Source organism: Quercus lobata, chromosome 5 (assembly GCF_001633185.2).
Source record: "Quercus lobata isolate SW786 chromosome 5, ValleyOak3.0 Primary Assembly, whole genome shotgun sequence".
NCBI classification, from domain to species: Eukaryota; Viridiplantae; Streptophyta; class Magnoliopsida; order Fagales; family Fagaceae; genus Quercus; species Quercus lobata.
The window spans coordinates 65,665,508-65,737,596 of record NC_044908.1 but is presented as its reverse complement, the minus strand read 5'-3'; the positions used below and the strand labels follow the sequence as shown (position 1 = coordinate 65,737,596).

At 36.1% G+C, this 72,089-nt stretch overlaps 3 protein-coding genes, 1 long non-coding RNA gene and 3 pseudogenes across 6 annotated transcripts; 5 read left to right on the top strand and 2 right to left on the bottom strand.

Moving 5' to 3' along the window:
• Window positions 1-5,926: 5,926 nt before the first annotated feature.
• On the bottom strand, window positions 5,927-10,759 carry LOC115988721 (vacuolar protein sorting-associated protein 2 homolog 2). Its single transcript, XM_031112334.1, has 11 exons — window positions 10,598-10,759; window positions 10,308-10,352; window positions 9,612-9,646; window positions 9,471-9,521; window positions 8,226-8,330; window positions 8,060-8,131; window positions 7,601-7,672; window positions 7,111-7,191; window positions 6,982-7,017; window positions 6,823-6,881; window positions 5,927-6,264 (listed from the first exon to the last, which is right to left on the bottom strand). The coding sequence occupies exons 1-11, from the start codon at window positions 10,629-10,631 to the stop codon at window positions 6,201-6,203; spliced, it is 654 nt and encodes a 217-aa protein (XP_030968194.1). The 5' UTR covers window positions 10,632-10,759; the 3' UTR covers window positions 5,927-6,200.
• Window positions 10,760-11,589: 830 nt separating this feature from the next.
• LOC115991898 lies at window positions 11,590-24,263 on the top strand (annotated as a pseudogene).
• Window positions 24,264-24,402: 139 nt separating this feature from the next.
• On the top strand, window positions 24,403-28,319 carry LOC115990966 (annotated as a pseudogene). The gene is made up of 7 exons (XR_004092164.1): window positions 24,403-26,511; window positions 26,686-26,765; window positions 26,872-26,950; window positions 27,067-27,372; window positions 27,546-27,609; window positions 27,693-27,932; window positions 28,047-28,319. The product of XR_004092164.1 is annotated as an ABC transporter C family member 3-like (transcript).
• Window positions 28,320-39,335: 11,016 nt separating this feature from the next.
• On the top strand, window positions 39,336-40,123 carry LOC115993146. The gene is made up of 3 exons (XR_004092786.1): window positions 39,336-39,656; window positions 39,747-39,852; window positions 39,939-40,123. It is a non-coding gene; the product is annotated as an uncharacterized LOC115993146 (long non-coding RNA).
• A 4,933-nt stretch (window positions 40,124-45,056) lies between these two features.
• On the top strand, window positions 45,057-55,393 carry LOC115988582 (11-beta-hydroxysteroid dehydrogenase-like 4A). Of its 2 annotated transcripts, XM_031112146.1 has the most exons (6): window positions 45,058-45,319; window positions 46,571-46,763; window positions 47,000-47,085; window positions 53,878-54,009; window positions 54,087-54,251; window positions 55,011-55,393. In XM_031112146.1, exons 1-6 carry the CDS (start codon window positions 45,137-45,139, stop codon window positions 55,212-55,214), a joined length of 963 nt encoding a protein of 320 aa, XP_030968006.1. In that variant the 5' UTR covers window positions 45,058-45,136; the 3' UTR covers window positions 55,215-55,393. The 2 variants fall into 2 exon arrangements, with proteins under 2 accessions (XP_030968007.1, XP_030968006.1); XM_031112147.1 differs by lacking the exon at window positions 53,878-54,009 and having other exon boundaries at window positions 45,057-45,319.
• A 2,357-nt stretch (window positions 55,394-57,750) lies between these two features.
• Window positions 57,751-61,788, top strand: LOC115988587 (annotated as a pseudogene).
• Window positions 61,789-64,202: 2,414 nt separating this feature from the next.
• On the bottom strand, window positions 64,203-64,541 carry LOC115988584 (30S ribosomal protein S10, chloroplastic). Its single transcript, XM_031112149.1, has one exon. It carries the CDS (start codon window positions 64,539-64,541, stop codon window positions 64,233-64,235), a length of 309 nt encoding a protein of 102 aa, XP_030968009.1. The 3' UTR covers window positions 64,203-64,232.
• Between the last annotated feature and the right edge of the window lie 7,548 nt (window positions 64,542-72,089).

Here is a 72,089-nt window from a genome sequence, read left to right as displayed (position 1 = left end):
TCTTCTGGCTTCAGGTTCAGCCCCTTGTATAGATCAGGGTACATTATCTCTACTGCACTTCCCGAATCCACCAACACCCTTTTCACTTCAAAACCCCCAATCCTCAGAGTGACCACCAAGGCATCATCGTGAGGTTGAATAGTTCCTCTCTTATCCTCATCCGAGAACCCCAGTATCAAAGAGCTTCCCTTTTTTGACCTTTTGTGTTCCCTTTGCCTGCTCCCGGAGGGGAGCCGATCAACAGCTAACACCCTGGGGATGGGTGGTCCCGTTCTTCCTGGTGCGGCGAGGATGACATGTATCGTCCCGGTGGGTGGTCTTAAGGTCACGTCCTTTCGAGGCTCTTGTGTTGCTTGGCTGGTGTGGCCACTCGACGGGTGCAGCAGGTGACGTAACTTTCCTTCTCGGACCAACTGATCCAGATGATTCCACAGATTCCTACAGTCCTCAGTAGTGTGCCCATGGTCTTGATGATAGTGGCAGTACAGGTTCTGGTTACGTTTGGAAGGTTCTCCAGCCATCTTTCCCGGCCACCTGAAATAGGGCTCATCTCTTACTTTCTCCAGTACCTGTTGTACGGGCTCTCTGAATACGGCATTCACTGTTTGCGGGTTACTCTGCCCAGCCTGTTGCGAAAAATCTCTCCTCGGCTGACCATGGTTGTGCCGTTCCGACCTGAAATCATTTGCTTTGGGGTGGATAACCTTCTCCTTCCCCCTCCCTTGCAGCTGATCTTCCTCCACTCTTTTGTACTTGTCTATTCTATCCCTCAACTGATCAACGTTGGCAACCGGTTTACCAGTGAGGGATTTCCTTAAGCCATGGTCGGTGGGGAGACCGCTTTTGAATGTGCTGATAGCGACAGCGTCGTGGTTATCATCCAGATCATTATATACTTCCCAGTATCTATTGGAGTATGCTTTCAGAGTCTCTCCCTCGTGCATGGACAAGGACAATAGCGAACCGAGGGGCCTGGGGACTCTAGTGTTAGTGATAAAGCGAGAGCAGAAATCCCGAGTGCGCTGCTTGTAAGAGCTTATGGAATTTGTCTTCAAGCCGTTGAACCACCTCATCGCCATTAATCCCAAGCTGGACGGGAAGATTTTACACATAAGGGCCTCATTTTGCGAGTATATCGCCATCTTTTGGTTAAATTGACTCACATGCTCTACCGGGTCTGATCGACCGCTATAGATGGTGAATGCTGGTTGGTTGAACCGTCGAGGCAGCTCAGCCCCTTCAATTCTATACGTGAAGGGGGACCTTGAAACCTGATCCAACGCCTTCTTCATGGCGTCGTTTCCCGAACCCTTACTAGATGTGCTCTCATACTTCCGCACAGGGCGTGGTTCCTTTTCGTAGGTAAATGTTTCGCTTGGGGGGGTCCTTGACCTCCGTCGGTAACTCACATCCTCCGCATTAGAAGACTTGTCTGAGTCTGAAGGAGATCGCCTTCGCTGTGCTCGTCGTAGCTTCCTCTTCAGATCATCTATCTCTCGCTGCATGGCCTGGTGACTATTTCGCTTCTGGGACACGTGACTACCTATCTGAGTGTGACTCTGGCTTGTCCGGATAGTATGCACACTTCCCTCACGATTTCCCCTGTGGCCTGGGTTGACGGGGTTATTTTGCCTCTAGGACTCGGCGGGTTGTGTCTGTTGGGAGTCAGCCTGGTGAGGATTCTCCTGGTGCGGACCTAGTTCTGCCATGCTTGACCGTTGTGCTAGCTGATGCTCTAGTTCTTCCCACAGACGGCGCCAATTGTGGTTGCACGATTTTCCCGGCCCAAATTCGATTGATCAGGCCCTGGCCCAAAGCGCAACCCACAATAAATATTCGTAGAGGATGGGTCAAAGAACTTGGTCTCAGTGAGTCTATTCGGTCTGATATATAGATAGCATTGTTGCAGAAAATGAAAACACCAGGATGGATCTCTCACGTATAAGTTTATTTCTTCAGTTCCTCATACAGAATTTTTCGTCCCCTTCTTTGAGGGACTCCACTACATTATATAGTTCCCTTCCTCTCATCTCAACCTTACACCTGTTGATCATCTAAGCATCTACTTAAGTGCCTGTCCCATCAGACGCCCTCATCTCTTCCCATGTGAGTTGCAGAGGCCAAGGCGGTATTGTTCAGGGGTCATTTCCTCATTAATGCGGCCAAGAGGGTGGTTGGGGCGCAATTAATGTGGTGGTAGCTCTCCCTGGGATATTTTGGATTTTATTCATTTTATATGTTGAGAGGGTGAACTGAGTTGGCTGAGGAGAGTTCCCCGTCTGAACTTCGTGACGTCCGAGGAGGAGTTGCTCCTCGGAAAGGTTGCCTCCTCGTTATTGGGATTGAATAGTGCTTCATGTGTGGTTTCTCTTCGGGCAGGACGCTCCTCGGACGGGCCTGATTTTGGAGTAGCCCATTATTTCTGGGCCGGGCCCCACAATTATATTTAATACCACTATATAAAACTCTAGACCTTATTAATAAATTATATCACAAGACTTTATTGTACATGCAATCCCTTTATAAAATATTCGTAGTAATACAAAACCATGAATGTAGACTGCCACTTTGAAAATTACTACACCTTAATCCTTGAGTACCCAATTTAATCTTTTAAGTTATTTATTATATATTTATAAAATCCAATTTCATAAATATATACTTTAGTAACTCCTTACTAAAGTGGTTATTCCTAACACTCTGAATAACCAAACCTATTAAACTTATCTTAAAGGAAATATTTTATATCTCCATTAAGAGATTATGAATTTCATCTTGAGAATATATGTTCTATCAATACTAAATGTGGCTGTCCAACATACTGAGATTTTGATCGTGGCTTTAGATCTCACTCTTGATATATCAAAGCAACCTACACTTCATGATCAGGTCCATTATTCTCTCAAGATTAAGAGTTCATGTAAATAGAGGTCGTGAGATTTATTATTCATTTGACAGTTGTTATGAGAATAATAAATCTCATAGCGGTCCAATTCAATATGTTTTAACTCTTAAAATATATCAATATACCAACTAAAAGTCTCTACTTTCATGATCAAAACAAATCATCTTAGTTGATATGTTATAGTTTTCGCAGATGAAATATCCAATTTCGTCACCAACTACGAATTAAAATTCTAAGTTTACAAAGAACTTGTGATTTATATCTTTTGTGACTAAATCACATACTATGCATCTTATGGACTATATGATAATGTCCAAATATTCATATTACCATTATTTTGGATAATAATAAAAACAACTTTATTAATTACAACATTAAGTCATACATAATATAATATATAGCATCATACAATAGGATTTAAGGGCACTAATCCTGACAGTTTCGGCATGGTTCTCCTTTCCTATATATTTACCTATTCTTTTTTTATAAAAACAAAAACACAAAATTTATGGTTCTCGTGCTAATGGGGTGTTGATATTGTAGGGATGGTCATTTGGGATACAACTGCTTGGAAGTTTGACAACATGGTGGTATGTTTGTTTTTCTTTTGCTTCTTCCACTTTTGATTACAAGATACTAGTGATGTAATCCCTTTAGAATATAGTTGCAATGTAGTAGTTTATATTTACACACCATTGAGGGCTAATCAAACATTTATCACATTCAACTGTTACATCATATGCACCCTCTAAGATTTTACCTTCTTGCGGAATCTTGTGTTCATCAAGTATAGTGAAGACTTGTTAAGGCTCTAAAGTATATTTTTCTTGTTGCATACATATTGACTTGTACTTCTTTGTCAGCATCAGGTTTTGGTGTTACTTAATGTTCCCCAACGACCAAAATCTCATTACCAATATTGTCATCTATGTGGGAAGTAGGAATCTTATTGTGAAATGAGGCCTTCAATGTATTAAGGTAGGTATATGGATCTAATCAAGCTCTTCTTCGGAACCTGACAGAATGGTCTTGAGTCGCCTTCATTAGTTCAGGAGTGAGTTAAGGAAAAGAAATTGTACAAGCATTCATCCTATTTTCTTCAAGTGTGCAATTGGCTGTCTACTTCATTGCCTCATACTATTCTTTTTGATCTTGCAATTGACCATACTGAGATTGGGATGGTTAACTCTGTTGAAAACATTGTCATACATTTGTGTGTATATATATATATATATATATATTCCTAAGGTTGGCTTTCATTATCTTCCCATGTATAATTGCAAGAAGTGAAAGTCCCAATAATCATTCCAGAACCCCAAAACTTTCTCAGCAATTCGCATTCTAGCACTAGTCAATGGGTTTGGCTCTTAGAACCGTAAAAATAGGTGGCCCCCAAATAGTACGTTGATTTTCTAAATTAATAAACCATAATAGAAAATTGTGTTGAGAATCTAGATTGTTGATTAGGTTGACTGACTGATTGAGCATGGGTCTGAACAACTTGGGCTAGAGCTTGCTGTTCATGAGGTCACGTCACTAAAGAGACAATTAGGCCCCAAGTTTACTCTGGCCTTGCTATTTTAGGAGAAGTCTATTGAAGTATTGTTTCATGAGTTTTGTGCATGGTTCGAGGTTTGATTAAGCTGTCAGTACGAGGCATCATGCGTGTGCACTCACACACATCCAAGTTAAAGGTATTGAGTGCATACAGGTGAGAGACTGAACCCTGACTGAGTAGAAGAGGGACACTGGCTTCAGGAAGATAATAGAATTTGTGACAACGTAGGAGATGGCCGAGCACGAAAGAGAGAACCAACATCATGACCGTGGAAGTATGTCCGACTCTTGTAAACTCCCTTTCCCTCCTCCCTTTCCTCTTTATTCAAAACCTAAATAGCGTACATGATGGATGACGAGGGGGCAAAGTGAGGGTGAAGTTAGAAGATTGTTTCATCACATTAGTATAGATTTTCCTCTTTTGATTCCCGTTCAAAGAAGCAAGAATACCCAAAACTCAAATGTCTATATTTGATTTCCCAATTGCATCCCTTAAGCTAAAAGCTCGGCTGATCCATAATAGCCCATCTTTTTAAGAGCTCAACTAGACAGTTGGAGGAAAGAGAGGGGTCTTCGGCTATGCCAAACCTCTTCCATTGCCATTGGAGTCTAATATTAGTTGGGAACTTGGGAGAAAGCGTGAACTTAAGTTTGATATCAGTAAGTGTTTGGTCATTTGATTAGCTTATTCTTGGATAATATGAAGAATGCTTACTTGGAATTATGATAGTTGACTGTATCATATTTTATCATTCTATTTAGCCGTGTGGCATTTCTGCATACAGGTGTGTATTTCGGTGTGTGAAAGAGACACCACCCTTTAATTTTAATGTCTCAGCTTCTTTATCATGCCTTTTCAATGTTCATTATGACAGGATGGTGTCTATTTCACATATTCCTCTACTCAAAAAGTTTTGGCTCCAAACATGTCTTGCTCCATCCATGATATAGCAATTAGGAAGACCATCTATGTGTAGTTTTATTCACATGGCTTTTCTAGTGAGTTATGACTTATAACTTGTTTAAATAATACGCATAAATAGTTTTATAAATTGCTATGCGATGAGTTGGAAAAACTTTGATTTTCCTCTTAATTCAACCTGATTTCCACTAGAATTTTACGGAAGTTGTTTTTTTGGATAAGGTGGTACAAGAAACAATAGTACTCACTGTTTTTTTTGCTAAATGAAAATGGGGTCTTTGATGTGAACTTATGGACTCCATGCCACGTGACAGTACTCGTTGTTGCTTCATCTTCACTTGCACAAATCTGGTCTTTGTCACTTCCAGCCTTGACTCACCTAAGTAGAATTTTCACAAGGCTCACTTGTTATCTCTCTACATCCTCAAGCCCAAATTTGTTCGTCTGGTTTATTTCCAAGAACTGAAGTCCTCACCCCCTCGTCCTCCTCAAGTCCCCCTCCTCTTCTTACTAAATCTCTTTCAAGCAAGGACAGATGGCTGTTCTTAAGAATCATTTCTCAAACTACAATTTGATGGAGAGGTGAAGAGGTCTCTTATAATTATCATTATACATTGAAAATTTAGCGTGAAGGAGAAGAGGTACGTCTTATAATTGTCTAATAATAATTTTACATTGAAAAGTGATTGATCAGTTCTCTAAGATCCCAACCAAAAAAAAAAAAAAAAAAAAGAGGCTAAAATACATATATATGAATCCTTTGGCATGTTTTTATTTACTCTAATGTCACCATGAATATCAAAGCGCTTTCCAAGATCAGATGCGTCGAAGAGAGGCTAACCTCTTCTCAAGATTCTCAACATCAAGAGATTCGGGGGGGCTGCATATAGAAGACATAGACGATAGTTAGGATCAAAGGATGAATTTTAATCCTAAATACATTGTCAACAACAAAAAAATTGGACTAATATAAGAGACAAACCAACTTCCACCAACCCATATGGACTTGATTATTCCATCTACGTTGATGGATCTAAGTTTCTTTTGGTAAAAAACAAAGTTGCAATTTTCACAACTATTTGTCAAAGTACCATACTTCACAAACTATTCAGGAAAAGCTGTATAGGGTTCAACTTTATTGAACCCTATACAAAACCATCACTCAATTGCCATAACTTGTAAATCATATCCTCCAACCACCACCCAACCAGTGTCTCACCCCCAAAATCAAATGATTGAAGTCCTCAAAAACAGTCTTGATTCTTCAAGCCACTTGAGCCACTCAACCAGTCCATCTAAGATATCCTCATAACAGTATTTTAAACTCAAAATTTTGTCATTCAAACACTGAAATTTGATGATATAAGCAATCACAGTAACATATCTTTGGCAGTGAATCAACGTTCAAACTTTTATTTATTTATTCACACATGCATACCTAGTAGCAACATTTTGAACATTTCTTGATGCAATCCGGCCTTTTGGAGCTGAAGATAACTGTTAATTCATACCAGAACCAAACAGTTGTTAAGATTACATTGATCAGAACAAAGAAAAAAGAACATGCAAGGTAATTCAAGATCTCAAAGCAACTAACCTGGGATGCAATATCCACACCAATCTCATCAAGCACCTGCAGGAAAAAACCATAAAATTAGATACACAAGGGGGAAGGGAATGCAATGGCCCCAATAAGAAGAAAAAAAATTCAGGCTGTCAATTGCACCTGGTTAGTCAGCTCCTCTGTTTCCTCCTCAGCCTCATCTTTATCTAAAGTTTCATCAATAGACTCTGACATCATCTCTATCTGGAAAATGGACAATAGAACATGAAGAACATATATTATAACCACCTGCATTATAGAATGAAAGCATAATACCAACTAGGGAAGAAAAGATGCTCTCCAATGACGTTCTCAAAACTCAATTCAATGACCATATGTAAAGCTTTTTTTGCAGAGAAAATGGGTAGAGGAATCTCTTGCGCAGTATGAACTGGGTCAAAAATTCAACCAACCCACAATTTAAGCTGCAGCACATAATGCTTTCCCTTGTCTGGGGACACTAATTGATGGCTTAAGAAAAGAATTGTGCAAGAAGTAAAATGGTGAAAATATAAAGAATCTTCTGAAGAAGCTGAAAGTATCACTACCATCCTTCGTTATTTATACAAAGGAAAGTGGGGAAAAAAGAAAGAAAGAAAGAAATGAGTGTTACCGTCATGTCCATTTGTGCTGACTGCATCTGAAAGTCTTTAATCACCTTAGCTTGTTTTGCTGGTGCCATTTGCTGAAAAAGAGAAGCAGAAAGGGATTATATTACTCCCAAAATATAAACAAAGGATACCTCAGGTTGGCCTTTCAACATTAACACTAGATGCTAGACAAAGCAACCTCCTTATGGCAAACATATTCAGGTGTTGAGTACTACACTGGGTTTCAGTTTATAAGTGTCTATGCCAAAGAAGTATACTGAACAAATAATTCAGACTGATTAAGAAAAAATCTCTTCTGTGGATCATTTCTTATACTACTTGTCTATCCATAATAGAAGCTTGACTGGACAGTGGACAGCAAACCATGGAAATATCAATTTTGATGAATAATATATCTCCTATGTATGATTAGGATTTTTTAGGGTTGTTGATAATAACAAATGGTGACCTTTGACCCATACCTTGTTCATTGCCACCATTGCTTTAGTTGCACCCTTCATTCCAGTAGAAATTGAAGTGCTGGCATACAGTGCCTGCAGAAACAGAGATCAATGTTTAGCAAAATGAAAGAAAGTGTACAAATTCCTATCATTTTAAACACAAGGTTTTTCCAGGAAAAATGGTGACCTGTGTATGAGTTGCAACACCTCTGATTTGGGCACGACTCCCTTGCAAATTAGTTATCTGTTGACGTAGCCGAACGAGTTGACGAGCTAAGATTCTGGTGGCAGCCTGGATGGTTGAAGTAAAACACGTGTTGAGGATATATATATATTTATAACAGGTAAAATGAAAACCATAAATCCATAACATAAAATTACGTGTTGAGAAATGGAAAAATTAGTTGAATGAAAATTGTAGTGGAAGTGTCATAAAGACTGGAGTGAATTGCGTAACCTGATTAAGGTCAAAACTGTATGTTTGTTGAAAGAATTAGGATGATTGAGGTAAAATATGTGCTGACAATGAAAAAGGAAAAAATGTGGGGACTTAATGAAATTCTCAATATGTATAACAAATTTGTAACTATTATGGGAACTAGTGGAGGAGGCATCACAAGTAAGCTTCCTATCATAGGTTTGCATCAGGAATCAGCACAAAATCCATATCTCTTTACACTAATGGATGAGATCACTAGATCAATTCAAGATAAAGTACCCTTGGTATACACTTTTTCCATATGATACATATTTAGTAGATGAAACTAGATATGGAACTAATGTCAAGTTAGGGAATTTTATGTCTTTAGAACCTAAAAGCTTTCAGCTAGGTAGGACTAAAATAGAGTACATGAAATGTAAGTAAAAGATACAGTAAAAATGAAGGGGTTGTAAGACTCAGTGATGATCAAGATAGAGTAAATGGAATGTAAGTAAATGTAGCAATATAGATGAAGTTATAGGACTCAATCATTAAGAGATACCAAAGAGTGACAATTTTAGATATGTTGGATCTACTGGAGGGGTTGTAACATTTTAAAACCTAATGTACATGAGATTGACCTACAATGAACCGCTTGGGAATCAGTCATAATATAGGAATTCCTTAGAGTTCTGTTCTATAGCTATGTCATTTTTCTTCAGGTTCTCTCCTATAGAGCATGCAATTTTTTCATGTCTTAAAACCAAAACAAAAAAGCTCATCTAATGCATGCACCCTTGTCTTTATGATGCTTTACTTCAACATAAAGCGATTATCAGGGATACATTTTCATTAAGAGGTATCATATTGATACAAGCTTCAATTCACTAACAGTCACATTTAGATTGACAAATCCTAGCTGTTTCAGCCGTCAATTTACCATAAGGTAACAGCTTACATTCTATGGTATATGAAGTGTGAAAATTATTAAAGCAGGAACAAAAAACTTGCCTCATTTCCAGTTTTAGCTGTTTTCTTGATTTCTGCCACCAATTTCTTCTCCTGAAATTGCATTCCACAGAACAAAAATTGAGAAAGAAATATAAGTGAAGATTTTTTAAAAGGAAAAAGTACCCATGAAAAATTCCATACCTCCATCTGAAGAGACGAAATCTCCCGTTCAATACCTACACAAAAGAATGGTGCAGCATCAAGTAATAGTTGCAGTAAGATAGAACTTTAAATTTTACAGTTTTCCTTAGTTATATGGAAGCTGTTCTATTTAAGACTTAACTATTGCTTTTACAAATTGGCATAACTATGGGCATGGATCTCTTACTCAACTAAACCTTAATCTGAATTAAATTGGGGTTGGCTCTATGTATCCCCTTAAACTAATCAGACTCAACTAGCTACTCCATTCTAACCCTATCAAAAATCATACTTTCTCTCACCTCTGTAGCCCATTATAGATACAAAAAATGAGAGATACAGCTCATTCATAGGTAATAGTAGATGCCAATTGAGCCCCCCTAACTAACTAAATGTCTGTTTGGAAACAGCTTTTCTTTTGGCTTTTTAGCATATTTGCTTATGTTAAATCTGGATCTTTTTTTCCTGGGTACGACTAGACTTTAACAAAATTTGAGCAAATCAACAAATAAAATTTCTGCAAAAGCTAAATTTAAATGCACTATCATTGCCAAAATCAGCATAATAATAAATATAGATACAAAGAATGGACTTTATGGATTCTGTGCATTGAATAGAAAAAAAAAAAAAAGACTTCATTTTCATCAGTAAAATTAGTAAAGGGGAAAGAAAAACGTTCATTGCATACATACATACCTCTTGTGGCAACAGCCATTTCTCTCTTGCTCGATCGCAGAGCATCTGTCAGAAACAGAACACAAACCCACTTTTTAAAAAACGTTATACAAGAAAATTTAGCAACAATTTATCCATATCTTGCCTTGAAAGCTTAGAAATTTCCTGTCCTAAAAAACACAAATTTCGATTTTTTTTTTTTTAACTTCGTTTCTTTTTGCAACAATTTCTTGGGAACCAAACACACCCAAAAAAAAAAAAAAAGGAAAAAAGATTGAAACTAAAATAGTTAGATAGAGAAAAAATTGGACCTTTAGGCGAGGTTTTCTTCTTGAAGATGTTCATAGTCTCTACTCTTCAGTCTTCAGTGAGAGAGAGAGTGGAAAGCAAGAGGAAAAGCAAAAAAATGATTCGTATGCTGTAGGTGATGCCACTGTGGGAAGACTTTTCTCAGGGGAAGGGAGCGTGCCGTTTTTCTCCACGTGTACCATCCAACGGTAATCTACCAAGTAGCCGTTACAATTGCTCTTTTACTAAAATGTCCCTACTATTTTTTTATTCACAATCTCTCTTATCCCCACTTTTGACTGTCCATTTTTTGCCTGTAGTTGATCATACTTTAGTTGAAACGTAAGCTTTTATAACTTCACTCAATATTTTTTTTTTTTTATTAGATATAAATTTCGATAAATTTATAATTAGATTATATTTTTTTATATTTTATATACTTGTAAAATTTTCAATAAATCGAAGATCAATGGCTATATCACAAGGGAGTCAATACTGTACTGGAGACTGTTTTGATTTGGTCAAGAAAATAAAATATTTTGATATCAATTAATACCGGTATACCATTTTAAGATTAGGACTAATATATATCTTTATTATTGAAAATCTATATAATTTGTTACAAATATTTAAAATGATAATTTACATGTGTGCTTTATTATGTGAACCTTCTAATTGGAGTGTCAGCTCATTAATAATAAATAAAAGAAAATACTTAGATAATACTTAATAGGTTACATGGTGATAATTATATTAAAAATAAGTAATAATACAAATTTGTAATTGTAAATGGCATATCACTTGCATCCTCGAGTCCTCGACAAAAGTAATACGAGTTTGAATAATCAAATGCCTTTGAAACATCTGTCCTTTTAATATTAAAAAAATATAAAAATCCATTTGAAATTTAAATTGTCCAAGTTCACGTGGGAGTGACAGGGCACACTTCCACACTTAACAAAAGGTAAAAACAAAAAGCAAAAGCAAAGAAAGTTAAAAAAACATCAGTCAGTAAAAGAAGAAAAACAGAAGTGGAGCAAGTTTGGACGAAAGATGAAGAAGAAGAAAAAGCAAAGAGTCAAAGACAAAGAGGAGGTGGAGAATTATCGGCGAGGTGGCGTCGCTGCTAGAAAAGTGGAAGCGGCCGCAAGGTCTGGGTATCTTTTTTTTTTTTCGTTGGTTTGCACTTTACCGGTCGATTTTCATTTTCCGGCCGATATCCGGTATTTTTCCCGAAACGACCGGTACGTCCCGGTATGACCCGGTATTTGGAGCGGAACGAAACAGCCATGGTTCTGTTCCGGCCTAAGTACTGGTACGGCAAATTCCGACCTACTGGCCGAAACAGTACGGGAATTAACTTCTTATAGGCCATCAATCAATTATTTAAATTGTAATTATATCTTAAAAAAAATAAGGTTATGGATCATATGTAGACTTAATTCGACCAAATAAAAATTGTTTAATTTGAAGGGAAAACAAATTATCTTCAAACAATTTTAAAGAATTAAATTATATATTATATTAAAATACAAAATAATTTATTTATTTCCGTGCATGGCGTATGGCATAGTTCTGTGACTAGTCGATCATAATTGTGGAATGAAGAAACAGGGGGGTGTTTTTGAAAATAATTTTGCGAGTTAAACTGAAATGGTGTTTTAAAAAACACGATTTCGACCGAACCGTATGTGTAACTATCAATGTTATGTTATTTAACCAATTTTAGAGTTGGCCAAAGAAAAAGTCAAGTGGGGGTCCAAATGTCCAATCGTCTATAGTCTCCAGTTATGTCCAGCACAGCGATACAAATGAAAAGGTTTGAGTCTTTTCCGGGATTCCAGGTCGATTTTTCTATCTTTTTGAGTGTTATTCTCTTTCTTTCTATATCAATAAAAAATGTTCCTTTCGAAAGAAAAAAAAAGTTATTTTTGTCCTCATTTTTGCCATTTCCTAAGCTTCTTTATCAAGCACACTCACACGCATTTTAAGTCACTCTGCAACAACGTAGGAGTCTTAGTCACCACTTCTTACGATGAAAGCCGGCTTTATTTTATCTTTTATTGGGATAGAAATGGTTGGTCTGATGAAGGGCTAGTGACCCTTTTGGATTTAGCGCTTAGAACACTTGCTTGGGGTGCACTTTGTGTTTATTTGCGTACCCAATTGTTTAATTCAGGTGAATCAAAGTACCCTTTTTTATTGAAAGTTTGGTGGGGTTTCTTCCTCAGCTTTTCTTGTTATTGTCTTGTTTGTTCTTTATAGAGAACATGTTAGTTTACCAGTTCAAAATTTAGTTTCCAATGTTGTGTCTGTCATTTTGGGTTTGTTTTTCTGTTATGTGGGTTTTGTGAGAAGAAGGAGGGTGAAGACACCCTTCTTGAAGAACCTCTTTTAAATGGGGATTCTAATACCACTAATGAAGCTGAGTCAAATAAGTCAAAGGGGAGTGAAAATGTAACCCCTTATTTGAATGCTGGATTTTTTCAGCATTCTTACTTTTTCTTGGATGGGTCCTTTAATTGCAATTGGCAATAAGAAAACATTAGACCTTGAGGATGTCCCTCAACTTGGTCCTAGTGATAGTGTATTTGGGGCCTTTCGAACTTTTAAAAATAAGCTTGAGGCAGAGTGTGGGACAAGTAATGGAGTGACGACACTGAAGCTGGCAAAGTCATTAATCTACTCGGCATGGAAAGAGATTCTTTTAGTAGCCCTATACGTGCTGATATTCTCACTGGCTTCCTATGTTGGACCGTATCTTATTGAAACTTTTGTTCAATACCTCAATGGGCGGAGACAGTACAAGAATGAGGGATATGTTCTGGTTTCAGTGTTTTTTGCTGCAAAACTTGTGGAATGCATCTCACAGAGGCACTGGTTCTTTAGGGTGGCACAGGTTGGAATTAGGGTCCAATCAGTATTGATTGCATTGATTTATAATAAAGGTCTGACCCTTTCACGCCAGTCGAAGCAGGGCCACAGTAGTGGTGAGATCATCAATTTCATGACTGTTGATGCTAACAGAATTGGTGATTTCAGTGGGTATATACATAAAACATGGATAATTCTTGTTCAAGTTGTTATTGCGTTGTTACTTTTGTATAAAAATCTTGGGCTAGCTTCAATTGCGGCTTTGGTTGCAACCATACTTGTTATGTTGGCTAATGTTCCTTTGGGAAGATTACAAGAAAAGTTTCAGGACAAGTTAATGGAATCAAAAGACAGAAGGATGAAGGTAACGTCTGAGATTTTAAGGAACATGAGGATTCTCAAGCTTCAAGGATGGGAAATGAAGTTTCTATCAAAAATCATGGAGCTCAGGGGAACAGAGGCAGGGTGGTTGAAGAAGTTTCTTTACACTTCGACATTTACCACTTTTATCTTCTGGGGTGCTCCCACATTTGTGTCTGTGGTCACTTTTGGTTCTTGTGTGTTGATGGGGATTCCACTTGAGTCGGGGAAGGTCTTATCTGCACTTGCAACATTTAGGATTCTTCAGGAGCCCATCTATAGTCTTCCTGATACTCAATGATAGCTCAAACTAAAGTGTCCCTTGACCGAATTGTGTCCTTCCTGCGTCTTGATGACTTGCAGTCTAGTGTGATAGAGAGGCTTCCAAGAGGTAGTTCCAATACAGCAATAGAGATTATTGATGGGAATTTTTGTTGGGATTTATCTTCGTCAAGTGCAACATTAAAAGATATAAATTTGAAAGTGCAACAAGGCATGAGGGTTGCTGTTTGTGGGACTGTTGGCTCAGGCAAGTCAAGTTTGCTTTCCTGTATCCTGGGAGAAGTACCTAAGATATCTGGGACTGTTAAGTTATGTGGGACAAAGGCATATTTTGCTCAGTCACCTTGGATACAAAGTGGCAAGATTGAAGAGAACATATTGTTTGGTATGGAGATGGAAAGAGAAAAGTATGAGAAGCTCCTTGAAGTGTGTTACTTGAAGAAGGGCTTAGAAATTCTTCCATTTGGTGATCAAATAGTCATCGGTGAGAGAGGAATCAATTTGAATGGTGGGCAGAAGCAAAGGATCCAAATTGCACGTGCTTTGTACAGAGATGTTGATATATATTTGTTTGATGATCCTTTTAGTACAGTGGATGCTCATACAGGATCCCACCCGTTTAAGGTAATTTATTTTTCCTAATCTAATGCTATTATATTCAGTGTTAAATGATTTTATATTTTATTATGTATATAAGGTTGTCTTTTAAATTTTTTTTTTTTTTTTTCATTTATATGTTACACAAGAACCTAGTGGATTTTGAACCAACGACCTTACCCTCTTGCTGTTTTAATGTTTGAAAGAATTGCCATTTGAGCAGGACCTCAGTGACTGTTTTGTACATTAATTTATTGATTTACACACTTCAAGATGGGTTCTTGTGTGTGAGTTTAGGTACTTGAAAATCTATGCAATAGCATTTCCCTATGTTTGTTTTGTATTCTGTGGTGGTTGCCTAACTTCTTTTGAATTATATGCACTTCTATATGCCAGGAATGTTTGCTGGGACTTTTGGATTCAAAAACAGTTGTTTACGTTACTCATCAAGTGGAGTTCTTACCTGCCGCTGATCTTATCTTGGTGAGCTATTCAAATTTAGTTTCCTTCCAGCGTTTAATTTATGAACTTAACTTGGATGGAATGTTCCCCTCTTTTCTTTCTGGGAGTTTAACTTATAAGTTGTTGTTAGGTGATGAAAGATGGTACGATTACTCAATATGGAGAGTATAATGATATTCTCAATTCAGGAACTGATTTTATGGAACTCATGGGAGCGCATAAGGAAGCTTTTTCAGGACTTGATTTCACCATGGCTGGGTCAGTTTCTGGAAGTATGAGCTAGTAAGCTGGAAATCTGGATAGTACTAATTGGGTTGTGGAAAAACAAGAAGATAAAGATGTTCAAAATTGTAAAGAAGATGATGTATTCAGTTCAAAAGGACAGATTATCCAAGAAGAAGAGAGGGAGAAAGGTGGAGTGGGGTTTTCAGTCTATTGGAAATTTATTACTATGGCATATGGAGGAACTCTTGTGCCAATTATATTGCTGGCACAAGTTCTCTTTCCGACCCTTCAAATTGGAAGCAATTATTGGATGGCTTGGGCAACTCCTGTCTAAGAGGATGTGAAACCTGCAGTTGATAGCTCTACCCTAATGATTGTTTATGTTGCTTTGGCCATTGGAAGTTCTTTTTGTGTCCTTGTGAGATCCACACTTCTTAGAACAGCTGGATTCAATACTGCCAATCAACTCTTCAGCAAGATGCACTTCTGCATTTTCCGTGCCCCCATGTCATTTTTTGATGCCACTCCAAGTGGACGAATCCTAAGCAGAGTAAGTGGAAAAATGCTTGTGATTCTTCTTTGTTGGGTTCTTCATGCTTAGTTTCCAATATTTTATATATCTTTGTTCTTGAGTTTATGTAATGCTGCCGCTGCTTCTTATCCTTTCTCTCTCTCTCTCACTCTCTCTCTCTCTCTCTCCATGACACACACACACATTTACACATGGAGACATAAACATTCTTTCAGATAAATATTATTGCTTTTAATATTTTGACTAAATTAACAGTATGTTTCCTTGTAGGCTTCTACTAACCAAAGTGCAGTGGATTTGACTATTCTAAATCAAGTGGGGGCAGTTGCCTTCTCGTTGGTCCAGCTTCTTGGAATTATTGCTGTAATGTCTCAGGTTGCATGGCAGGTTTTCATCATTTTTATCCCAATGATTGCAACCTGTATCTGGTATCAGGTATACCTTTCTCAAATTATTGTCTTATGGAATTCTGCTGAAAAATGGCCTACTCACATATCTCAGATGACGTAAATGACATTACATGTGATATCATGCTACAATATTTAAAAAAAAAAAATTCTTCACTTTTTTGCTTTGTATATGATATAAGCTTTCGTAGATTAAATTTAATAACTGTATGCAGACACTTGCTATCATTTTGAAATAAAATTTCACCAAGTTGCTAGGTAAATAATTACTTGTTGAACAATGTGTTTTATTAAAATAGATGTTGCCAAGTTGCTAGATTGTAGTTTATTTTGCTGTGCCTTTTCACACTTTAATTTTCAGAATTTTCTTTGTTGCTATGGAAAATCTACTAATCATAAGCATCCATCAAACCCAACTCCCGTTGTAATATTTTTGTGCTTTCTTCTTGTGGAGAGATTTGTTCACACAAACTTGTAATCATGCAGCAATATTACATACCTTCTGCACGAGAACTATCAAGATTAGTTGGAGTGTGCAAAGCTCCAGTGATACAAGATTTTATTGAAACAATTTCAGGAGCAACAGCCATCAGGAGCTTTGATGAAGAATCAAGATTTAGGGACACAAATATGGAACTGGCAGATGCAAATTCTCGGCCAAGATTCAATATTTCTGGTGCAATGGAGTGGCTGTGCTTCTGCTTGGATATGTTATCTTCTATTACATTTGCATTCTTCTTGGTTTTCTTGATCTCCATTCCAGAGGGAGTCATTGATCCAGGTTGGTAATTCCCTTCTAGTGTCTTACTAACAGTCTGTTTGTAACTTTTTTTAAGGTAATGATGTGATCGTGGGAGTGTGATGACCTTTCACAGGCATCGATGGTCTTTCTTAAGACCTTTTTCTTGTGATTTGACTTCATGTTCAAAAGGATGTGGTTCATTATTGCCTCAATAGAATGAAATGGAATAGAATAGAATACATTTAGGAAAACGGAAAAGAAAGTAAAGAAATGAAATTAAGTAACTTTGTTTGGAAATTTTAAAATAAAGGAATGGAAGGTAAGTAACTTTGTTTGGAAGTAATATAGAGGAAAAAAAATGGAATCATTTAATCACAGTATTACTATTAGACCCTTGTTTCAAAATAAGGGTTGAATATATAAGGGTATTTTGAGAGTTTTAGTGAAAATTTCATTAAACCCCATTTTTTTCCCTCCTTCCAAACAAATTATAAGACTAATGAATTAGACTGCATCAATTCTCGAAAAAGATGTAAAGTAACAAGTAAATTGATGGAAAGCAGCAAGTTGCAATTGAACTAAGGATTCGAGAAATCTACCAAATAGCAAGTTTTCTGGAGGGCTAAGGGATTCGAAAATCTACCAGGCTACGAAGCTACCAATCTTCCACTAGAACTATGAGAACAGTAAACTACTGTTACACAAACGATTTAAAGGATTCTATTAAACTATGAACTACAAATTTGCCATGAGTCTAACAATGCTTCATAAATGGTAGAGTAGTGATTGCAAGCCGACTACTTACTTGTGTTAACGCCATACACTGAATTCTAAACTAGAAATACAGGAAATAAGATAACAAGTGAGACACATCTTCAATGAATGAGTTGTGCCCTTTCTTCATGAGAATCCTTCCTTTTATAGAGAAAAAGTGGTAGTTATTTCCAGCCAATAACTACCCAACAAGGCAAGGGAGTAGTTTATTCACTTCTTAGTGACTACCTTTCTTTTTCTCAATGTCTTCTACTTGAGTGACAAGTGGCTTCAAGTCTTCTATGTAATTGAAAAGTCGCATTTATTTCAACATGTAACAAAAATAGGGAGGCATTTTTTTTTCCTACCAATTAATCACTGCTCAAGATAACAAGTAACTAGTCACCACATAGCGTAATTGTCAATCACATATGGCGTAAGTAAAAAACTTACACATGGCATAGTTGCAAACTTACATGTTTATCATTTCTAAGATTACAAGTGGCTTTATGCCAACTTGATATTATTTTTATGGTATGAACAGAGTCCTTCCTATTGATTTAAAAAATTGGTAAAGGAACTCAAACAATAATTTCCCAATTGTTTTTTTTTTCTTTGTTTGCCTTTTCCTTGAAGGCATCGCAGGCTTATCTGTGACATATGGATTTAATCTAAACATGCTGCAAATGTGGGTAATATGGAATCTTTGTGAGTTGGAGAACAAAATTATATTGGTAGAAAGAATGTTTTAATACACTTGTATCACAAGCGAGCCAACTCTTGTGATAGAAGAAAGTCAGCCAGATCATTCTTGGCCATCACATGGAGAAGTTGATTTTCATGGTCTCCAAGTCAGTTCTTAGTTATTTATCACCAAATAAAATCATATTATGTATAGGTTCATTCATGACCGTGTTTTTTTGAGATGTATATCAACTAATGCTAATCATGCAATGTAGGTATGGTATGCCCCACACTTGCCTCTTGTATTACGTGGCCTCACATGTACTTTCATTGGAGAAATGAAAACTGGCATTGTAGGGAGAACAGGTAGTGGTAAATCAACTCTCATACAAGAACTTTTCCGGATTGTTGAACTTGCTGCCAGTTAGATAATAATAGATGGCATCAACATCTCTGTGCTTGGACTACATAATTTGCGATCTAGACTAAGCATTATCCCTCAGGATCCAACCATGTTTGAAGGGACTGTAAGAAGTAATCTGGATCCACTTGAAGAGTACACAGATGAAAAAATTTGGGAGGTAGGTTAGTTTCTTATTTGGTAATTGAAAGAACTCTCTCTTTATTACATTTTCCTCATAAATCAGGCATGCACTGCTTTTTTGGTTTTTAGTTAATAGATAGGACCTGCTAATACTATTTGTTTATGTTTTGGTTATAACTTTTCCCCTTAAATTTTTTTAGGCTCTGGATAAGTGTCAACTTGGAGATGAAGTTCGAAAGAAAGAAGGAAAATTGGATTCCACAGGTTCGTCTTTCCATCTTCTTATGTCAAATATTTTAGAACTATTTTGTGGAAATATATTGCTTATGTTCTTATGGAAGATGCAGTTAGCGAGAATGGAGAAAATTGGAGTGTGGGTCAGAGGCAGCTGGTCTGCCTTGGCCGTGTGCTGCTTAAGAAAAGTAAGGTATTGGTGCTTGATGGAGTTACTGCATTCGTTGATACTGCTACAGATAATCTGATTCAGCGGACCCTCAGGCAACATTTTTCCAACTGTACTGTCATTACAATTGCACATCGGATAACTTCTGTTCTTGATAGTGACATGGTTCTGTTACTAAATAATGGTTAGTATGGCATATGATTTTTTTACACTCCTATAGCTTTTGCCTGTTTAGTTCTTTCATGGTTAGAATGATTTCATTGTAATCCTTCGGTGAGATAGGAAGGAAGGTGTGAAAGGGGTAGATATCATTCTAGTTATATGAAATCTTTAAAACTATAAAGGATTCCTTGAATTCACAAGAAAGAAATAGAGACAATAAGCTAACTAAACTTTCATTGATAAAATATGATTTCAATTGTCGTTTTATAGATTACAGCATATTTAAACGCTTCCAAAAAATTATTTTCCGTGTAAAAACATTTCTAAAGAAATTCTTAATTTTGCATTTCATGATAGGGATCTAATATGACTAGAAAAGCATTAAAATTACCTAACATCAAGGAAATAAAACCCAACTCATAAAACTTAGAAAATTACATAAAAATTTCAAAAAATTAACAAATGATAAAAATGGACTCTATATTTTGTCTTAGATTATATGGCTTAGAAGCTCTTCTTAATCTTTGTGTAGGGCTTATTGAGGAACATGATTCTCCAACAAGATTGCTTGAAAACAAATCATCATCTTTTGCACAACTTGTAGCAGAGTACACTGTGAGGGCAAATTCGAGCTTTGGGAAGTAAAGTTGTTGAGATTATTTGTGCTTTATTTGACTCTGGCAACTTTGTTGAGAATGACTCAAAATAATTGGTTCTATGGTCTTGTTTGAACTGTGAGAAGGATATCAGTGGGATTTAGGTGACCTAGCTAGTTAGCGGTTACTTTAGTACATTATAGATAGAAGATTTTATAATAATGGTCATTGACAAGAGTAACTAAGTTGAAACTTTTATGCTTGAAATGACTGTGTTTTTGGCATATTCTACCAACAAAGATTTGTCCAGCTCGTCTAAGCTTAAGAGAACATATCTTTTATTTCTATTCTTTCCCTTAGTATTTATCTTGTTGAATTGTCAAATTAGGTATCATCAAACCCACTTAAGTGAGTTTTATCTCTCGGGATAGAAATATTACTTAAGGAAGTGAGCTTTAGGAACTAGACTGATTGGCATGGTTGAGTCTTTACACTCTGTTTTGATACACATACACTCAAAAATTGGTGAAAAAAAGCAACAATAAAGGAGATATATAGGCATTAACCCTGTATCTCACCTCAATACTTATGTCTCAGTTTTGTTTTTGTTAGTCAGCTTATCTCCACAAATGTTTGGGGCATCCTATTGAGCTTGGTGGTAAGATTTTTCTGTAGATGATTAGCTCAAGTTTTGGAGACGAAGGGCTTGTATTTTGTGAGTAATTATGCATTTAAACTTGATCTTTTATTCGGCACAATCAACTTTCTCATTTAAATTAGTTGGATTAAATATGAAATCACCTAAAAATATTTTCAAGTGAGGAAACGACCTTATCGTGAGGATAATTGTGCTAGAGACTTTGCTCAAGAGACTGACCTATTAATCAACATGTTTTTAACTTTAATGATACTAGTCGCAGATTCAAGGGATGTGAGGAAAAATTTGATGAATAATTTTTTTTGTTTGGTTAAGTGAAAAAAGAAAATAGTAGATGAGACTTGTAAGTGTTAATCCTAAATCCTTAAAATGATGTGATTATTTTCTAACAAAATATAGTCGATACAGTGTATTAGACTTTTTAAATTAAGCTATCTATATTTGTTATCTGAAAGTGTTTTAAATTTTTTAAAAAAATTTTGGGAACAAAATGCATTTTATATTCAGTTATTATGTAAGACAAGCTATTTTGTAAATAATGTACTTTGTGATTGAAATTTCTAATACTTTTTACAGACAATTCATGCTCTATATAAGTCTTGAATGACTTAAAGAAGAAGTAAATAAATCCTTTACTTATATTTCCAAAAAAAATAAATAAATACAGAACTCGTTTACCAATAACCTAATTCTTTACCAAGAACCCAAAGGAATAGAAGAAAAAACTCTGTTTTTGCATGAATTTTTTATTTGTCCTATTTTGATTCTCTACTTTTCATATACATGGGAAATGAAATGGGCAAAAAAAGATTTAAGAATTAAATCAAGGTACCATAGCTTAAAAAAAAATAAAAATAAAATAAAGGTACCACAATTGTAAACTTGGTGTTAGTTTGGATAGCAACGCGTTTGTGTTTGAGCTGGCGACTGCGTTTTTTGTGGGTTCTGTGTACTGTTCATGGGACCTGCAAGTACGAATTTCAGCAAATTTTTCTTTAAAATTAGGTCTCATAACATTATTCGCATATTTAAAAATTATTTTATTATAGTATTTTCAGTTTTCAGTAATAAGCGATATGCAAACAGGCCCTTAATCAAACATATGGAGTAAAACTGACAGATGAAATGATAATTACATGTGATGCTAGAGGCGCATGATAATCTATGAAGCACGGGTGCGTTTCGGAACTCGGGTGTGTTTCAGAACTCGGGTGCGAGTGTGACGGGACTCAGCAATTAAAAAATTATTAAAAATATTTTTATATAGTGAATTTAATATTTTTATATAAAAAAATTCAAATAAATTGTAGAATTTATTATTAAAAAACAATTATTTATGATTTGTTTTTAATAAAACCAATACTTTTGGTAATTGTAAACAAAAAACCACATTTCAAGTAGGTTCTTTTACTCATTTTCCAATTCCCAAGCCCACTCACGCTAAATAATTGACTTTCTCACCTGCTTAATTTATATTCTTTTGTTACATAATTTTATTTTTCTTCCATCCATTTTTTTTTTTTTTGTCTTTTCATCTTCTTCTTCCTTCTCTCTCTCTTTTTTCTTTTTTTTCCTCTCACAAGGCCACATGAAGCAGAAGAATGGCAGCCGCTGCCCATTTCGGCCAGTTTCGGCCGGAATCGACCGTATTGGCTTGTTTCGGCCGGAATCGGCATGTTTTGGTGGCCGTTTCAGTTCCTGTTTTTGCCGGAATCGGCCCATTTTGGCACGAATCGGTGCGAATCAAAAAGAAAAAGAAAAAGAAGGGAGAGTCGGCGAGTCGACCGCCAGACGCCGCGTTGGGCCGCATCGGACTCCAGTGCGGCGACCTTGGAGCTGCGTCAGTGCTTTCTAGAAGATAATGTAAGTAAATAATTTATTAATTGATATTTTTTATTTGAGTAAAATTTATTAATTGATTGAATGTGAATCATGTGCTACAATGATTAGTGACCTTCACAATGCCACAAGTTTCTTAGGGAAATGGGAAAGCGAGTAAATTAAAATATCTTCCACACTTTTGGCCATAGAATAGAAATAGTAAACTTACACCCAAAAACCCAAAAAAAAAAAAAAAAGGTCATTGGATTTGTCAATTTACTTCTTAATAACGCTAAAATCTGAGTCGAGTGAAGCCAATTTTATTCAAGTTTCTAGGGTAAAGTTACTTAATTTTATTTTTAGAGCACTAAACACAAATCAAACTTGAACACATCTTCTTCTTAAAAAAAAAAAAAAAAAAAAAGACTTGACCACATTTTCATAAATTTATGTCAATGATTGATTAAATTATAGTTGAGAGTATATTTTTGGGTTTGATTAGAAAGATTGATCTTAATTTATGAACTTATTTGCTAGAAGTCATGTATAATTTTTATTAAAGAAATGGAGTATTTAAATTATAAATTTTTTTAGAGATGATGATGATTTGATGATTTTTTGCCCTTTTTTTTTTGGTGAAGCTTGTTTGCAACTACAACAAGATGCTCTCTCCTCTCACATAGATAGTGGATCCCATCATAATTTATCTTATTGTATGTATTTTTTGTTTATTGCAAGTCTGACTTTACTTTTTGTTGTTGCCACCTTTGGTAGAAAAATCGATCAATTTATTTCATTTAGCTTCTAACTTTTATTTTATAGTACTTTCACTTAAAAAAATTCAGTAAAAAGCTAAATTAGCTAATCCAAAACGAACAGTTAACGAGTTTTAAATAAGATGGCAAAGCTTGAAAATGGAGAGGATTTAAAATCCTGAAAGAGTTACCTCCAAAACAAGACTGGTTTAAAGCTAACAGTGATGGTGCCGTATTTTCAGAGGTGAACAGAGTAGGTTTGGGAGTAATTATACATGATTCTCAGGGACAGTTTATGGCATCAATGGTGCAACAAGTCTGGCTCCCTAACTGGGTTGTGGCGGTTGAAGCTTTTGCTATTCATGCAGAAGTCCAGTATGCAACCTGGATCAATGCACTCAAGCACCTAAGGGCCTTTTGTTTTCAATAATGTTCAACGTGAAGGCGATGTGGTAGCTTTTAGCTAGAAAAGCACTAGAAGTAGAGGATTTCACTGCTTGGATGGATTCGGTTCCTGATGACATTGATTGTATTCTATCTGCAGATGCAGATTAGCTTTTGCAGAATAAAAATTCAATCTTGATTCTAAAAAGAGCAAATAAATAAAGTTAAAACAAAAAACTAGCACAAAAAAGCAAAAAAACTGTCGGACGGACACATGGTTCAGGTCCAACCAGCAGTTGCAGTCAGAGTCAGTGTCCCTACAAGTTCACACCTTTCCGGCTAAAGATGAAAACTTTTCTTTGTGCTGTTCATTCATGTCACTAGCCAATGTATGAGTTCTTGGTCACCATGACTCATATACAATCCATCTAACACCCACTAAAGCTTTGTCATTTGTGTTGCTTATCTCATGGGTGTGCAAGAAATTCAAGGTGGGGCACAGGGAAGGTCCAAAGGAGATGTTTAAGAAGAGAAGGGGTTTGTGCCTGTAATTTGTTGTTTTTGGTGTTTTTGTGTTTAGTCTAGTGTTATGTTTATTGAATTACTTCTATTTGTTAGAAATGATTGGTCTGCTGAAGGTCAAGTAACCCTTTTGAATTTTGCCCTCAGAGCATGCTTGGGGTGCAGTATGTGTTTACCTGCACTCCCAGTTGTTCAATTCAATTAAATCAAAGTACCCATTTTTATTGAGAGTTTGGTGGGGCTTCTATCTCTGCGTTTCTTGTTATTGCCTTGTCACAAATGTTATTCTTTATAGAAAATGTGTTAATTTACCAGTTCAATATTCTGTTTCCGATGTTTTATCTGTTGTTTCGGGTTTCTTCCTCTGTTATGTGCGGGTTTTTGGAAAGAGTGAGGGTGAGGATACCCTTCTTGAAGAACCTCTCTTGAATGGTGATTCTAGTGCTAGCAATGAACCAGAGTCAAGCAAGTCCAAGGGGGTTGAAACTGTAACCCCTTATTCAAGTGCTGGATTTTTCAGCAATCTTACCCTCTCCTGGCTGGGTTCTCTAATTGCCCTTGGCAATGAGAAGACTTTAGACATTGAGGATGTTCCTCAACTTGCTCCCAGTGATAGCGTAGTTGGGGCTTTCCTGGCATTTAGAAATAAGCTTGAGGCAGAGTGTGGTACAGTTAACAAAGTGACCACATTGAAGCTAGTGAAGGCATTGATCTTCTTCGCATGGAAAGAGATTCTTTTGACAGCCATATACGTGATGATGAACACATTGGCTTCCTATGTCGGGCCATATCTTATTGACAATTTTGTTCAGTACCTCAATGGGGGCCAACATAACAAGAGTGAGGGCTATGTTCTAGTTTCAGTAATTTTTGCTGCAAAACTTGTGGAATGTATCTCAAAAAGGCATTGGTCCTTTAGGTTGCAGCTGGTTGGAATTAGGGTCCGATCAGTATTGGTTACAATGATCTATAATAACGGTATGACCCTTTCATGCCAGTCAAAGCAGGGCCACACTAGTGGGGAGATCATCAATCTTATGACAGTTGATGCTGAGAGGATAGGGGACTTTGGTTGGTATATGCATGATCCATGGATGGTCCCTCTTCATGTTGCTATCACATTGTTAATTTTATATAAAAATCTTGGGCTTGCTTCAATTGCAGCTTTTTTTGCAACTGTACTTGTTATGTTGGCTAATTATCCATTGGGAAAATTACAAGTGAAGTTTCAGGACAAGATAATGGAGTCAAAAGACAGAAGGATGAATGCAACATCTGAGATTTTAAGGAACATGGGGATTCTCAAGCTTCAAGGATGGGAGATGAAGTTTCTATCTAAAATTTCCAAGCTCAGGGAGACCGAGGCAGGATGGTTAAAAAGGTATGTTTACACTATGGTGATGACTACATTTGTCTTTTGGGGTGCCCCCACATTTGTGTCTGTGGCCACTTTTGGTGCTTGTACGCTCTTTGGAATCCCACTTGAGTCGGGGAAGATCTTATCTGCACTTGCAACGTTTAGGATTCTTCAGGAGCCTATCTTTTATCTTCCCGAGGGTATCTCAATGATTGCTCAAAGTAAAGTGTCCCTTGATCGAATTGTATCATTCCTTCATCTTGATGACTTGCAGTTTGACACAATAGAGAAGCTTCCAAGAGATAGTTCTGATACAGAAATAGAGATTATTGATGGGAATTTCTCTTGGAATTTGTCTTCCTCTAATCCTACATTGAAAGATATAAATTTGAAAGTGCAACATGGCATGAGGGTTGCTGTTTGTGGAATTGTTGGTTCAGGAAAGTCTAGTTTGTTTTCTTGTATCCCTGGAGAAATTCCTAGGATATTTGGCACTGCTAAGTTGTGTGGGACAAAGGCCTATGTTGCTCAGTCACCATGGATACAAAGTGGTAAGATTGAAGAAAACATATTTTTTGGTAAGGAGATGGAAAGAATGAGGTATGAAAGGGTCCTTCAAGCATGTTCATTGAAGAAGGATCTGGAAATTCTCTCATTTGGGGATCAGACAGTTATAGGTGAGCGAGGAATCAATTTGAGTGGTAGGCAGAAGCAAAGAATCCAAATTGCACGTGCTCTATACCAAAATACTGATATCTATTTATTTGATGATCCTTTTAGTGCTGTGGATGCTCATACAGGATCCCACCTCTTTAGGGTAATTTTCTATACTACTCTAATGTCATTACGTTCTAATTAAAATGAGTTTTACCCCCCTAATTTATCATATATATATATATTAACTGATGCTGTACAAATTGAAGATGGTTTCTTGTTTTTAGTTGGGATACTTGAATGTACTTGCACTTTGTTCGGATTTTGTTTTCTGTAGTTGCTGCTTGGCTCTTTTGAAATGGATTTATTTGATACCTATATGGCAGAAATGTTTGCTGGGCCTCTTCGAGTTCAAAAGTAGTGATTTATGTTACTCATCAAGTAGAGTTCTTACCTTCTGCTGACCTTATCTTGGTGAGCCATTCACACTAAGTTTCTTTTCACCTTTTTCTTTATGATTTCAACTTGTGGATGGATTGTTCATTTGGTGGCCAGATCATTCTTGGCCACCAAATGGAGAAGTGGATATTTGTGATCTGCAGGTAGTTTTGGTCCATTACTATTTATTACCAACCAAACGTAATCTTGTTAATAAGGTCATTCATGACTAAGATTTTTATGTGTTCTACATTATTTAATGATAAGGGGTGTAATGTAGGTAAGGTATGCCCCACATATGCCACTTGTTTTGCGAGGTCTCTCATGTACTTTTCCTGGTGGAATGAAAACTGACATTGTAGGGAGAACGGGCAGTGGTAAATCAACTCTCATACAAGCACTTTTCCGGATTGTTGAACCTGCTGCTGGTCAGATAATTATAGATGGAATCAACATCTCCTTGATTGGACTGCATGATTTGCGATCTAGACTAAGCATTATCCCTCAGGAACCAACAATGTTTGAAGGGAATATAAGAAGCAACCTGGATCCACTCGATGAGCATGCAGATGGACAAATTTGGGAGGTGGGTTGATTTCTTCTTGGGTTATTAAAAGAATTTTCTCTTTGCTAAATTTGTTTGTAAAGTGGCCATGCAATGCCTTTATGATTTGCGGTCAATGGGTGGCATTTGCTTTTATTTATTTATTTTTTCTGATTTATTCACTGCCTTAAATTTTTCCCCTTGAATTGTTTTAGGCTTTGGATAAGTGTCAACTTGGAGATAAAGTTAGGGAGAAAGAAGGAAAACTAGATTCCACAGGTTTGTCATTTCAGCTTCTTATGTGGAATATTATTAAATTATGTAATGGAAACATATTACTTATATTCTTAGGGATGCTGCAGTTAGTGAGAACGGAGAGAATTGGAGTGTGGGTCAGAGGCAGCTGGTCTGCCTTGGCCGTGTGCTGCTCAAGAAAAGTAAGGTATTGGTGCTTGATGAAGCTACTGCATCTGTTGATACTGCTACGTATAATCTGATTCAGCAAACCCTCAGTCAACATTTTTCCAACTGAACAATCATTACCATTGCACATCGAATAACTTCCGTTCTTCATAGTGACATGGTTCTGCTACTAAATAATGGTTAGTTTGACCATATGACTTTCTCCTACTTCTAATGTTGTTTCTCGGTTTATATGATTTCATTGTAATCCTATGGCTTAGGCGCTTAGCAAATTTCACTGAATCCTGCTGCAGGGCTTATAGAGGAATATGATTCTCCAAATAGATTGCTAGAAAACAAGTCATCGTCTTTTGCTCAACTTGTAGCGGAGTACACGGTAAGGTCAAATTCTAGTTTTGGGTAAGTTAAGCGACTAAAGCTTATTTGGACCTTGCTGAACGATATTGATGAGATTTTGTTGATCTGGCTAGTGGTTTCTGTGTGTTGTAGGCATATTGTACGAACAAATGGTGTACACTACTAAATATCAGATAATAAAAAATAGTGATAGTGTAGGTTGTAACTTTTTTGTTTGAAGTAAGCTACATGCCGGACTTGATTGATGGCATTTTATTCCTCCATACAGTTTTCAAGTGTATACGAAATGCATCTGTTTAAGGCTATGCTGTCAAATGGTAGGTTAAACGTAATAGTTGTGCACTTTTAAGCAAAGGTCTAAGGTGCTTAAAGCCCAATCTCAAACACTTGGACAATCCTCTTCCTTTCTAATGTTGTCAAGAAAGAAAATTGAGGATTTTGTGTTTATAAATGAAAGAATGGAAAGCAAGCTCGATGGTTGGAGGAGCAAATATTTGTTTAACGCATTTGCTTTATAATGAGCTTGACAAGGTTACTCTGATAAGATCAATTGTTCAAACAATCCCTTCATACACAGTTTCAACCTTCCAACTACCAATCTTGCTCTATAATAGGCTTGACAAGGTTACCAGGATGTTTTGATGGAATTCTGTTAAATCAGAAAGGTTCTAACTTGCTTTGAACTTGTGGGAATCTGTATGAACCCCAGTACAATGTGGGCATTTAGGACTTAATAAGTTTGCTGAGATACATAGAGCATTTCTGTCCAAACTACCACGCCAAATGATCAATGCCATTGTCAAAAGCTTCTTTGAGGCAAACACTCCTGCAGAATGTTGTCAATTTGGGAGGGAATTTTAGGTGCCAGGGAAACCATTTGAAGAGGAGAATGATTTGTAATTGCAGATGGGAAGAAAGTGAATTTGTGGAAGGATCCATGGATCCTGTGGAATGAGGATTTTAAACCAAAAGCTAGTAGCCAATGACACCTCCAACCCTATGCTAGTTTCAAAGCTAACATTGCCAAACAACAAAGGTTGGGATAAATGGTGGCTAGAAAGCGTATTCAGTCAACTATCTGTAGATATATTTGCTGTATCCGTATCTCCACAACCGCGATTCTGTTTACTTGGGCATCAACTCTACCACTTCGTTGATCAATCTTTACAAATAGGTCAAGACATGGATGTCATTGCTACTTATGCTACCAACGAACCTCTTAGTTCCTGAATTATGAGAGCAGTAGCACCAATTTGGCTTTCCTGCAGTGTCAAGAGCTTCTATTATGCTTTGGTCTCCATATGCGTGAACAACATTGTTGATGTGGGCCGTGTGGCTTCTATTGCCAAGCCCAAGTCAACACAAGTTTTCCAAATAATTGTTGTATTAGGAGTCCAAGATTGCCGAGTTAACATATATCCCTATATATATGTTACTAGTTACGGCAATAGGAGAACCTGAATAACCTAGGAGGCTACAGCGCATAAGAAAATAGGTCAACTTCTATTCTTATTGTTTCTATGAGAGAGTGATAGGGTGTATTTGGGATTTGGGTTTCTTGAGAGTGTTTTTGTGCACTATTGTATCTCCTTATTTGACGTTGCCGTAAAGGTAGGCGGTTTGCCGAACCACGTAAATTCTTGTATTTTTTGTGTATGCTTGTTATTTAATTTCCGCTTGCTTATTGTTATTGATTTGAGTCCTGGAGTGCCATTTGCACAACAAACATCCTCTTCATTCTCAAACATGGATTAAAAAAAAAAAAAAAAAAAAACAAAAGATGGGATAATATGCAAAACGGATCAATGAAAAAGGAGAAAAAAATAATGTTCAAAAAGAATAGAAAAAAGAAAAGAAAATACTTCAAATATCTATATTTACTTATTAATTTTTAGTTTATTTAAATGAATTATTTTTAGTTTGATATACAAGAACTCTGATAAATTCTTGTTTGCAATGCTATCAAACCACTGCAATCCCACTTCATTGAAAAAGCAACTGGATGATTGCTTTCTGCCACAAAGGCAATCAATTATTTATGCAAAGTATTAATAGATTTTCAAGAATTTACCTACAATTTTACTTCGTCTAAACTCATCCAAATATCAATTTCCCAATTGCTCATCCAAATATCATATTATCTTCCAATTGTCTTGATCATATGATGCTGTACAATATGTTAAAACAAAAAGGTTTGCAATTTGTATTGCAGCTAAATCAATATTGGCTTCTCAGATTGCAAGAAAAATTTACAAACCAAAGTTGTGTTCAAATACATAAATGTGTAATCCAATGATGTTTGGATCTTTCTATGATGGCCATAGCATGCACAAAATGTTTTGAAAAGAATCAACAGAACATGAAAGAGTGTTTGTCTAAGTGTACAGGGAAAAACAGATCATATGCAAGTTATTTAGCTAGCTCCCTGACTTGTTGCGTACAGATAAAATATAGTATCTATTCAATGAAACAGAACACTAAAAATTAGTACCTTCTACGTAGAAATTATAGTATTGAAAAATTCTATAATTTCATGATGTTTATCTAAAAAGGCTTAGTGCTGCATTATTTCAATTATTTTTGCAAAAAATGATTATACAAAACTTAGAGAATTCATATTATAGCATATTTTGTAAAAACACAACTAGAAGAATATTTTTTCAAGTATATATATAGTTGGGGTGGGAGATTTAAACCTTGCATATCTCCGCTGATAATATTAAGAAGTGTCAATCAATTAAATTACAAGACTTTTGACAAGTTAAAAGCATTGCTGAGCAAGCTCTCAAAAGATCAGCTAGATGGTCCGAAATAACCTAAAGTCTTCCATCATAAAGTCCAAGTACAGAGATCATTGTGCAACTTTCTTTTCCCAACAAAGAATAGAATGATTTAAGATAAGTTTCAATGTCAAGTCTTCATTGTAAGCTTAGCCCCAATTCAAAGATTGGTTTAAAGAGTAATGCTATATACAAAAAATTTGACAACATTTTTTATATCAATTAAGTTGATAAATTTTTATTGATTCTTATCTGAACTCATTACTAATATAATTTTTTTTACTTGCCATTAATAATATGTCACATTAGTAGTTGTCATTTTTTTTTTTTTTTTCTGGGTGTGTTTTTAGACTTTCTCTTGACCTAATTCAAAATGATGGTGGCAGCCTTCTCTAGAGGTCAGCTTTGTTGCCAATTTCTAACCATGACAATTTTTTGTTTTTGAGAAAATTTCTAACAGTAACTTGGCCCTCCTAATTTGACACAGTTAACTTGGCCCTTCCCTACTTTCTTGGGTACAAAAAATGAAAAAAGTCCAATACCCAACAGCCCAAACAAAACACAACCAAACTGAACATCGAGACTGCCAGACTTCAAACCCATTTCTCTCTCTCTCTCTCTCTCTCTCTCTCTCTCTCTCTCTCTCTCTCAAATGGTTTGGCTGATCGATCTCTCTGCCTTCATATTCTCCTTTCTAACGAGAAATTATTAGGTCCATTAGGGAACGTTGATGTGGTCTTTGACTTCTTAACCAATAAAATGTTATTATTTATGTAAATATAATATAATCTGGTAATTTTTATTTTTTATTCTTTGTGTTAATTAAAAAGCTCACACATATATTTACATAAATGACATCATCTCATTGGTTAGAGGGGACCACATTAGCAGCTCTCCGTGTAAATAATAATTTTTCCTTTCTAACTGTTTCATCTGCTGAGGACACCATAGTCATGGCCAAGCTCCTAGCCTCCTTTAGAACCGCCCCAAGAGGCTAGTCCATCACCATAGACTGCTGCAAGTGGAAAAACGTTAACTGCGACGGAAGCAACCATGGCACCTCCATCAACTTGGTTCCTCAGTTTCTCACGGGGCTCTTCCTTCCAATCTCGGCACTCTCAACAAACTCACCACTCTCTCTCCAAGGCAACTCTCTCTCTAGACCTCTCCCTTCCCTTGCCAACCTCACTTCTCTCCAAAGTCTCTACCTTGACAACAACAATTTCGCCTCCATTCCTTCAGGTTTCTACCAAGGACACAAAAACAGACCTTAACCTTGAGCCAAAACCTTAATCTTGCACCTTGGACCATCCTCACCGAGTTGACTCAGGCCACTATTTTAGTCACTTCTATGCTAGCAACGCAATCATTATTGAGTCTTTATCAGATTTCGTTGGATCCTTCCTCTGTCTTCAAGATTCTAACTTTCTTACAACAATCTTGATGAAAGTGGCGGTTTTAGGATTTTTTTTTTAAGATGGTCACTTAAAAAATTTAAATTATACATAATTTAATAAATAAAAAAAACTTGAATATATCAACGTATAAAAAATAAAGAAAAAAAAAACCCAAATATATGAATTATTACAACCTTCTATTAACATAGAGAAGAAAAAAAAAAAAAAGAGAGAAAAAGACGAGTAAAGTAAGAGAATTGTTGAATTCAAATTAGATTTAGTAATAACTTACCACATAGGATTTGCTTGAAATTATTGTAAATAAGTTGTAGACGTAGTATTACTCTTATTTTTGTTAAACTCAAATTATTGTGATTTTCATGTGTAAGGACACAATTTGTAGCGACCCAAAACGATGCTGGGCTTGTACGTAAATAGGCCCAAACAATATCATTTATAGAGCGTGGGTTTGAAAGGTTAGGCCTTTGTTACCAGACGGTGGTTTGTCGTGGTTTTCATATAGAATCAAATCGTGTTCATTCGAGGAGTCTTTCTCCTGGAGGCGGGCTGGGAGGCTTTGTTTTTTGGCCATTTTTCCCAGCCTTTTCTCCCGGATTGCCTGTTCCTCCTTTTATATTCGCCTGTATTCCTTATCCTTTGTCCATGTGTAGGATCGACTTTTCCAAGACTGATACTTGTCCCATCAGCTCATACCCAAAGTGGTTGGGAGTGGTTGTAAAAGTTGAAGAGCATGGCTTTGTCAGGTGCAGAATGCTTTATTGCAGTTCTGGCAGCCTTTTACGTGTGCTGTTCCCGCACTGTAATCACTTTTCCTTTTAGGGGCATTTATGGCATGCCGAGCAGGAGCTCGTCCTCGGCCATTTCCTTAGGTCGTCTATGACTCTCATGATGTGTACTCGGCCCTGTATCTCCTCGGCGCAGACCTTGGGCCTTAACATGAAATGGGCTAGGGTCACAAACTCTCTGGCCCCACAATAGCCCCTCAAAATCCTGCTGTTCGACCTCTTGGTCGGAGAGGAGAGTTTTGGGTGATGCCACGCCTTTATTGCGGTCTGCTTAGATCTGTCCTTCATCAATGTGGGTGTCTCTTCATCTATCCAGGAAACACACCGGACTACGAGACATTCTTCTGAATTCATTCGCGCTACGTTCTTGCTGTTTCATTATCCGAAACGCGCCTTTAATGATTTCCCTTTACGAGACCATTTAAATTCGACGGTTATAGATGGCGTGGGGAAGTGGAGTGGGTATATTCTTGTTTACAGATTTTCTTGGAAATTTGGATAGATTAAATGCCTCCCGTTTTGCTCTTCATATAAGAAGAAAGGCGAGAGGTTACCTCTCTTATACAGAGACCTTTTAATTTTTTTAAAGTCTGAAACCCTTAGCCTCCCCCAGAGTTTCCTCTATCCGCTAGTTTACACCTTGAATCGGGATATATTCGAGATAGGAGCGGGAATGAAGGGACCATACCCTTCCCAGAAATGCCATGTTCTTCTGAAACTCAATATGGCTCGGTCAGGGCAGGGATGACAAAGACTCAAGATACTTCTCATTCTTCCTTCAGCCAAAATCTGAAGCAGGGGCTCGTCGCGTCAAACTTTTGGTGCGACTGAGCTGGGGTCACCCATTATCAGTACCAGCCGCTCTCTTATGAGCATAGCTAACATGGCACCAGTGTGTTAGGAGTCAGGACTGACGCAGGGACAAAGTATCCTTGCTTCTTCCTCTCTTCCTTCACTGGTGCCTTCTTTTGCCCCCCCTTCTTCTTCTTTCCTATCACCAGATCCATCCTGGTACTTTTCCTTCTTCCTCTTCTTCTCCTCTTCTACTAAGGAAGGTCCTCCTCTCAATATGGGTGCTACTGGGGCAGAATTGGGAAAGACTTGGGAGCAAAGTTTAAAAAGATTTCTGGCTGTTTGTTTGTTTTGTTTTTGTAATTCGTTTTCTATATAGACTTGTTTAAGCCCTTCATTGTACGCTGTAATACCTCTTTATATTAATAAAAGTCATCATTGCTTTATTTCGTATATTCTATCTCTTCTTTTTGAAATGGTTATGCCGTGAATAGACGTACTACCCTGTGACTTCTTTTTTATTTTTATACTATGAACGATGCTTAGGGCCGAAATCCCAGTTAATAAAAAGACCTTGCTCTGTGCTTATTGAAACTATCTGGCATAATAATGCCGATTTGAACAAATGATACTTAGGGCAGAAATCCTTACTAGGAAGAAAAGAAAAAGATATTATGATGAGCTTATTAGAGCTGTCTGGCATAATAACGCCGACCTGAGAAAACAATATTTAGGGCCGAAATCCCTTACCAAGAAAAAAGATGTTATTATGAATTTATTGGAGGTATCGCGTACAATAAGACCGACCTGAAAATGGGTTGTATACGCCAAACTTGAACGAGATGATGGCTGAATGCTCGATGATGTGTAGGAAGTAATCATCCGAGGATATATAACCCAAAAATGAACAGCCCCTGCAGGTCGCTGAGTAATAAGGCGTTTCGCCATCTTCATAATAACTTTCATAGCCTTAACCTTTTCTGGTATTTAGTCTGAGGACTGACCGACTTAGAATTCTTCTTAAGTAGCTGACTTTTCCATAGGTTTGAGTCCGAGGACCATGCAATACCTTAGTTCTGTCCAAAATTTGATATTTAAGTAGTTGGTTTCCCCATAGGTTTGAGTCCGAGGACCATGCAATACCTTAGTTCTGTCCAAAACTTGATATTTAAGTAGTTGGTTTTCCTATAGGTTTGAGTCCGAGGACCATGCAATACCTTGGTTCTGTCCAAAACTTGATATTTAAGTAGTTGGTTCCCCATAGGTTTGAGTCTGAGGACCATGCAATACCTTGGTTCTGTCCAAAACTTGATATTTAAGTAGTTGGTTTCCCCATAGATTTGAGTCCGAGGACCATGCAATACCTTGGTTCTATCCAAAACTTGATATTTAAGTAGTTGGTTTTTCCATAGGTTTGAGTCTGGGGACTATGCAATACCTTGGTTCTGTCCAAAACTTGATATTTAAGTAGTTGGGGGAATTAACCCCTCGGCTATGGCGTGGGACCTTGGTTTAGGGGGATTAGCTCATCGGCCAAGCCCCTAGAACCATCCTTACTGCTGACGCAACGAAGCGCAACCCCTAGTGAAGAAACGTAGCCCCTAGTGGAACTTTATGCTAGAACACTACATCCGGCTGTTGGAAATGATGTGAGGGATTGCCTCAACCCACCACCTGTGCAAGATACAAGCCTTTCTCACAGACGGCGTCAATTGTAAGGACACAATTTGTAGCGACCCAAAACGATGCTGGGCTCGCACGTAAATAGGCCCAAACAATATCATTTATAGAGCGTGAGTTTGAAAGGCTAGGCCTTTGTCACCAGATGGTGGTTTATCGCGGTGTTCATATAGAATCAAATCGTGTTCGCTCGAGGAGTCTTTCTCCTGGAGGCGGGCTGGGAGGCTCTGGTTTTTGGCCATTTTTCCCAGCCTCTTCTCCCGGATTGCCTGTTCCTCCTTTTATATTCGCCTGTATTCCTTATCCTTTGTCCACGTGTAGGATCGACTTTTCCAAGACTGATACTTGTCCCATCAGCCCATACCCAAAGTGGTTGGGAGTGGTTGTAAAAGTTGAAGAGCATGGCTCTGTCAGGTGTAGAATGCTTTATTGCAGTTCTGGCAGCCTTTTACATGTGCTGTTTCCGCACTATGATCACTTTTCCTTTTAGGGGCATTTATGGCATGCCGAGCAGGAGCTCGTCCTCGGCCATTTCCTTAGGCTGTCCATGACTCTCATGATGCGTACTCGGTCCTGTATCTCCTCGGCGCAGGCCTTGGGCCTTAACATGAAATGGGCTAGGGTCACAAACTCTCTGGCCCCACATCATGTTAGGGGGTTCAACAATTTTTTAGGATGATCTTAATAGGTTGGTTTAGTAAATATATATATATATATATATATTGCAAGTTAGGGTGGTCCTTTGACCACCCTGACATCAATGTGGAGCCGCCAATGCTCAATGGCACTTTACCTAAATCCTTAAGTGGATCAGAATTCAAAACCTCTGGCTTAACAACCACAAAATGGCTTTCAAATCTAAAGTGGATTTACTGGTCCGACCAGGTTAATCACCGCTAATGAAACCGTTTTTTTATTTTTTTATTTTATTTTTTATGTGAGAACTGGGCATGTAAGAAATGTGGAGTATTATTAAATTTATATTAAAATTACATGATTTAGGTAGTGTTTGGATTGAGGGGAGAAGGAGGGAGAGAGGAGGGGAATAAAGGAGAGTTGACTGAAAATAAGTTAATTTTGGGTCAAATTTACTCTACTCTACTCTACTCCTTCTCCCTTCCCCTCAATCCAAACAGACTGTTATAGTTCTAAACTTCTATATCACCTCTCTCTCAATTATTAAATATAACTAATTTTATTTTCATTGCTAAATTAACTTGTGATTTATGAATAATTCCTTTGCATAGAAATTTACTATTTATGAGTTTTTTTTTTTAAGTGATTTTTATTTGATCAAAATGATTTCTACTTGAATGATTATTATACAATATTTTTTATGCTTATTTATGTTGTACTATTTTCAATTAACCTTATAATGTACTATTTTATGATAACCTTATAATATCATGAAAATTTATTAGAAAGTTTGTTTCAATTTTTAAAGATACTTTTAGTCAATTTTTCTAATATATATTTACAAATTTAATACATTTATTTTATTTTAATTAATTCTAAATTAATTATGACATCATCACTATTCATCCTTAGTCGAATCTCAGTCCAACCTTAAAAACCTTAAACCTCCCTCTTTACCAGTTTTTTGAACGATTCAAATATGAAAACCATGATTAAGTTCTCCACTTAAATTCAATCATGTGATCTTAGAAGCTATAAATACTCACAAGAAAATGCATTGGCCAATAAGCCAATAAACCATATATTTGTACTCTATCAACCAATAAGCTCTATGCTTGAATTTAATCCAGAAACCTAAGTTATAACACAAAGAATTATACCTAAGTATGTTTCATGTCAATATGAATTGTATAACCCCGATTCATCCGGCCTAAAATGAATTGAAAGTTTGACCCAAGGGCATTGTAGTTAGTAGGTCATATACAAAACTACGATATCCCTTGTATCCCAGTGTACACGCTTTGAGCATTAGAAAGAAAAGTTTATCAAGGACTTGTTGCGAAAATGGACTGAAAAGTTTTGTATTGCCAGATCTTTTTGGGGTAATAAATCCTAAGAGCAGTCAAGTCATTGGATTCGTTGGAACTCTTCATCAAAATTTAAAGCAGAATACGCTATTTGTTTCTACAATTTACATTATTCACGGTGAGGCTTTTGTGGCCAATTCTTAAGAGCAGTCAAGTCACTGGTCAGTTGGAACTCTTTATCAAAATTTAAAGCAGAATACGCTATTTGTTTCTACAATTTACATTATTCACGGTGAGGCTTTTGTGGCCATTTCTTAAGAGCAGTCAAGTCACTGGTCAGTTGGAACTCTATCTCAAAATTTAAAGCAGAATACGCTATTTGTTTCTAAGAGCAGTGAGGCTTTTGTGGCCAATTCTTAAAAGCAGTCAAGTCACTGGTTAGTTGGAACTCTATCAAAATTTAAAGCAGAATACGCTATTTGTTTCTAAGAGCAGTGAGGCTTTTGTGGCCAATTCTTAAGAGCAGTCAAGTCACTGGTTAGTTGGAACTCTTTATCAAAATTTAAAGCAGAATACGCTATTTGTTTCTACAATTTACATTATTCACGGTGAGGCTTTTGTGGCCAATTCTTAAGAGCAGTCAAGTCACTGGTTAGTTGGAACTCTTATTCAAATTACGGCTCATTTGGATGGTTCCACAACTTTCTGACTGAATAAATGCTTGGAAGCTTATAAGAGCATTTACGTTCGCCAAAAATTTCTATCCATTTCAATGTAAGAACCTATTTTATTTACTTTACACAACAATTTTTCAAAAACACCCATATCAAATTATCTAGTTTATACTACATTTCATTATACTACTAAATAATAGATTTACAAGTGAATAGTAACAGCCATGTAAATATACATAGTTATTGTGACAGCAATGTAAATGTACACATTTATAAATTGATTGATGTGGATAGTTTTTGGACTTAAATATATAAATATGACATATTTTTCTATTATAAATGCATTGATATTAGTGCTCTAAGGTTTCAAGGTAGACTCGTGGACTTGGATAAATATAAATGGGAAATGTCTTTTACACACACACACACAATACATACACACATGTTATTGAACTAAGAAGTCACGAGTTCTATGCAAAAGTAGTGTGTATAATAGACATTACTCAATTTAAATTATTGAGTATAAATGTGTTAGTGAGTTTCAAGTGAAGAAAATAAAATAAAAATTTAAATAATTTTTTGATACATTGATAGGTGGGTGTAGGGGAATTTAAATATTAAATGCCTTCGTTGGGTAAACAAAGAAGTGTCAATCAAAGCTTTGAATTCCATTCCAAATGTCATTTTAGGTTGATCGTGGGAACGGAATATTCTGGTATTGGTGTGGGCCAATGCACCATTCCGAAGTTACGTGTTGGATACATATATATTAGGCGAAAAACACATTTTTGTCCCTACATTTTCACACGATTCCCACTTTGGTCCTTATATTTTATTTTTACCGCTTTTAGTCCCTATTTAGAAAAACGCCTTCTGTTTTAGTCCTTTCTGTCAGTGTCGTTAGGACACTGACCTACGTGGCAAACAGAATTATTAAAATAATAATAAAAATTTTTATTTTGTCATTAAAAAATGTTAAGTCAGCATTTAAATTTTAAAAAATAATTTATTAATTTTAACTAAATAAAAAAATAAAAAACAAAAATAAAAATAAAAAATCACATTAATTAAGATCGAAGTGTGTCTTGAACAAGAACATCAAGAACACAAACTCAGATCTAAAAATACAAAATTAAAATTAAAAAATCACCGACCCAGAAAATAACAACAAAAAAAAAGAGAGAAATTTTAGGAAAGCGAGTTTCTCATTCCTCATACCTTCCTCTCTTTCTCTCTCTGCATTTTCCATAGATCGATTAATATTGGTCAGTACAACCAACACAGTAAAATAAGCCAAAAAGCGAGAAAACAAAAATGTCTGAGGAAAAGAAATTGTTGAAGGAGGCGAAGAAATTGCCTTGGGAAGGTCGATTGCTACACAAGAACTGGAAGGTCAGGAATGAAGCCAATATCAACTTGGCCGCGCTATGCGATTCCATCGCAGATCCCAAGGACTCTCACCTTCGCGATTTCGGTATGTTTTCGACTCTTTTGGTTGGTCTTTTTAGGGGTTTGGACTCAGATCTATGTTTCCTCGTTTCTTAATGTTCGATATGTAATTTAGGTCTGCTTTTCAAGAAGACAGTTGCGGATTCCAATGCGCCGGTGCAATAGAAGGCGCTTGATGCTTTGATTGCGTTTTTACAAGCTGTCGATTCTAATGGCGCTAGGTCTGTTTGCCTTTTCTCTTTCTTTCGTTTTGGTTTGTTTTTTGTTGAAACTTCGTAATTTGGATTGGTATTTGGTAATGTTGAAGGTATGCCAAGGAAGTATGCGATGCAATTGTGGCGAAATGCCTCACCGGAAGGACGAAGACAGTGGAGAAAGCTCAAGCGGCGTTCATGCTTTGGATAGAATTGGAGGCAGTCGACCAGTTTTTGGTGCTTTTTCTCTTTTTCTCTCTATGTTTAATTTGCTGTTCTTATTTTTTGGGTTTGTGATTTTTGGATTTTAATTTTGTGTTTTTAGATCTGAGTTTGTGTTCTTGTTGTTCTTGTTTAAGACACACTTCAATCTCAATTAATGTGATTTTTTATTTTTATTTTATTTATTTAGTTAAAATTAATAAATTATTTTTTTAAATTTAAATGCTGACTTAACATTTTTTATCGACAAAATAAAATTTTATTATTATTATTTTAATAATTCCGTTTGCCACGTAGGTCAGTGCCCTAATGGCACTGACGAAAAGGACTAAAACGGAAGGCGTTTTTCTAAATAGGGACTAAAAGTGGTAAAAATAAAATATAGGAACCAAAGTGGGAATCGTGTGAAAATGTAGGGACGAAAATGTGCTTTTCGCCTATATATTATTATAAATATAAGTATACTATAAATAAATAAATTTAATAAAGTGTTTTTTTTTTTGGGTAAAAAATCCTAATAAAATGAATCAAATTGGATTGAATAAAGTAATATTAATATTAATTAAATCCAAAGTTTAGTAATTAATTAATACTTTGTCCTAGGATTGAATTATATGTATGCAATTCCCCAATAAATTATATCCTTGATCAATAGTGTTACAAGACATTATTATATTTAATTTGGACTGAAATTAGAACAACTAAAATTAAGAGTTCATCACCACGCAACCTTAGTGCAGTGGTCACTCCACAAATATAAGTGCTTGTGGAGTGTGAGGGCAAGGGTTGGGGTTTAAGTCTTCAAGAGTGAGTTTCACACACATATACACTTAGATTAGACTAGAGTAGAATTTCTAACTTATATTAAAAAAAAAAAAAAATTAAGGGTTCATAATCACGTGTGGTCGGGACTTAATTCATGCAAGTGCACATTAACCATTAAAACTTGATTTAATGATATCTTTCAATCAAATTGTCCGATTAAGGCTCATGACCTTTGATTTTAATCATTATGACTTCAAGATTTATTTCATGCAATACAATTAGAAATCAAACAGTCAAAATATTAGTTTTACCCCTAAGATGTGGAATGATTGTTGTGATGAAATGAGGTTAAATATAAGTTGCAAAATGGGGTGTTTACACAACTAAATTAATAAAGTAGAGGTAGGGGTGGCAAAATAAGCTCAAACCCATTTGCCCACCCAAACCCGCTCACTCTAATTGAATCCAAATCCACCCAATTATTAGTTGGGTTAAATGGGCATCAACCCAATTAGACCCAGTAATTATTGAGTTTTAACTAAAAACCCATTGAGACCCATTTAACCCAAAAAAAATATACCTAAATTCAACCCAGCCCTTTCCATAATTAAAAAAAAAAAAGAAACCCAGCCCTCAGACGTTTTAGGGTTTCACAAGGGTTTTCTCATTTTCCCTCATTTTCTCGGCCTCCAATCAAGTTTTAATCGGAAACCCAGCAGTTTCATTAAGAGATTTTCAGATCTGAGAAAAAAAATTGCACAAAAAAAAATCAAACACCAAAAAACCCATGCAAAGAAGAACCAAAAACAATAGTTAAAAAAAAAAAAAAAAACATATCGAAACCCACAAACCCAGAATTCTTGCCGTCGTTGATCATGGCACTGTATTGTTGTCCGCCTTGACCGAGCACAGATCATTGAAGAACGAGGTCCTCTCAATCGCTCTGCTGAAGCAACAGATCTCCGTGAGAATATCTGTCAAACGCTTCGTCAACCCAATCTCGCTCCGGATCCAACACCGCACAACGAGAATATCTCCATTGACATCGACGACGACGAGGAGTCTTCGTACTCCTCGCCGTCGTATTGGTTCACGCGATCTTGACCGTCGATCTTCTTGCTAGCCATAGTAAATCTCTGAGAAAAAAAAAATTCCTAGAAATTTCGGATCAAATCTTAATCGAAAATCAAGCAAAGAGAGTAGAAGTGAGAGTTTTTGGTCAGAATTGAAGTGGGGAGGCAATCAAGGAGAAAGAAAAAGAAATTTTAGATCCAAGAAAAGTTTTTTCTTTGTTTGTTTGTTTGTTTTTTTTTCTTGGAAAGTAGAGTGGAGCCAAGAAAGTGTGTGGGGTTTCACTTTAATGGCATTTTGGTAATTTGGATAATTGGGTAATTGGGTAAGTTGGGGTTTACTCATAATAATTGGGTTGGGTTAGAATCAATTAATTAAACGGGTTTTAACGGGTAAATGAGTTTTATATACCCAATCCAATTATGCCCACCACAAACTCGCCCATTTGACACCCCTAAGTAGAGGTAAAGAAATGCAAACCACAAGAAAACATCGAATGTTTTATTGAAAATAAAAATTGAAGCCCTCGGGGTCAAAATCTCTCTGTGGCACAACTGTCAAACCTCCACTAGTGAATAGTTGCAATACAGATTTACAATAGATCTTTCAAGCCTAAAGCTAGCCTAGAAATCGAGTCCTCCATGCTTTTATTCGCAACTGACTTTGTTGAGTTGTTTCTTCACCTTGTCTTCAAAGTACGCATGCGGAGTGGCTGGAAGCAAGCCACCAAGTTCTCTTGGAATTGTGGTATTACTCTCCAATGATTCCCAACACCAACCACTCAACCAAAGATCCCTAAAAGGTAATATGGAGTGTTTGGAAAAACTCCTCTCATGGCTTGGAAATGGTAAGTGAGAAAGAGAATAAAGGAATGAGGGAACATAGGTTCTCTCTCTCAAATGGATGAACTCAATAATTCTCTAACAAACTCTCAAAGATCTTTAGGGATTTTCTCACCAGCTCTTACTGATTGGAATGGGGTAAAGTTGATTGGAATTGAACTAGCTAAAGGATAAGAATGCAAGATGTTAGGACATACGTGGAACTTGTTAGAACATATGTTATGTAAATTGGCTAATCTTTTGACAAAATGCACTTTACTTGTTATTGGGTAGATCTAGGATGGTTTAAGACTTCAAGAAACATTTTGTTCAAGTCAAGTGTTAAAGCCATGAAGATTGGACCAAGAAACAAGTTAAGAAAAACTGTTCATTAAAGCTGGATAGAAGCTTGACAGAAGCTCGAGATCAAGATTTAATGAACGAAGCTCGACATAAAATCTATTGAGATTTACGAAATCAGAATTTCCAGATCTGATTTTCGGCCCATGCTGACATATATGTGTAGGTTTTTTTTCTCACAACCCTAGACATATATAAAGCTTATTTTAAAGGCTGTCACATAGGAGAATACATAGAAAACACATACAGAAAGTGACCGAGTGCCTTATTCTCTCTGAAAAAAACTACTACGTTTTTGCACCTTAGGGTTTTGTAACCAAATGCTTCTTGATCTTCATTGTTGATGAAGTGAAAATCTTTGCAGCCAACAACTTCTTCAAGTTGCTGGAGTTAGTCACGTACTAGGAGTCGTGCATCATTGGTTAATCACGTACTGGGATCCATACAAAAGGGTGGCATTCATATATTGAAGAGTTCAGAGGTTTTGAAGCGGTAGAATGTTTCTATTATAAGTTTATCTACAGGGATTGTAGAGTCTAGGGACAAAGGATTTGTGCTAGATCTGAAACTTCTCTTTACTATAGTGGATTGCTTTTCGGGAAGGTTTCCCCCCAAGCTTTTTTTTTTTTTTTTTTTGAAACTAATTTGTTTCATTGGTTTTCCTAGGTTATCATATCTTGTCTTATTTACTTTTCCGCTACGCATGATATTGACATGATATTGATGTTTGTTTATTTTAACAAGGTTTATTCATAATAAATCTAATTAACAACTTGGGTTTAAAACTTGTTAATTTTATCAACCGGGGTCTAAATTTCCCAACACAAGATTAGACTCTATTCTCAAGCAACTCATGGGCGTGACTTGGTCGCGAGTTGCTCATTAGCTACATTGAAAAAGGTTGTTCCTTTTTCTACCATGTGTCCATCTCACGGGCTGCACTTTATCTCATTAGTGCAACCTTCTCTTCAAAGCAATAGTGGTCAAGGCTCAAGTACTTCTACCCAATTACAAATTAACCCAAAATACATGAAAATTGAGAAGAAAATACAAATAAATTTGGCATGCAAATAAGCCAACAAAAACAAGGACTTAACATAACTCAAGCTTAACAGAGAAGAAGTTTGGAAGTGCAGCAGCTATAGAGAAGCTTTAAAAAAAATTTATTAAAAAAAAAACTCTATTATATGCTTTGAGTGGAGAGTGACAAAATTTTTCAGCAATTTGCACCAAAAAATTTTAAAAATTAAGGTTTGAGATTGAATTTTTTTTTTATTTCAATATTTTTTGTTGAGAGTAGTGTGTGTATATTTTAGCGTCTGGGAGATTAAGAACTTTTACACTCTAAAACTCCATGGAGAAAACAAACGGATAGTAACACATCCAACGAAAATATTTTTTATCATTTTTTTTTTTTGAAAATGTTAATTTACTACAATTTTTATTACAAAATGCTTACAAACTAATGTCACAAATATGATTGGTGACATTTCAATCATAAAATAAATGAATGTCAAAATTACTTTTTTTGCAAATGGTGACATATCAAAATTTGTAATATCTCTAACATCTCTCTTCTTTTTCTTTGATAATAATTTTTACTTGTTTGCTAATATTTGAGTCTTTATTAGTACTCACATATAAAGAGATATACTTTTTGTTTAATATTTGGGGGTCTAATTCCACCTAGATTCTTAGACGATCGCTTAACTTGACTAGTAATTGGGTCGGTATTGCTTTTAGTTACATAATTTTTTTAATTAATCATGTAATTTATTTAAATAATACATATGGATGATCTTTTAACTTGTTAAAAAAAATTCCTCCAAAGTCCAAATCAATTTAAAAATAAACTTTGTCCCTACTTGAATATTTCCAGCCAAAAACAAATATTAGGATCAAGCTAACCGAGTTAATGGTTTAGTTGAAGCCACGTCTTCACATATACATCACTCTCACATCACATTTACATGTACCTTATCTCCAGTTGAAACCTCTTTCTTTTGTTAGGTACCCAATTCCTTGGAGTTTTTAATATCTCTCTCTTTCTCTCAGTTCATTGAAGCAAAGCTATGGATTTGCTTCACAAATTCTTGAACATTGTACTCCTTCCTATAACTCTCACCGTATTACTGCTCTTCATGCCACCATTTCTTTTTCTCAAGTTTCTTTGGTCCTTAAAAAGATCCATATATAGAGAAAATGTGGCTGCAAAAGTCATACTCATCACTGGAGCTTCTTCAGGAATTGGTGAGGTAATTTTTTTATATGTATATTTAGTCATACCAATAATTTTCTAAATTTTATTTCAAATAAAAATTTTCTAGCAATTTAAAATAAATTAATATTTAGTTTAATTACTTTGATTATATATCATAATTTTACATTTTGATATTATAAAATTTACACATTACATACCTTGCTTGGATGAAGTAGCTCAATAAATTTACCTACTATACTTCACAAAATTAATGTGTTTTTTTTATTATATGATTCACTAATTATTAATATAATTTTAATTTATTTATATATAATTTTCAATTAAGTTGTACATCGCACATACATTATAATAGTTTTCAATAAAATTTGACACAAAATGACATGTTGTAATTGTTAGAATTGTGTAGTTAAATTATTAAATTTACCATGTCCCAACATCTTAAACTTTTGGGAGAATTGGAGATTTAACATGGCATCAAAGTGGCCCATGTCTCCTTTGCTCTACCTCCCTTTTAAAATCCCACTTGTTAGACCTCATCTATTAAAAAGGTAGTTTTGGCCCACAAGTGAGGGGAAGTGATGGAATTTGTGGTTAAATGATTTAATTTATTATATCCCAATAACTTTAGCTTTTGGGAGAATCGGTACTTAATTTAACATTGATTAGTACTAACAAAATAAAGCGATGTCAATGACTCAATGGTGGAATCATGTAAGAGTGAAGTTACTTCAAACACAATATCATGTGAAAATTTTAAGCTTATAATTTTTTTTAAAAAACTTTTAAAACTCTTTTACTATATTTTTACCTTTTAATGTTAATAATCCACATCCGCTTATCTATGTCATCCATTCAACTATGTAGAACAAAAAAAAAAAAAAGTTCTAATAAACACTGTATTTCATTATAATTAGTGGTTTCTAAGACCTCATGAGATTTTGGGTTTGAAACCTCTTGTCAACGTCTTGGTGCCACCCTTAAGGGATTCCTCCCTATAATAAACCAGTATGTGTGGGACGAGGAGACTGCATATAGCCGAGGGAATAGTCAGATATTCGAAGAGGTTTAGATATCCTTGTTTAAAAAAAAAAGTCATCAATTTATTAATTTAACACATTTCTAGTGTCTTGTCACTTGACTATGAATGGTTTTACAAATAATTAATACAAACATTTCTCCTACCACTACATAGACTTGGCCCTAGTGAAAATTTTCTAGTTGTGCCTTTGTTAATATATAGATTGGTCAATGATAGTAATGTGACATTAATTTTGTGGGTTTGAAGTATGTTGCTTATGAGTATGCAAAGAGAGGAGCTCGTTTAGCCCTTGTTGCTAGAAGAGAAGATCGTCTTCAAGCAGTGGCAGATAGAGCCCGTAAGCTAGGGTCACCAGAGGTTGTTGTGGTTCGTGCAGATGTTTCCAAGGTTGAAGAATGTAAGCAGTTTGTTAATGAGATAGTGAACTACTTTGGACGATGTAAGTGTCTTATTTTTTGTTTTCACAATGTCTTAACTCAAATGACACATTCTTCCCTTGTAAAAGTAAGGTAAATGACTATATTGTGAATTCAAGACCTATTGAGTGCATGTGTATATAATTAACTTATCAATAAATAATATTGTGTGATCTATTTTCATTTTCTATAGCTTTTTGTGAAAAAATAAATAAAAATTGTAACTCATGTGTTATGGTTGGTGTGGTTTTTGGAACAGTGGATCATTTGGTGAACAATGCTGGGGTATCACAAATATGCTTGTTTGAAGTGTTCACCCAATTCTCTGATATTGCTTCAATTATGGTAATAAAACCAACATGCATGATTGAACCTCTATCCTACTTTCTTAACAATGATTGTTATTAGAATTTAAGAATGAATAGTGATAACTATTTTGTTTTAGATAATGTCAATTGTTAACCATACAGAAACACCAAAATATTGAAAATTAACGCATGTCTAGGCTTATTGTTAATTGTATTAGGAATCTTTGCAATTAACCTTTAGATCTAAATGAAAGCTCGAATTTGTGTGAAAACACAAGAGCTGTTTAGACCCCCAAATAAAAAATTACAACTCGATTAATTTTACTCTAACTCAAACTAAGTGCGGAATAAAGTAAATGCGAGCGAACAAACAATAAACTACTCTAAGCCATATTCATCAAATATCAACAATAAAATGAAAGCTAAAAGAGTAGGGAAGAAGGATACAAACACAGATAACACCGAGATGTGTTATCGAAGAGGAAACCAAAGTACTTGGCGAAAAAGCTCTCTGCCGCCCTCTAAGCGGTAAATCGATCAACTAGAGAATAAGTTGGAGTACACGAATAACAAAAGACCTTCCAAGCCTAGTCTACCTCATGTACTTGAGCCCTTCGAGCTCCTGCAACCAACTGACTTGACGAAGCCTTGTCTTCTCTAGCTTTTTGGATCACGCAATTCAGCCCAATTGCATCCACCAAACAAATGGCTTCTTCCAATGCTTCCTAGTAGCACAAAAACCTCACTTTACACTCAGAATGGGTGTGGTAAGTGTTTGGGCTATCAACCTCTCAAGGATTTGGATAAGGAGAGGTAGGAGTTGAGGGAAACCACCATGGATTGTGTAGAGGATTGTGGGTATGACAATCTCTAACTCTTAAGGGTTATGGCTAGGGTTTTCTCTCTGAAAAGCACTCCTCTCAATATGTGGGTAATGATGGTATATATAGTGTGAATGAAGATATAGTGGAGTAGATATGTCAAAATAGCAAAACAGAAAGTTTCACGGGTATCTTGCAGGAAGGCCTTACCTGCAAAATACTCGCAAAAACCAATTGTCATGACTCTTTGCATTCCAGTCATGTGCTGTGCACATGGCTTCACTTCGTGGGAAGTCTTCTCACGAGCTACCCGTGAAAACTTCTTTGATCTTCAATGTTGTCTTGAGTCTTCACACTCTTTCTCAGTCATAACCCATACGTTGGAATCCCACATAAAATACAGGGTACATAAGATTGAACAAAATTACAATCAAATTTGGTATGGAATTAAAGCCAACATAAAATAGTTGTAAATAACAACTTTACAATCTCCCCCTTTGGCTATTCTGAGACAAAACCCTTAAAACAGACTCTAGACTTAAACGTGAGTTTGGGAATAGTGGCAAAACTCACTCACACCTAATCTAGAAGCTGTGAAGCACTTGCACGTATACACCTGTCTCCTGAAATACTTGCACACAAACAAAACTTTCATTAAACTTATGACAAGTTGAATACAAGGTACGTATATAAGCAAGTAAAATGCGATCAAGGTAATAAACAATATATAAACAATGAAGCATAACTTGATCAAACAAAAATAGTCATTAAAGGATGACTACACTGAACATTTAGTAGGTAAATGATCATCTGGACACGCAATGTAATTAAGAGCAATGCAGAAATTAATTGCATGTCTAATACACAACCAATGCAAAATACAAGAAGTATTTGCACCAAGGATACAAGATCCAACAAAAGCATAAGTGTGTAGTACCAAAGATAATGCAACATAATCTAAAAGTACCTAAAAACGCTACAAAGCAAAGATACAAAACACAAAGTACTAAATATAAACTGAAGTTTTAAACTAGAGTACTTTAAAGCTTTAAAAGAAAGCAATGTAAATATCAAAGAGTTATAAAGACTATAAAGATAAATGAGCATAAACAAAACTTTCATTAAGCTTATGACAAGTTGAAGACAAGGTACGTATATAAGCAAGTAAAATGCGATCAAGGTAATAAACAATATATAAACAATGAAACATAACTTGATCAAACAAAAACAGTCATTAAAGGATGACTACACTGAACATTTAGCAGGTAAATGATCATCTGGACACGCAATGTAATTAAAAGCAACGCAGAAATCAATGGCATACACAACCAATGCAAAATACAAGAAGTATTTGCACCAAGGATACACGATCCAACAAAGGCATAAGTGTGTAGTACCAAAGATAATGTAACATAATCTAAAAGCACTTAAAAATGCTACAAAGCAAAGATACAAAACACAAAGTACTAAATATAAACTGAAGTTTTAAACTATAGTATTTAAGCTTTAAAAGAAAGCAATGTAAATATCAAAGAGTTATAAAGACTATAAAGATAAATGAGCGTAGACTACTAAAACCAAAGTAAACTACTAAAACACCATCAAAATGAACCAATGTCTATGGAATGTAATGCTATGCTCCCCCTCAAATTGTGCATCTCCACCTCAAACTTTCTCCCCCATTTTGACCGGAATGGCCAAAGAGGCTAGAACTGCTCAAATTCTGATTCAGATCCCTCTTGTTGCTACCGCTGCTCCATCATCATGTCTTCAATCTAAGATGATAGCGCAGTAATCTGGCCTTCGATATAGGTAAACTGATCTGAGGTGTGTTGCACATGGGATTCCAGCATACCATACATCTGCTCAACCCTTGCAATGAGAAGATCAAGATGATCGGGTCCCTATACTTGTGCTTGGGAAGATGGTTGTGTAGAGCCCTCCGAGGCTGATGTGAACTTGTTAATCTCTTCCTCTGTGTCCCCACCTTCATCTTCAACATTGTCCCTTAGGATTTAGGAAATGCCGATTTTTGGTTCGGTTATGTGGGCCTTGCTTCGGGTCATTGTTTGAGCACCAATCGGATAGTCCCTTTGCATGATGGTGAGACCGCTTGGAATCTTCAGCCTCATTTTTGCTATGAGAGCCATAATGAGACTTGAGAATGGCAGGATTATTCTTGAGTTCCTCTTGGTGATGCTTTTGGTCAGGAGGTAGTATATGTGACCGCATATGTCGATCTCCTTATGTGTGAAGAGATCATACTGGAAAATAGTTCTTGGTTCGGACAATGTGGTCAAGTTCGTCACCAGGTAGAGGTTATGGATCATTATATAAGCCAACGTCCTCATCTCCATGGTGAAAGGAATTGTGTTCATTGACTTCTTTTTGAGAGAGCCACTGAGGAGATCCGCCATTGGTTCAAGAGAATCCAATCTATCATCATATTGTATAGAAATTTGTTGAGATGGTGGATGAATTTCTAATACCTCTTGAATGGACTCCCTTGTGATAATGAATTCTCTTTGCCTCATCCAATAGTTTATGCGCTCCCCTTCCACAAGGGCATTTGCAAAGAATTCCCTTATGATGTCGGCAAAAACATTCCCACTTGGATTCAGCAGCTTTGTCCATGTACTCTCCTTGAATATCTCAGGAATGGAAGTGTTTTCAAGGGTCTCCATTCTTACAACCCTTTCCATGATGATCGTTGCCTTTTTGTAGAAGTCATTGTAGGCCATGTTTGCCTCAATGCTTCGGAAATTCTCTGAGTTCAAGCATGGATGCTTTGATGATTTCTTTGTGGCAGAATGCTTAGTAGGAGATGTACATTTTTAGACCCCTTAAAACATAACCAGATTAACCTAGTTAATTAGCCAAGTGATTACTTAGTCAAATTATCAGATCTAGGTTAACATAAACATATCATATCATTGTAAAGCGCGGAAAATAAAGAACACAATGATATGATAATCTAGAAAAACCAAACCGGTAAAAAACCTGGGGAGGATTTAATCTAGCTATCCTCAAGGTAAAACGAATCCACTATGAAAGAATTGAAGTTTACACAATAGCAACTTAGACCACTAATATCTTATTGCTACCTCGAGTAGGAAATTTACTACCACGACCACGTGATAGCTCCGAGTTCACGAACTACTTCTTTCTTGGATTCCTAGCAAGTACAAGCACACCCGCTTGTATATCTTTAAACTCTTAATGCAGCAATTGAATTGATCATCAAGTTCTTGACATATTCTTGATTCTTGATAACTATAAGTATGTGTGAAGGCAAACACCTCTAGATCTCACAAAAGATTCACACATAGCATAAGGAGCAACCTAAAACGTGGCTAGGGTTTTCCCTTTTATACTTAGGGTAAAACATAAAATCCTACACGTCAAATGGGCTTGGGGCTGAGTTGGAAAATTCTGCAAAAAAACATTATGCCCAAGTTTCGATCAGTCGAGTCTAATTCTCGATCGATCGAGCTAGGCAAATTTATATAGTAAATCCTGTAGCAACTCGATTCCAACTTTACATAAAAAGAATATACTTTGAGCAAGTCTAAACAAGACTAAAATGTTTTGATCATGATTTACCAACATTACAAAATGAAGTTTTAATACATTAGTTCCTAATTCCTTAGAACCTAACAGGAGACATCTGCAAAAACATTCACAAAGCACAAAGGAACAAGTGTAAAAACACAACAAAAAATTACAGTTCGGTTAATTTTACTCTAACTTAAACTAAGTGCAGAATAGAGTAAATGCGAGCGAACAAACAATAAACTACTCTAAGCCATATTCATCAAATATCAACAATAAAATGAAAGCTAAAAGAGTAGGGAAGAAGGATGCAAACACAGATAACACCGAGACATGTTATCGAAGAGGAAACCAAAGTACTTGGCGAAAACCTCTCTGCTGCCCTCCAAGCGGTAAATCGATCAACTAGAGAATAAGTTGGAATACATGAATAACAAAAGACCCTCCAAGCCTAGTCTACCCCATGTACTTGAGCCCTTCAAGCTCCTACTACCAACTGACTTGATGAAGCCTTGTCTTCTCTAGCTCTCCAGATCATGCAATTCAATCCGATTGCATCCACCAAACAAATGGCTTCTTCCAATGCTTTCCAGCAGCACCAAAACCTCACTTTACACTCAAAATGGGTGTGGTAAGTGTTTGGGCTATTAACCTCTCAAGGATTTGGATATGGAGAGGTAGGAGTTAAGGAAAACCACAATGGATTGTGTAGAGGATTGTGGGTATGACAATCTCTAACTCTTAAGAGTTATCGTTAAGGTTTTCTCTCAGAAAAGAACTCCTCTCAATATGTGGGTAATGATGGTATATATAGTGTGGGTGAAGACATAGTGGAGTAGATATGTCAAAATAGCAAAACTGAAAGTTTTGTGGGTATCTTGCAGGAAGGCCTTACCCACAAAATACTCACGAAAACCAGCTATCATGATTCTTCGCACTCTAGTCACGTGCTGTGCACATGGCTTCACTTCACGGGAAGTCTTCTCGCGAGCTACCCGTGAAAACTCCTTTGATCTTCAATGTTGTCTTGAGTCTTCACACTCTTTCTCACACATAAGCCATACATTGGAATCCCACATAAAAACAGGGTACATAAGATTAAACAAAATTACAATCAAATTTGGCACGAAATTAAAGCTGATAGGCTAAAAACGAATCGACCCCTTGTGATAAATTAATTGATTAATTAGCCAAGTTTGTTAATTAATCAAATTAACATGCAAGATACATGGTAGCACAAAAAAATCACCAATTAAACTAAGTATGCAGCGGAAATTAAATTGACATGGTGATTTGTTTACGAATGGGGAAAACCAACAAGGTAAAAACCTCACCAAGTGATTTTAAGGTCACCACTCCCGAGAATCCACTATTATCAAAACAAGTGGTTACAAGTAAAGGAATCCCAGTACCTTATACCAACCCATAGTTGGACCCTTATCCCAATACCCGATTGGACTTGTTCTGTAGTGACAATCTTTCATTATAATGCACGGCTCTCAAGACGTGACTAACCAATTGCGCGGATCCCAGTATGCGACTTCAATCACCAACTAGAGAAGGTTGTTGCCTGCAAAGTTCTTCAGTTCATCACACGATGAAGATTGAGAAGCTCCTTGGTTAAAAAACCCTACGGTGCACAAACACAGCAGCTTCTTCACAAGAAAGATGAAGTAGGGCAAATTCTGTCTCTGGTCACAATTTGCATGCACAAACTTTGCTCAACACTTGTGCAACTTGTGTCACCTTTGACAACCCTTAAAATAATCCTTTTATATGTCTAGGGTTGTGAGAAAAGAAAGCCCAAACATACAATCATGGATTGAATGAAAAATAGTCCTGAAAAAATTGAACTTCATAAACCTCGATAGATACCTATCTGTCTAGCTGCTGTCGAGCCACGGGCTAGAACAGCTCTTCAAGGCTCGATAGATTGCTAGCTGTCGAGTTTTAATGAATAAGACTTTTCACACTTGAATCTTGGACAAACTTGCATGACTTTAATACTTAAACTTGAAACCTTATTTCTTGAAGTATTAAACACATCCTAGATCTACCCAAATACAAGTAAAGTGCATTTTGTCAAAGGATTCGCTAATTACATAAAATAGTGACATATGTTCCTAACAATTAAATCACATATGTCCTAACGAAAGCCAACACAAAATAGTTGTAAATAACAACTTTACACTAAAAAACAAAAAACCTTAATAGTGAAATAAACTTTCTCCATATTTTAAGCAAAATTTTAGAGAATCATATTCCAATATTTACATATTTGTCAAAGTGAAACAGGTATTGTGGTTCAATTCAAATCCTTCAGGCTATTCACACCCAAATACATAAAAACTTTGCAACAAAATTGCAAACCTTAGAATTCAAATTTTTAAACTATATTTTGTCTGAGTTTTAGGTTGCATACTCGCCCTAACTGACTCTAAATTCATGCTGCTAAGGACATAAATTTCTGGGGTTCAGTGTATAGCACCCATTATGCAATTCCACACTTAAGAAAAAGCAAAGGGAAGATTGTTGTAATTGCTTCAACTGCAGCTTGGTTAGGTACTCCAGGATTGAGCTTCTACAATGTAAGAAACCTCGTAATTTGTGTTACTCCCATATTTTCCTTCTCACTAATTGCTTGTGAAATTTGTGATGGCTTCAGGCAAGCAAGGCAGCCCTGATATCCTTTTTTGAGACATTGAGAACTGAATTTGGACAGGATATTGGAATTACAATTGTTACTCCTGGAATAATAGAGTCAGAAATGATACAAAGGTTTTCTCAACAAAATAAAAAGGAAATGACACAAGGCGAATTTTTTTCAGAGGTAAGCTTTAGAAAAAGTATATTGTTAATTATCTAACTTAGTTAATTGTTTACCCTACCATTTTTTGTTGCATTTATATTATAGGCATTGAGGTGTTTAACCCATACCAAGAGGTTTCTAAGATCTTTGAAAATTTGTTCTTTCCAAAAAGCATCAGCTATTGGTATATGGCTAGAGTTCATGGAGGAGAGGGGGAAGGTTTTGGAAGAACATCAAAACATAATGATGCCTAATTTCTATTTTTCACCTGTGTTTGACAAAAATGAGCTCTTCTTTATAGCCTATCAGTATCAATCAAACCAAAGCTTGTATTAATTTTTTTTTTTTTTAAATATTTCCAGCCCCCATGTGGATGTGCAAGAAAATCTTGTGCTTATATCATTAACATATGCCAATTCATCAAGGGATTGTTGGTGAACTTGATTTTGTTTTGCGAATATACCTATTTCATAACACAAATTATACTATTCAATTCTAACCATAATTGATCTGTTGAGAATCTATAGTCAACCTCAAAATTTTGAACTTAAGACTTGATAGTTGTTTGGAGTCCGACTGGATGGTTATCTGACAACATGAGTACCTAGGCCTAACAATAATTGTGCTAACCATTTTGTACCCTGTTCAGCATAAAAATTGGTAATGGCCTCTACTATGTGTGATTTCTATTGCCAACTTAGCCATTATCTACAATTCAATTCTTATTCTCTAAAAAAAAAGAGGTATCTTTTTCATTTTCTTAATGTGATTTCTGTTTAGGTTCAAGCTAACTGGATCCCAACTGAGACAACAGAAGGGTGTGCCAAGGCAATTTTGGACAGCACTTGCAATGGAGACATGTATTTGACTGAGCCATCATGGATGAAGGCGGGATTTTGGGTCAAAACCTTGTGTCCTGAAGTATTTGAATGGTGTGTCCACTCACTTTTTGTCATTTGGCCTTGGACTTCAAAGAAGGACTAGTGCTGGAAATGAATAGACAGTTTGAGCTTGACGTGAGAAAAAAACTTAAATATGTTCATTTATTTAACAAATAAGCTAAGCTCAAACTTATTTTACCCTCAACTATGAATAAGCCAAGCTCAAATAAAATAAAGTATTCTTGAACAAGTTCATGATTATGAAAGTTCGAGTTAAGTATATATGACATTATATGTTTATATGTATAGATGTATAAAAATATACTTATATAAACTTGATATTAGATTATGTAGGTTTGAATTTGTTATTTATTTAATGTACATTTGTAATTAAAGTCATAAGAGATTAAATCATTATTTATAACTTAATGATAGTATAAATAGTTTGATTTGTAGTAAAATATTATATAATTTATAAGTTCATAAACAAAAATTATTCTAACATATTAACTAAAATAATATAATTTATGCAATAACTTTTATTTATTTATTATTATAGCATATATTTGTGAACAGGTAATAAATTTTAATTGTAGTGTACTAGTTTTTATTATATATGGAAAAGAAATAAGTTAATCAAGGAAGTTGAGTCCATAGTATTAGGTTGGCAAACCATAAACAAATGTATCCATATTGAAAAGTCTTAGTGCGTCTTGAAGTGTGCTTGAAGTCTTTTTCAATTCCAAGACAAGACTAAGATTCAACTCAAGGAGAACTGCTAGTTATGTGATCTTGATGCATGTTGGACACCAAGCAGCTTGACTAATCAAGATTCATTAAACTTGATCCATTGAGACTGTACGTTTTTAGACCCTTTAAAACATAATTGGATTAACCTAGTTAATTAGCCAAGTGATTACTTAGTCCAAATTTCAGATCTAGGTTAACACAATCATATAATCATATCAATGAAAAGTACGGAATATAAAAAACACAAAGATATGATGACCTAGGAAACCACACTGGTAAAAACTTAGGGAGGATTTAACCTAGTTATCCTTAAGGTAAACTTGAATCCACTATGAAAGAATCGAAGTTTTACAATAGCGACTTAGACCACTAACATCCTATTGCTACCTACTAGTAGAAAACTTACTGACACGACCACGTGACAGCTCCGAGACCACGGACTCCTTCTTTCTTGGATTCTCCAGCAAGTACAAGCACTCCTGCTTGTGTATCTTTAAGATTTTATTGCAGCAACTGAATGATCATCAAACTCTCAATGAAATCTCCTTCTTGATAATCCTAAGCATGTGTGAAGGCAACCACCTCTCAAATCTCACAAGAGATTCACACACACAGTAAATAGAGCAACCTCAAAAACGTGGCTAGGGTTTCCCTTTTATACCTAGGGCAAAACATAAAACCCTACACATCATATGGGCTTAGGGTTGAGTTGAAAATTTTGCAGAAAAAACATTTTTCCCGACTTTCGATTAGTCGAGTCTAATTCTCGATCGATCGAGCCAGACTGAATTGCACAATGAATTCTGCAGCAGCTCGATTCCAACTTTACATAAAACGCATACTTTAAGTAAGTCTAAAACAAGACTAAAAACCTGTTTTGATCATGGATTGCCAATAATACAAATTAGAGTTCTAATACATTAGTTCCTAAGTACTTAGAACCTAACAGAGACCAATTCTCAACCAATCAAAAATATTGTTGAACAAAATCCATGTTTAATTAAGTTCTTAGGAAATGATGGATTTAATCACTTAACCACATAATTCTAACATCACTCGTAGAAGAATTCATGGTCTTGGAGGTTGGTAACTAAGCCCACACAGTAATTTTTCCATCAATTTTTCTATGTCACCATATGTTGTGTTATTTATTTAGTTGTTCATTGTACTCCATATAGTGTATCTTATACTATAGCTAATTAATCTTGAAATCAATCTAAATTCATAAAAAATAATTTGTTAAAGTTGAATAATTCCGCTTTAAAATAAAGGTGAAAATACATTGTTGGTCTTGAGGTAAGCGTTTTTGGTCCTTGAAATTTCAAATGAGCTCTATTGGTCTTTGAAGTTTAAAAAATGAGTACTATTGGTTATTATTTTATCTTTCATTAGCATTTTTGCTTACGTGGTTAATGAAACAATGAAGTGGCATCTTTTAAGTGATGTGGCAGTACTTAGTGACTTGATTTGTATTTTAACCTAAAAAAGAAATCTAGGGGCCTAAATTAGGCCCAATACTCACCATTTACTCAGGAATCTAGCCGAAAAAATATGTATATATAGGTGCTAGATTTGACAAAGTAGGCTGCAAATTTTATTTCATCATTGAATTCCAAAACGGCACTTTATTATTGCCCACCAATGAAATAAATATTAGGTTGAAGCTAACTGAATGGCTAATTAATTGTTTCTCAAACAAAAAAAAAAAAAATAATAATAATGGCTAATTAATTCAAGCCACATTTTCACATGTACAACATCATTCTCACATCGCAATATAATATTATAGCTACACTGTTGTGAATGCTCTAGGTAGCCAAGTCCTTAGAGTTTTTAATATAAATAGATAAATAAATGTATATATATATATATATATATATATATATATCTCACTGTGTTATTTCATTGTAGCAAAGCTATGGATTTGCTTCATAATTTATTGAACATTGTACTACTTCCTTTAACTCTCACTGTGTTATTTTCTTCACGCCTCCATTTCTTTTTCTCAAGTTTCTTTGGTCCTTAAAAAGATCCATATACTTTGAAAACGCGGCTGACAAAGTCATACTGATTACGCGCGAGAGCATCTTCAGGAATTGGCAAGGTATTTATATTAATATATATAGACAGTGGCAGAGGAAGCTTATTTAATCCCTCCTATTTTTATCAAATTCATTCCCCAACTTAAGAGATTTTATATATTTATATGTATAAAAGTAAAAAATATAATGTTTAATATTATATAGATGGTGAGTCACAACTATGAGACTCGATTAAACAAGTTTGTGGCAGAACAAGCTCACGAGAACATTATTATATTTGAGCTCAACTTATTTAATAATTGACCTTAAACTTTGAGTTGAGATTGACTCATTTTATAAATTAATGAACACAAACAAATTTTTTTTGCACGAGAAATGTAAATTATTTTATAAACAACTTAGTTTATTTACAAAATAAGAAGTTAATTTTCACTTCTTAGCAATGTGAGACTAAGCATACCGGGAAGGACATATTCCATCCTGTGGATTAAGTTCCACTTTGTAATGAGTGTAGAGTCGAGCTTACAAGTGTATAAGTTACTGAGAATTCCTTCTTTGAGTGGACGTAGAACCAACAATAAACCACATTTACATATCTATGTCATTCATTCAACTAAGCAGAACAAAAGAAAGTTATATATATATATATATATATATATATATAATCAATACAACTTATCAATTTATAAATTATTTTAGGAAATCACACACACTTCTACGAGCTATGTAGAACCAACACTACTAAACCACATTTACTTATCTATGTCATCCATTTAACTCAGCAAAACGAAAAAAACAGTTTCACTATATTTCATTATAATCAATACAATTTATCAATTTATAAATTTTAGCACACCCCACACTTCCACAAGATAATATCTTGAGAAGACTCCAATTAAGGAGTATATGTTATATTAATTCTTCATTTTTTTACTATATATTAAGGAAATGGATTCTTAAACATTTTTTTTTGCCATGTGAAGCGTGAGGGTATATAATATATTCAACATATTTCTCGTACTATTAAATAGCCTTTATCCCCTTTGAAATTTCTTGGCTCCGACTTTGTTTTTGTTTTTTTTTTTTTTTTTTTTTGGGAACTAGTTTAAAAATACTACTAAATAGATACTTCACGTAGTGATGGCTCTAGCCTTTGTTAATATATAGATATCTAACTCCCTTATACATTGGGTATTAATGTTGCATATTGACTTTGTGAGTTTGAAGCATGTTGCTTACGAGTACGCAAAGAGAGGTGCTCGTTTAGCCCTTGTTGCAAGAAGAGAGGACTGTCTTCGAGTAGTCGCAAATAAAGCCCGCAAGCTAGGATCACCAGAGGTTATTGTGTTATGCGCCGATGTTTCCAAAGTTGAAGAATATAAGAGATTTGTTGATGAGGCAGTGAGCCACTTTGGACGATGTAAGTGTTTGGCTTTTTATTTTATGTTTTCACCATGAGTTTCAACTCATCCTTCCATTGTAAAAGTAATGTAGAGGTTGATATCATGACTTCAACACCTACTGAGTGAATGTGCAACTTAATTATCAATGAAGAAAATTGTGTGATATGTAATTTAGTTTTTAGACTTTTACATATTTACATTATACTTGCAGTATAAATTTACATTGTAGACACAAAAAGTAGTAAGTGTTGTACACATTTACAAAAAGTGTATAATATTTACTACTTTTTACAAATGTGTGCAACATTTGTCACTTTTTTGTGTTTACAATGTAAATTTACATAGTAAAAAGAAGAATCTCCCTTGGTTTTCTGTGGCTTTGTGAAAAAATAAAATAAAATAAACTTCTGTATGGTGGATGGGATTTTTGGAACAGTGGACCATTTGGTGAATAACACTAGAATACTACAACTACGCTTGTTTGAAGATTTCTCCCAATTATCTGATATTGCTTCAGTTATGGTAATAAGACCATAACACTGTAACAGTTCTTGTTATTGGAATTTAAAAAATGAATGGTGATACCAATTGTCTATTAGATAATGTCATCCAATATTATTGCATTTCTAGGCCTAGCGTTAACCATGTTAGGATTCTCTCTATTTAAAATAGATCTATTTTATAGTTTAGATTAAATGGTGTGACACTTTGTACACTGTCAAATCCAAAAAAAAAAAAAATTAACTATGAAATAGACCTTCTCTATTTTAAGTAAAACTGAGAGGATCATATTCCAATGTTTATGTGTTTGTCAATATAAAATGGGCATGGTGGTTCAATTCAAATCCTACTAGCTATTCACATCCAAATACACAAAAACTTTGCAACAACATTGCACACTTTAGAGTTCAAATTTTTATTTGATGTTCAGCTGTGTTTGTTCAAGATTTAACCTATTTTTTGTCTGAGTTTTAGGTTGCATGCTTTTCTTGACTGAACAAACTTTATGTTTTTAAGGATATAAATTTCTAGGGTTCAGTGTATAGCACCCATTATGCAGTTCCCCACGTAAGAAAAAGCAAAGGGAAGATTGTTGTAATTGCTTCAACTGGAGCATGGTTAAGTACTCCAAGATTTTGCTTCTACAATGTAAGAAACCTCCTAATTTGTGTTATTCCCATTTTTTCCTTCTCACTGATTGCTTGTAAAATCTGTGTCGGCTTCAGGCAAGCAAGGCAGCCTTGATATCCTTTTTTGAGACATTGAGGACTGAATTTGGACAGGATTTTGGAATTACAATTGTGAATCTTGGAGTGATTGAGTCAAAAATGACACAAAGCGATTATCTATTAGAGGTAGGCTTTAGAAAAAGTATAATGTGAATTATCAAACATAGCTAATCGTTTACCCTACTAGTGTATGTTGCATTTGTATTATGGCTATGGTTAATGGAGGAGAGGGGTTTTGGAAGAGCATCAAAACATAATGATGCCTAATTTCTATTTTTCTCCGTGGTTGACAAAAATGAGCTCTCCTTTATAGCCTATCAGTATCAATTGAACCAAAGCTTGAATTAAAATAATAATAATAATAATAAAATTAAACCCTTCCAACTCCCATGTGAACTTTCTCAAAAATATTATTAAAAAAAAAAAAAAAAACTCCCATGTGGATGTGCAAGAAAATATTGTGCTTATATCATTGATTTTACATATGCGAATTCACGTGTTCCAATTAGCTCAACTAATAAAGTCTCTTGTTATTGAATAAGAGATCTGGGGTTCAATCCCTGCTTATACTAAAAAATCAATTGATGTCTTGGTATGATGATAAAGTTAGGATCCATGACCTACCTCAAACTTTTGGACTTAAGACTAGATTGTTGTTGTTTGGAGGCCTGCCGGATGTGTATATGACAATATGAGTGCCTAGGCCTAACAATAATTGTGCAAACCATTTTGTAATGACCCTACTATGTGTGATTTCTATTGCCAACTTAACTACTATTTACACTTTGATTCTTATTCTCTCAAAACGAAGAGGTATCTTTTTCATTTTCTTAATGTGATTTATGGTTAGATTCAAGCTGATTGGTTCCCAACTAAGACAACATAAGGGTGTGCCAAGGCAATTTTGGACAGTGCTTGTAATGGAGACATGTACTTGATTGAGCCATCTTGGATGAAGGCAGGATTTTGGATCAAAACCTTGTGTCCTAAAGTATTCGAATGGTGCCTCCACTCACTTTTGGTTAGTAGGCCTCGGAGTTCAAAGAAGGACTAGGGCTGAAATGAATAGCTAAACAGTTCCAATTTGACTTTAGAACAAACTAAAATATGCCCGTTTATTTAATAAAAAAGTCAAACTCAAGTCTAGTTTGGCTTGACTATTAACAAGCTGAAACAAAATAATGTATTCGTAAGCAAGCTCAGGAGCATGAGTCGATTTAAGTATACATAATATGTTTGTGAGTGTATGTGTGTGTGTGGGTAAATATACTTATATAGACTAAAGATTGAATAGTGTAAATTTGTCAATAAATTCATAAGATATTAAATTATTATTTATAATTTACTAATAATATAAATAGTCCATTTCATAATAAAAGTTACATAATATTTGTATGAAAAAATTAACTTTCAATAATACAAGGTTGGTGGATCTACTTTTTATAAGTTCATAAACGAAAATCAAGCTATTTGATTAACTCAAACAATATAGTTTCAACTATAATTTAGTTATTATTAAATTTGTGAAGGGGTAAGAGTTTACTATATATAGAAAAATAATAAGTTAATCATGTTGCTTGTGAACAAGTTCGAGCTCGCCTTACAAGAGAATTAACCAAGTCTAAACATATAATCTACTTTGATGACAAACTCAAGCGAGACGTTCGAAAAAAGGGACTTATGATTTATAGTTTAGAGTTAAAATATTAGGTTGACATGTTAAATCAATATCTGGTCACGAAGATCTTAAAGTGTGTCTTTGTTTTTTCTAATAAACTTTATCAAACTTTGAACAAATCAGATAATTAGATGTCATCAAATCAAAGTTTTTTTCCCCATACAAATAGTTTCAGCAGTATTAGGCCTCAAGATCGGCACTCATCAGTCTTCCCATTGGAAAGAGGCAGAGGTACCACTAAGCTATAGGGTAATGAAATCAAAGTAAATTTTGAGATACATGACCAAATACATAATCAACATTCAGGTGACTCATCACTCAAGTCTAATGGACTTCATGACTTTGGCAAGACATGTATAAGTAACATGTGGTAAACTTTTCATCTCATTCTACCTTTTATATCAAATAAACTTCATATTTATGAAAAAAAGACAAGATAACGTGTCACAGCACATACTAATCTGACAAGAACTAGAAAATAGAAACACTGCTCATTAAACATTCAAGACGTCATGCATCTTGGTATTTTTCATCTAGCTCTAACAACTAATGCAAGCACAAGGAAATGAGAATGCCACAGAGAAACTCTACATGCCTTTCTTCAAGAGGTCAGCGGTTTCATTTTCTACGTGATATTGCTTACAAGAAATCCACAAAAGAAACTTTTGAGAACAGGCCAACTGTTCAATGAACTTGTTCCTGTGATCACCCCTCTACAAGGCAAATCTCGACAATGACATCTCTAAGGGATATTTGCTCTAGGAAGCAATCCAGAACCTAAGAAGAAAAGTACAAATGTGAAAGAACAGGATAAAATACAAGCTAGATATCTTGTTGCAAGAATATTGGTGATTTTATGGATAAAAACTTTTTACATAGAAGACAGACTATATTGAAATATTTAGGCAAAATGGTGAACTAATCAATTCAGTTGAAATACTAATGCAACAGAAAAGGAACTACAGCCCCAATGAGAGGTCATTTGGAAAGAACTTATAGTCAAACAACGAGTAGAGATACTCGCATGAATTTTTATTTTTATTTTTGAAATGGTTAGAAATCTCCTAAGCTACTACCCATACCCCTCCCCTCACCCTCAACCCCAACCTAGGGAGGTGCCATCAGACCAAATGGGTCATTGGCAAGATACTCGCATAGAATTGCTTCTGCTGTATCTCTTCAAGTTCATTGTCCCAGGATGCAACACATAAAGCAGGAAAGAAATACAGGGCCAACAGCTGTCAGGGCACTTTGAGTGTCCAAAATAACACCTTTTGCTTCTTTCATCTTATCAAGATCATATTTCTGAGTGACATCACGATAACAAATTACCTGCCACTGAAAATGCCCTTCTTCAGCCATCATCAGTTCTCTTCCAATAACTTCTCAATTTAGAATGCAACCATCATATTTGATAATCATTAGTTTTTTATATTACACAATTTCAGTTTTAGTTTTCAAAAGTTAGTTTTCTCTTGCTCACTTTGTCCGGCTTTCACCATCTCGTTGGTTAGACAATTACATGATAGAGCCAAACGGTGCCATTTTCCAGTAACTTTAAAAGTGGCTGATGTGTTGTAACAACAAAGTCGGGAAAGCCACTTTTTTGCACTTAAGAAGCTTAGTTGATCAAACCCAGTAGATTCATAAGAACCTAAGAAGCTTATTTAAAAGCGATAAGAACAACGTAGAGCAGATGAAAGTCCACAACTAGGAATTTAAGGAATTAGCCTTAGCCTCTTAGGAATGAACTCACGTTGTGGTAAGCAATCCAAACATCCTTAATACTCTTTTTCTTTAATGCATAGGAAGTTCAACAATTTTTTTGCAAAAAAAATTGGGACTGATGGCTTTACTTAATGAAGATGAAAGTTGGAGTAATAATCAAACTAGGAAAAGAAATATCATCTATAACAGTCTTCTTCTCTACTGTTTTCCCCCAAATAGCAATCTACAAATCATAGTTAACCCCATAGTTTGGAAATTCAAGAAATTTACCTAAGCCGCAGCACTGTTTCTTCAGAGCTTGACCTCCACATCAACACCAGCAGGAAGATCAAGTTGCATCAAGGAATCAATTGTTTGTGCAGTTGGGTAAAGAATATCAATGAGGTGCTGGTGTGTACGGTTCTCAAAATGGAATCTTGCATCCTTGTGCACATGTGGTGATTTGAGAACGCAATAGATTCGCTTCTTGGTTGGTAATGGAACAGGACCCATGGTTTTTGCATTTGTAGTCCTTGCAGCATCCAATATCTGCTTGCAGGAGTCCTCTATTAGGGGCACCCAGTATGATCTAAGCTTTTTGATTTTCTGCTTTGGGGCCATCTGCAAACAAAACCTCATTTTAGATTATTACAATTCTACTAGAAAGGTAGAAAAAATGACAGACAAATAGTTCTAAACAGAAAAGATATATTTTGATTTTTCAGCCAGCTCCGACTTCCTTGTTGTTGGCCTCGTGGTTATTTTTCAACAACTTAAGGGTTGTTCATATGGCCATTTCATATATCCTTAATGGCCAAGCAGTAGTGAAGGGTGTGAAATAAATCTCTAAAGCAACTAAAAAGTTCTCTTTGTCGCAAGCCAAAACATTTGCTGCTTAGCAAGGTGCTGCATTATAAACAAGGTGGTACTATTATTGAGGAGAGTGACTACATGATCTATTGGTTGATGTTTACACAGAAGTCCGTTCCAGAATCAGATAGGTGAGAGGAATAGTCGCAGCTCGCAGGCAACAGTTGAGTCAGAACTCTAGCATATGAATATATAAGAAAAGGCAAAACTGACATACGAGGAGCTACTTCATTGACAAGAACATTTCCAGACTAAAAACTGAACTTGACTAATCCCAACTATCTGGGGAACATCTTTTACATGGAAATAGGAAATGATTCACTTAACTCCAAATTACAATCTTGTACATGTAATCCTGTAGCAACTTACTCCTCGGGATCATAGCTTCATCTTCAACTCCGTTGAAAAACAGATTTTACAGTACAAGACTTCAAATCAATTTCTTTAGCGGTGAAAGTTACTCCCATGAAATAAAATCCAAATTGCACAAAGTATTACGTAGTAGGGGTGTCAAATGGGTGGGTTTAGGGTGGGCATAATTAGATTGGGTATATAAAACCCATTTACCTATTAAAATTCATTTAATTAATTGCTTCTAACCCAAATCCAACCCAACCCAATTATAATGGGTAAATTTCAACTCACCCAATTATCAAAATTACCAAAATGTCATTAAAGTGAAAACTCTAACACTTTCTTGGATTCCCTTTTCCACTCTCTCTCGTCTCCATTCTTGGGATTAAAAAATTCTAGCACATCCACATCAGCAATTACATAAAAAATCCAAATAAAAAAATATTTTCTTTTCTTTTCTATTTTCTCTCACTTTCTTGGCAACCAAACAGTACAACAAATACAAAAAAAAAATGTCATTTCAAGCTCAAAACTTTCCCAAGAGAAAAAAAAGCTTTTCTTTACAATGGCCTCAGTTGTAAAAAAACTTCTTGCTGTATCAACAACGATCTTTCCTCCTCCTCATCTTCTTCTTCTTTCTAGAGAGCCTACGGTGGCAGCTGCTGCTCCAATCTTGGCCAATGCATCGGCGGCAGCTCCCATGTTGGCTTTTGCCTCTGCCAATGCCGCCCAAGATTGGACCAAGCTCCTTCACGGTAATTTTCTTCTCCACTACATCCTCACAAAATGGAAATCGAAAATCCAAACTTTCTTTTTCTTCTTCTGATTCTCATTTCTGTGTCTGTTTTTGCTTTTACAGTGATTTTGATTGGCTTGTATGAAGATCTGATTCAACAAGTTTGGTTGAAATCACTGGTTTGATTTTTGATTTCGGTGTATTATGGCAAAGATCTACAAGTTTTAGTGGTAAAAAGCTGTGATTTTTTTTCTTTTTTTATTGTATTTTTGTGTTCTGTATTTTATTTCATATTTTTATGAGGTTTTGTGTAGAGAAGAATAGTAAAAGATCAGAGAGAGAGAGAGAGAGAGCAAGCGAGAGAGAGAAGTGTTTGGAAGCCGAGAAAATGAAGGAAAATGAAAACCCTAAAACATTAAAACGTCTGAGGTTTCTTTTTTTTCTTTTTTCTTTTTTCATTTATGGAAATGGCTGGGTTGAATTTGGATAAACTATTTTTGGGTTAACGGCCTCATTGGGCTTTTATTTAAAACCCAATAATCATTGGGTCTAATTGGGTTGATGTCCATTTAGCCCAACTAATTATTAGAGTTCAATTAGAATGGGTGGGATTGGGTGGGCAAATAGGTTTAGGCTTACTTTGCCACCCCTAATTTTTTCAAATACTTTACCCCACACCACAACTCATTTCTTTCCTCGACCGAGATGTGTTTGGAAATCATGATTCTGTGTCCAGGTCTACCCTTTTTTTTCTTGATAATTTGTTAAATGATTTTGGGATTTTTTTTTTTTTTTTTTTTTTTTAAATTAGCTTGTAGTGTGCTTTTATACTAAAATCTCATTATTTCTCTTTTTGTGTGTGTGTGTGTGTGCTTTTCTTAGGGGGGAAAAATGGAAAGAATGTCCTAAAACAACTCTTAACTTTTGGGATACACTAACACCACTTGAAATTTTTTTTTTTTTTTTTTATAGCATTAATACCTAAACTTCATACATGTGTCAAATAGTTATTTTTATTAGTGTATCGTTTAATAAACTATTTTTCTAGTAATGTGACATGCACAACGTGGACAAAAAATAAAAACAAAGCCAACTGTTGCAAACCGATTGAGAAGATGAGACAAATTTAGGGTCTAGGAAGGGGGGGGGGGGGGGGGTTGAATTAGACAATGCCATTAGCGATCATGTCGAAGCCAAATTTTGTGGCCTTGCCAGCCACTGGTCGTGCCATTCATGGTTTTGCTTCGAATAAGAAATTGATTAATTGTAGGTTGACATTCTTAACCCATAATCAACTTTTTTTTTTTTTTTTTTTTTAATGAGAATTCTAGAACTTTTTATTAAAGATCAAATAAGTTGGTTACATCATGGATAAGAGCTTGCTCAATAAAGCAAAGGCTCTCTTCAATCCAAGCAATGAAATCAGAAACACCAATCGCATGTTTTGCGAATAAGTGAGCTGCTTTGTTCCCTTGTCTCCTAACGTGGGAAAATTTTATTTTGTAGAAAACCTCACACAACTCCTGCATTCCTTGAATGATGGCAGACACAGAGATGGGCGGATTTGAATCGTCACTCAATGCATGATGAATAATGAGCGAGTCTCCTTCAATGACAACTTCTTGAACGCCAATGTCCTTTGCAAATAACAGTCTTGTTTCGTATGCCATAGCTTCAGCCTCCACAGCACCTAACGGTGCATCCAATCTCTTGCTCAAAGCAGCTTCTAGTCTGCCCATGTCATCTCTAATAATCACTCCAATGCCCACTGCTTTTTGTTGCGCAAAAACAGCCGCATCTACGTTGACTTTGAAGACATTTCTTGGTGGAGGGACCCAAGCGCCCCTAGTATCAACCTCAGTGACTTTTGAATCCTTGCATGCCGTGGTAGCTTTATACTCCTCCAAGTAGTGCTGGGCCCAGTATACCATCTCCCTACCCGTTTGGCCCTTCCCTCCTATCCGTATCACATTCCTATTATTCCACATGGTCCAAGCAATACAAACTACCTGAGCCACCTTATCTTCATCTACCCGATCCTCCACCATCAGTTTCCATAACAACTCTATGAATGACTGCACACTATCTCGAATTGGCAGCACAGCTAACATCGACCACGACCAGACCTCTCTTGCTTTCGGACACGACCAAAACAAGTGGCCGGTTGTCTCGGCACCAGCTCTGCATCCATCACAGGTTTGATCTTGCACCACATTCCTTTTCTTAAGACTAGCCTTAGTGGGTAGTACGTCCTTGCATGCACGCCATGCAAAATGGCGTACTTTGTGTGGTAATGGTACGTCCCATAGCCTTCTCCAAAACAGCCTCATTTTACTGTTATCCAAGTTTGCACCTTTGTCTTCAGATTTGGACAGTCTCATTGCTACACCATAGGCACTTCTAACACTAAACTTGCCATTAGGTGTCTCTACCCAAATTAGTTTGTCAAGGGGGAGGCGTGAACTTAAAGGAATACCTTTAATCACCTCTGCTTCGAATGGCATGAACAATGCATCAATAACGTTTTTCTTCCAACCTCCTGTGGCTTGGTCAATCAGCTCATTTACTTTAGTGTCTTGGTGCAGGAACATCCTAGGTGAGGCAACTTTGTATGTGGAGAATGAAGGTAACCACTCGTCACCCCAAACACGAATGCTATTGCCATTGCCAACTCTCCACCATGCCCCCTCCCTCACCAAGTGTTGGGCAGACATGATACCATCCCAGCTTTTTGGCACACACAATTTTTCCCAACTAAGCCAAGCAATTCTCTTTTCTTCCTTCTGCTGCCCCCACCAAAAGTTCCTTGTCATGCTAGTCAATTCTTCACATAGTGCATCCGATAACTTGAAGCAACTCCTGGTATACGTTGGTATAGCTTGTGCAACTGCCTTATTGAGTACCTCCTTTCTCGCTTTTGAAAGCATCTTTTCCTTCTATCCCGCAAACTTTTTATGAAGTTTCTCCTTTATCTGATTAAAAGTATTTCTTTTGTTCTTTCCCACTAATGAAGGTAGCCCCAAATACTTCTCATATTGCTTTATAACTTGTGCACCAAATCTTTGTTTAATCTCCTCTTGGATAGCCATGGGGGTATTTTTGCTGAAGAAAAGTGATGTTTTGACCTGATTAAGCTGTTGGCCCAATGCACTCTCATAGACTCCTAGAATTTTTTGAAGAGCGTTGCATTCAGGAATAGACACCTTACAAAAAATTAAGCTGTCATCTACAAAGAAAAGATGTGGCAACTTTAGGCCACTACGACACACAACAACACCTTGCAACTCTTTATTTGTAACAGAGGCTTGCATCATTGCTGAGAGACCTTCTGCACATAAAATAAAAAGATAAGGTGATAAAGGGTCCCCTTGACGGATTCCCCTAGATGGAATAATATTACCCCTAGGCATCCCATTAATTTTTATTGAGTAAGTGATAGTTGTGACACACTGCATACATTTAACATCAAAACCCAGCTTGTCCATAATTTTATCCAAGCAGACCCACTCCACCCTATCATATGCCATACTTATATCAAGTTTCAATGCCATCTCTCCCACTTTCCCCCCTTTTTTCTGGCTAATATAGTGCATAGTTTGGAAAGCTACAAGAATATTATCAGTAATTAACCTGCCATGCACAAAAGCACTATGGGTATCACTGATAATATAAGGTAAAATTTTCTTTAACCTATTTGCTATGGCTTTGGATGCAATTTTGTACACCACATTACACAAGCTAATAAGCTGGTAATCAGTAACCTTCTTAGGCATCTTTATTTTAGGAATACGCACAATATGTGTTTTATTAAAGTCAAGAGGGATAATACCATGGTTATGGAAATTCAATATCGTTGCTGTGACCACCTCACCACTTATCACCTAAAATTGTTGGAAGAACAGGGGGGCATGCCATCCGGTCCTGGCGCTTTTAGAGGGTACATTTGCTTCAAAGCTAGTTTAACTTCAGCTGCTGTAAAGTTTTTGGTCAATGCCTGGTTCATTGAAGGAGTCACCTTTGGCTGGACGACTTAGAGTAGTTCTGAAAATTCTGTGGGCTAACTTGTGGTAAACAACTCATTATAGTATGCCACCACCACCTCCTCCACCTTTTCATCATCCTCCTACCAAGTCTCATTTTCATCCAATATTCCTTCAATGAAATTCTTTTTAAGTCGAGCCGAAGCTTTCGCATGGAAGAAGCTCATGTTTCTATCCCCTGACTAAAACCAGTTTAGCCTTGACCGTTGTCTCCATATATTGTTCTCCTTCTCTAACCAACAATTAAGCTCAATACGGACACCCTTTAGCTCCTTGTTGATTTCATGGGATAGGGGTTGAAGTTCAAGCCACTCAAGTTGCTTTTGCAACTCCGCTATCTTCCTTCCCACATGCCCAAACTCTCTTTTATTCCGGGCTTCTAAACTGACATGGCATTGGCCTAAGAAATTTTCAAGAACACCTCCTGTGCTAATCATCATTCCTTCCTCCCATGCCTTCTTTACCACCTCCTCACACCTTTGGTCTTTCAAACACATTGACTTGAATCTGAACATCTTTCGCGTCTTCCTTTTCCTCTGTTTTTGCACCATTCAAAGAGCTAGGGGCGAGTGATCTGATACTGAGGAGGAAAGATGGAAAAGTTTGGCCTCAGGGAACAAGTTCATCCACTCAAGTGTTGCCAGGGCTCTGTCCAGCCTCTCCCTTATTTGCATGCCATCAGCCCGATGATATATCCATGTGAACTTTAGGCCGTTAAAACCCAAGTCACGGAAACTTCAGAAATTAATGGCATCGATGAAGTTCTTCATCTGCTAACGTTGTCTATCACTCCCACCCTCCTTTTTTGAAGCCCTTGTGATTTCATTAAAGTCGCCAATAGTGAGCCACAACAACATTGAAGTTCCTTTCAGATGTCTGAGTTTTGCCCGCGACTTCGGCCTCTTTGCTGTATTTGGGTTACCATAAAACCTCGTTAAATGCCACCACCCTACACCAACCCCACCATCCACTAGAGCATCAATATGTGTCTAAGAATACGTTTGAACCTCCACCGTTGTTCCTTCCTTCCAGAGCAGTGCCAGGTCCTTACTTTTTCCTTCATTAGGTACAATCAACCTATGTTTCATATTACACTTGTCCTTAACCATCTTCATCCATTCTCTATTTGATTTTGTCTTTGTAAGGAAGACTATAATGGGATCTTCATTGCTAACCACCTTTTCCAAGGCTTTAACTGACTGGAGGTTCCCAAGCCCTTAGTAGTTCCAACTGATGAGACTCATTGGGCCCGACGGGACTGCTCAACAGCCTCCGCCGATCCCAAGTGTGTTGCCATAAGAATGCTCAAGCTTTTGGTTTCCTCGTCCAGTTTTAGTTTCTTTTCCATGCACATAATCTTAGAAGAGTCAGTTTTAAGATAGTCACGTTTTCTTTTTGGGTCACTCTCCAAATGAGTAAATTCCATTCCACCTTGGTTTGTTGAAGCTAGATGTGTACTAACCCAACCTTCTGTTGTTGGGTTTTCTTTAGATACCACCTGAAGCCCCACATGCCCAATATTCGGCCCAGTAGATTTATTTGGAGAGGTTGGGGCCTTATTCTTAATTTTCTTAGACCCACTTTTACTATTCTTCCTAGTAGCAGTAGTCTCATCCCAGCCTTCAAATTTGACCTCCCTAGGTGACAACTTATATATTTGGGAAGGTAAGTCAGCTATTACCTTTTTCGGTGACTTTAATGGAGATCCCAGAATTTTCCTTGTACTACCGTTACTCCCGATATTATGCTCCTTGCCTGAAATTGCCAAATATGGGTCCGAATTTGAAATGTTTGATTTCAAAACGGCAGGCTCAGCATTAATTGCCTCATCAATCTCCTTTATTCTCGCCTCAAAATCCGGAATTTTTGTACGTGGGTCCCCAATGTCAGTGCCATTCACGTGACTATCTCTTTGAGCAGCATCGCTGCTACTTACTTCCATGGTCATCGACGCCGGCTGGGATTCAGTGACTCCATTTCCAACCTCTTCATGCTCCACCCCATCACCCTTTACTCGTGCTGTCATGTCCATATGGTGAGCCAAAACTCGATCCTCAGTTCGTCGTGGTATGGGTCGGTTGGTACCCACGTTTTCAAATCCTTGCACCTCTACTGTTAGTTTCTTCGCTTGGCTGAACTGTGGTGCTCTAAGCCACGAGCCAAACTGCT

Bases quoted from the DNA above. Each gene is read 5' to 3' on its own strand.
- LOC115988584 (XM_031112149.1), bottom strand. From the start codon at position 64,541: ATGGCCCCAAAGCAGAAAATCAAAAAGCTTAGATCATACTGGGTGCCC.
- LOC115988721 (XM_031112334.1), bottom strand. From the start codon at position 10,631: ATGAACATCTTCAAGAAGAAAACCTCGCCTAAAG. The intron at 9,647-10,307 runs GTATGTATGTAT...TCTTTTGTGTAG, and splicing joins AATGGCTGTTGCCACAAGAG to GTATTGAACGGGAGATTTCG. The intron at 9,522-9,611 runs GTATGGAATTTT...ATGCAATTTCAG, and splicing joins TTTCGTCTCTTCAGATGGAG to GAGAAGAAATTGGTGGCAGA.
- LOC115988582 (XM_031112146.1), top strand. From the start codon at position 45,137: ATGGATTTGCTTCACAAATTCTTGAACATTGTACTCCTTCCTATAACT. The intron at 46,764-46,999 runs GTAAGTGTCTTA...TTTTTGGAACAG, and splicing joins AGTGAACTACTTTGGACGAT to TGGATCATTTGGTGAACAAT. The intron at 54,010-54,086 runs GTAAGAAACCTC...TGATGGCTTCAG, and splicing joins CAGGATTGAGCTTCTACAAT to GCAAGCAAGGCAGCCCTGAT.